Here is a 72,089-nt window from a genome sequence, read left to right on the forward strand (position 1 = left end):
GAGGGCGGGAAACCTCTGGGGACACGTCTCCGTGTCGTCATTTTAGCTTCACCACTTCTGTTGTCTTCGGCACATCACTGAACTCTCCTGGCGCATGTTCTCATCGATTAAATCAAAGGTCTGGATTCTTCATCTATTTAAATAAGCTTCATGCTAGCAAAGAGCCCAATGATGGGCTTGAACTCACAACCCTGAGGTCAAGACCTGAGCTGAGATCGAGAGTCCGAACTTAACTGACTGAGCCACCCAGGCGCCCCAGGTCTAGACTCTTTAATTCCTAATTTCATGACTGGAAAATCTGTCAAGTTTGTTAATATGCAGGATGCTGTGTCTAAAGGTCTAAGGAGTGGGGCGCCTGGGTGGCTCAGGCGGTTAAGCGGCCGACTTTGGCTCAGGTCATGATCTCACGGTCCGTGAGTTTGAGCCCCGCGTCCGGCTCTGTGCTGACAGCTCAGAGCCTAGAGCCTGCTTTGATTCTGTGTCTCCCTCTCTCTGACCGTCCCCCATTCATGCTCTCTCTCTGTCTCAAAAATAAATAAACGTTAACAAAAAAATTTAAATTAATAAATAAATAAATAAATAAATAATAAAGGTCTAAGGAGTAAGAATAAGAAGGTGGTATGGGAATAGGACCAGTAAATGAAAAAACCAGAAACTGGGGAAAAGTAAAAGAGAAGAGGGGAAGGGGGTGGAGGCAGAGGCAGAGGGAGGGTGTGGGAAGGAAAAGAATAGAAGCCCCAGTGTATACTTGATTTCTGAATTGGTCTGAGGCAGCATTGACATGTCCACAGTTTCAGAATTGACACACTTGTGCAATGTCTCCCGATACTGGTTCTTTTACTTTCTAGTTAAAGTCCAAGAAGGGAAAGCAGAATTGTTAAGTACTCAGTGTGCTGTCTAGGGTCAAGAAAAATCCTCCCAAGAGCATCCCTATGCCCTCCCCTGCTTCCCCATTTTGTCCCCTTTCCAGATTCACAACAGGGTATTACCGAGGCCTTATTCGGGGACAGAAATCATTCCGAGTGCTTTACATGCATTCCTCCATTTAATCCTAGCAACAACCCTAGGACGTAGGTACTGTTAGTAACTCTGTTTTACAGACCGGGAATTTGAGACACAGAGAGGTTGAGTAGCATACCCAAGGCCACACAGCTGTCAAATAGTAGAGCAGGGTTCAAAGTCAGACAGTGTGGCTGCGGTGTCTGTGCTCGCAAATGTATACGTGGCTGTCTGGAATCAGACCCTCTTGGGCCCTCACATATGAGATGGTTAACCTCGGGTGCATCTTTAAACCAAGACTCATCTGGGCATAGAAACAGGTATTGGTTCGAGCATCTGGGTGGTTCAGTCAATTAAGCGTCCAATTTCGGCTCAGGTCATGATATCGCACGCAGTTCGTGCGTTCAAGCTCCACGTTGGGCTCTCTGCTGACAGCACAGAGCCCATTTCAGATCCTCTGTCGCCCTCTCTCTCTCTGTCCCTCCCCTGCTCATGCACATCCTCTCTCTGTCTCTCTCAAAAATAAGTAAACATTAAAAGAAATAGGTATTTGTTTGTCTGAGGTTTGTCAGTGTATGTGTGTGTGTGTGTGTGTGCACGCATGCACACTGTGTAAAACCATATTTTCATATGTATTGAATAAATGAATCCTTCTCAAGTTTTAGCATTTGCTACTGGGAAAAAAAGCCCCAGAAATACAGCTTGTTCAGATTTAATAAGCAGAAGTTTCCAGCTGTTATTTTTTCGAGCTAGCCAAACACTCCATGCTCAATTTGAAATTTGTTTCCTTTAGTTTCCAAGGTCCTGACTGATATGCCAGAATCGAAGTCTCTTTCCTCCCGATATCTTAACTACTTGGTTCTATGTACAGTTAGGACATTTCAGAGTTTCCTTTTGTGAGAAAAGAGACAACATTTGGAGAAAAAAATCACTCCTTTTTTTCTCATCTATGGCTTATTTAAAAGACTTAAGTGAATGCCTTACCTAAGTTCAGCTGAATTTTAATCCTTAATTACCAATTCTGCATTTTCATTGGTGTATCCTATATCTCCATTTTCCTATGACTGGCTTCTGGAAACGAAGACCCTTATTTCTGGGAATAATTCATCTAGAAACATTGGGATAATAATTTGATTGAAAATAAATTCACTGAAAATTAAAAATCATTTAAGATGAAAGAAAAAAAGTTGATGGAATTAGGGGAAAAAGATATAATAGTTATCTTTTATACTGTAAAAGAATATCATGAAAAACCTTACGCCAATAATTTTGAAATCTATATTAAACGCATTAATTTTTGGAAAAAATGTAAAAAGTCTGTACTGACACCAGAAGAAACAGAAACCTTGAATGCCCCACCTATTAAAGATAATGAAATCATATGCATAAAATCCTTTCTCTCCCCTCAAAATAAAGTTCTAGCATTCAATTTATTATATCACATGTCATTTAGCTTCTGGAAAATGAAAGTAAAAAAATAAATAACTCTTTGCAGTGCCTGGGTGGCTCAGTCAATTAAGTGTCCAACTTTTGATATCTGTTCAGGGCATGATCTCACAGTTTGTGAGTTCGAGTTCATTGTCGGGCTCCACACTGACAGTGCAGAGCCTGAATGGGATTCACTTCTCTCTCTTTCTGCCCTTCCCCTGCTTGCGTGTGCATGCTCGTGCGCGTGTGTGCACACACACACACACTCTCTCTCTCTCTCTCAAAATAAATAAATAAATTTAAAAAAAATAAACTTAAAAAAACTTTCTTACTATAATTATGAAAATCATTTTTATCTTGCAGACTCCTTGAAAGGGTTACAGGGACCACTAGAAGCTTTCCGACCATACTGGACAACCAGTGATAAATAAACACATCTGACCCTGATCAGGATAATTTTTAACTCTTTTAAGGGATACAACAAAGGCCTGAATAAGATGGAAAATAAATCATTTTCATGGGTAGATTGACAACATTGTTTAAAGTAAATTTCTGTCTCAAAATTGCTCAATGAATACCAAAAATTCCAGCAAGATTTTTGGGGTGGGGGGTGAAGTGGGTGAGGGAATTTAGTGAACTCATTCAAAAATGAAAATATTAAAATAGAGGTACACAAATAACAAATTTTTAAGGAGAGCAAAAAAATTTTGTAAGACCATGTAGTTTTATTGAAAACTACTAATTTTTATGTTAAAGTGCTTTGTTCTCATCTTATCAGAATGTAATTCTACAAAGTTGTGAAACTAAGAGTAAATGATAAAAGATATTGACTGAAGGGGTTGCTATGGAACAACAGTATTTAAATTACAGTGTCATTACCACCAGCCTTGGCCTCCAAAGACAGAAATTGAACAGTGGGAGCAGGAATTCTCTAGTGCAGTACCATTGGGATGGATAAGATAAAATGGTTTTCCAGTTTAAACATTTCTTCTTTTACAGGGAGCCTGGGTGGCTCAGTTGGTTAAGCGTCCAACTCTTGATTTCGGCTCAGGTCATGATCTCACGGTTTGTGAGTCTGAGCCCCATGTTGGGCCCTGCACTGACAGCATGGAACCTGCTTGAATTTTCTCTCTCCCTCTCTCTCTGCCCTCTCCCCACTTGTTTGCACATGCCCGTCCTCTCTCTCTCTCTGTCTCTCTCAAAAATAAAATAAAATAAAAAATAAAATAAAATAAAATAAAATAAACTTTAAAAACTAAATAAACATTTCTTCTTCGAAAAAGTCATGTAATATTAGAGACAGGGCATCAGAACATGACTCTGATCTCCTCAGGTTTCTGACTCAAACAAAGCTGTGAAATCCAGTCACATCCCTCAGCTGAGGGCGTGGGACACCCAACTGGCTCCACTCAGTAGATGCTGGAGAGGACCCACACGGCTTAAGCAGTACTCCATCAACAGTATGACCTGATGAAGAGGGAATTCTCATTGGAATTCCGGAAGGTTTGCATTGGCTCAGCAAGCATTCACTTTAAAGGCCTTTCTTTAGCTGTTCCATGGGTCCCTCCAAAGTGACCCCACTCAATGGACACACGGGGGAAATAATCTCTCAGAAAAGTTGGTTCAGTTCATCTTCAGATGTATCAGCAAATGAGGGGACAGTTTTCCTCCTGATCACCAGGGCCAGCTCCCACATGTGAGACTCCCCTTGGCTCTGATGGACATCACCACTTGCCCAAGAATTGACTTGAATTCAGTGTTGTCTTTCACCAGGAGTCTTAAAATGTATCAATACTGCATCAACTAATTTGTGTAACATACTTAAGATAATATTTATTCATTGAAAGACCAAACATATTTCTATGCAAGATCACTTTTCAAGAGCAAACCACAACTTTTAATTACACTAGCAAAGTTCATAACTATAATTGTTGTCTTTTATCGTTGCCAGAAAAGAAAAGAAAATAGGCCAAACCATTTTCATTTTGTCTTTCGTTCTTACAGATTTGAGTTTGAAAGCCATAGGGTCAGGTGTTGATTATTACCCCTGTGTAACCCAGACATCCACGTGGGATGTGCTATTATGTGCTATTCCAATCCCTAGCAAAATGTAAATCTCAGCCCCTCTTTACTTTCCCAGACAGAATCCACTGCCCAAAAGTACAAGTGATTGATAGAGATTTTACTCAAGATTGTAATGAAAAACAGTAAAATCTTTGACATCATACATTCCACAGGAGAGCACAACCTCAAAAATAACTGACTTGTCTTTTCTCCTAGGACCCCCACCTGCTCTCCCAAATAGATATTCTACATTGTTTTGCTCAACACCCTGCCCAGTCTTCATACCTTGCTTTCCTTCTTCTCACTTTCTAGGATTCCCCACCCCCACCCCACCTCCCCCCCCCAGTATAGCCCTGTCTTAAACTGGGAAAATGAGTTGCATCCCATGCCTTCCAAACTTTTATATTCTTTGCCTGGGTGCTGGGCAAGCAAGAAGCTCTCTGGTGATCACAACCCACTTCCTAGGAAAACAAGGAGGATTCTAAATAATAGCTCAATGCAATTATAACAGTAACATCAACAATAACCTTACTCAATAGAGTCTCAATGAAAAGTAAATAATGGTTGGCCATTTCCACTGATTCACCCTTTCTGCTACCAGTAGCTGCTCTGCCCAAGATCTTGCTGTACTGAGGGCAACACCAATATGCTGAGGTATGTAAAGCAGTGAGGAAAATACAAAACAAAAATCTTAACTTGGTCATTACTTTCTAGAAGCTTATTTGTTGACGAAAGTTTATACTCTTGAAAGGTTGCTGTACATAATGCTCACCCATTCAAATATTTTTATGCCTCTATTCTGATCCAGAAGCTTAAATCTTAAGGATTTTAATATTCATCTCTTAACAAAAGTCATACCTGCTATTTTTATTACTGTCATATACAGCACTCTGCCATGTTGGAAATATCTGATTTGTTAACTTACTGCCTTCAGAGGGATCAACTAACCCGGGCTCATGTAGATTATAGAAAATCCATTTAAGAGTCAAAAGGTTATAAATGTAGCACCATTAATTGTTATTTAGGGTGTTTGTTTTTGCCTGTATTAGTCAGGGTTCTCCAGAAAAACAACGAACAGGGTGCATGTGTGCACACTCGTGTGTGTGTGTATAATATCTATCTATCTATCTATCTATCTATCTATCTATCTATCATCTATCTATCATCTATGTATCTGTTGCAGCTTCATTCTGTAGGCAGTCTGCTAGCAGAGTCCCCTCCTTCTCTGGGGAGGTCAGTCTTTTCCTTATAGCCCTCGATCGATTGGATGAAGCCCATTTGCATTATGGAGGGTGTTATGGTCCAAATGCTCATGTCCCTCCAAAATTCATATGTTGAAATCCTAACCTCCAATGTGATGGTGCTGTGGGGGAGGGCTTTTCTTGGGACGGTGATTGGTCATCACAGTGGCGCTCTCATGAATGGGATTAGTGCCCTCATAAAAGTCCAAGGAGGTTGCTGGATATAAAATCAACCAAAGCATCAATAACTTAATACCAGCAAAAACACACGAATGATACTCATCTCTCAAAGAGGTGGGCCATCACTCCCCATCTTTGATGTTTGGGCTGCGCATAGCAACTTCCTTCCAAAGAGGACAGTATGGAAAGGTAATAAAAAGAGTGACTTTACAGGGGAGGAACCTGACAGTGATTTCTCTCACCTTCTTTCTGCCATGTGGGGACCCAGCAAGAAGATGGCCCAGATGCAACCCAGAGAAGGGCCCTCACTAGAACTTGACCATTGGTGGCACCTTGATCATAGACTTCCAGCCTCCAGAACTGTGAGAAATAAATTTCTGTTGCTTACAAGCCACCCAGTATACTTTGTTATAGCAGCCTGAACTAAGATAGAGTATAATCCACTTTGTTCAAAGTCTATTGATTTAAATGTTAATCTCATGTAAAAAATACCTTTAAATCAATATCTAGATGTTTGACCCAATATCTGGGTACCATGGCCTAGCCAAGTTAATACATAAAATTAATCATTATGTTAACAAATGTAAAAGTGGGAAATATTTTCTATGGGAAGCCTCAGAAGCATTTTTGATTATTGATTGGATCTTTTTACGATAAAGGAAAATGGGGGCGCCTGGATAACTCAGTCTGTTGAACATCCGACTTTGGTTCAGGTCATGATCTCACAGTTGGTAAGTTCAAGCCCTGCGTTGGGCTCTGTGCCGACAGCTCAGAGCCTGGAGCCTGCTTTGGATTCTGTGTCTCCCTCTTTCTCTGCTTCTCCTCTACTCGTGCTCTCTTTCTCCCAAAAATAAATAAACATTTAAAAAATTTTAAATGGTAAATGAAATTGAAAATAGCTATTTTCAAGATATACTTCTAGAAATCATTTTTTCCCCTCCACTGGACAAAAACAGGCTTTAAAAAAATCATCTCTTTTATTCTCCACTAAGAAAAAAGAGGAAGCAAAAACAGTCCAAGTGGTAATATCACAGACGAAGCATTATGGGATTTGCAAAAATGAAGCCTGCACCGTCATCTGGAAGGAAGGCAAAGGGAGCACTGGAGGGAGTTTTGGGGACGCTGGATGGCTTGTCTCTGCTCACCCACTTGGCTCTGGCTGGGCACGTTGTATCTGTCATCAGCATGAGTGAGATGCCCCATGACCTCTTGGTACGTACTGATTCAAAACAGCAGGCAAAGACAGGTAGACGAGACAAACCCCTCTTTGGCTGTTCACATTAGCAACATGGACATTTCACAAAGGCTCTATGTGGGGAAGACACCCTGGGGAGGAGGGTCTGATGACACCTCATGACAATGGTTTTCAAGTTATTCCATAGAAACACCTTTATTATCAGAGGCAAATGACGTGTGCGTGAGTGAGTGCACAGACCCATACACGGACACCAGGAGGCAGAGCCCAAAGGATCTTGGCCCAAAACGAAAATGTCTTTGAAGTCTTCCATTTGGGCTTTAAAATGTCATATGAATGTTTCATTTTTTTTCCCTATTCTTTTTAATGTAATACAAAACAACATCTCAAACTGACGTCTGAAATTGACAAGGTTCCCCAGCATTTCATCCTGTGCCTTGGCGTGTCACCATCATAATCTGTGGGCATGGAGTGAGGTGCTGACAGAGAACACAAGAGTCAGTGGCTGTTACCAACAGAATCTGTCCACTTGTTCGTGTCCTCAACCGCCATCTGGCTTATCACCCTCAGTAGAAAATCAACATTCTCAAAAGCAAGTCCAAAGCCCTCATGGTCTGGTCCCCATCAGTGTGTCCAGCCTCATCTCTGACCACAGTCTCCTCACTCTCCGTGTCCTAGACAAACTGGCCTCACACATGCTAGTTTATCTCCTCTCCATTCTTGGACCAGCTAATGTCCTTCCTGAAATGTTCTTCCCTTTAACCTTGTTTCCCTTTAACTTCTTGTTTCAACCCCCTGAAGAAGTCAATTTTCTCTGAAGCCAACAGCATTGTGTGTCTCCCACCCACTGGTGCTGAGCTCCTTCAGGAGAAAGGTAATGTCTGCTCTGTACCAGTCTGTTTCTCGTGCCTCACACCTTCCTTGACATGTAGTAGCTGCTCAATAAATGCTTTATAAATGACAGAATGAATGAGCTAGGAAATCGTTCGTCTTCTTTCAGGTCCAGTAAACTAAAGCCAAGAGAGAATAAGTAACTTGCAAGAATTTTCAAATGCAACGCATATTTTCTTAAAAGTCCATTCTAATTATTAGGATGGAAACAAAAAAAGTTAGCCTGGAACCTTTGTGCCAACTTCATCTAAGGCACAATTTAGGTAACTTTGGGGATAAAGAAGAAATTTGAGTGGCAGAGTCGCATCTAAACCTTGGGACAGCGGCACCTGGGTGACTCAGTCAGTTAAGCATCTAACTCTTGATTTCAGCTCAGGTCATAATCTCAAAGTTCGTGAGTTTGAGCCCCATGTCAGGCTCTGCGCTGACAGTGCAGAGCCTGCTTGGGAATCTCTGTCTCCCTTTCTCTCTCTCTGTCCCTCCCCCATTCGTGTTCTCTCTCCCTCTCTCTCTCTCAAAAATAAATAACATTAAAAAAAGAAAGAAAAAAAAACTTGTGACAGAGTATATGAATCTTTCCTGAGTTCTGACCCCTGAGTGGTCGTAATCAAAGCTGTCCCCTGAGAACATTAAATGACATGGCAAGGGCTTCTTACCTTTCCAAAATTTCAAAACTGCTGTAGATATAAATAACTATTTGGAGTTTGTGTTTTTTATTCCATCATGCCTATTTGGATGCATAGGGAAACAGAATGTTTTGCTCACGAGCATCATCATCTTTTGACCATGATCTTGTACTGGCTTGAGACAAATCTGAAGGAAAGGGTAGAGTGAACTAAAATTGAAGCATAGAGCATTCATTCAGTAATCATTCCACTGGCTTTCTGGAGATCCACCTGCCGCCTAGAGATGCAAGGAGAAGTGACCAACACTCCCCAACACAGGTGGCTCAGGGCTTTATGGGGAACATGGGCATCATCACAGAGGCGCTAACCATCTGTGATTTGGGTCTGGTTCCTGAGCCCTCTCCATCTATTTCCTCACCTGCAAGTGACAGCACCTACCTCTTAGAATTGCTGTGGGATTAAAAAGATAATGGCCATAAAAGGCTTAGCAATACCTGGCCACAATGATTCACGTCCAATGGAATGCTTTTGCTTATAAGGGGCAGAAAACCCGACTAGTGGTGGCTGAAATCATGTAAACGCTTGTAATTCTGTTGACAAGAAGTCTGGAGGTGGGCTGCCCATCACCTGTTTAGCAATAACAGGGACATTATCCAGCATCTCTGGAACTCTCTTGACCTGCCTATCCAGAGTAAAGATGGCTGCCGCTGCCCTGAACTGGGACTTCTCACATGCCTCTCCTTTAACAACGATGAGTAGACCTTTCCTGAGCAGCCCAACAGATTTCTTTTATGCTCCACTGGTCAGAGGTGTGGATAAAGTGCTTAGCACATACTAAGTAATCAGTACACTTCAGCCATTCATCATTATCAGTATTATTATTACTATTACTTTGGAATAAAGAGGCAAACCATCTGTAGTTTCTCTTTATGATTAAGACTCAACTTCTAGATGTTTGCCCCTCTTTTCTGAGGTCTGACATAGAGAAGAAAAATAAATGGATCCACAAGTATGGGAGTGAATTGGAATAAAATCAAGTATTCTATGGGATAGCAAGTAGGAAGGGTGGTGCCGAATAAATGGACGTAGTTAAAACAGGATGGAGAAGGTAGAGTCGAGGGAGGTGGACAAAGCTGGAGAATGCACAGAATCATAGAAAATCAGCTCTGAAAGTCCTTCTCATTTTTCAGATGAGGAACCCAGGGCCCAGAGAAGTGAAAAAACTTATTCAAGGTAATACAGAATTTAAATTAGAAATCAGGTCTCCTAAAGCTGAGGCTTAAAAAAAAAATGTAATGAAAAGGCGTTCTCGGGGTAACAGAGAAAAAAATACCTAAAACAGACTCAAATTATTTGTGGGATCAATTGCTGTCAATCTGCCATATTTTTATCCCTCTACCCTGACCCAGGAGGGGTTAATAAGCAGAAGTTTTCTGACTGTTAACAACAGAGAATTCCAAAGTTTCTTCGGTTAGTTGAGTGACACAAAAGCCCAGGGGACATAACTTGCTTTCAAAAGACTTCCTAATCTATAGCGTGTGCTTTAATGACAAACTGGACTTTTGATTCCTTGCCCCTGGTAACAAAGAGGAATCTTGAATTCAGTACTCAAATAGGTGGTCTGGGTTCCAATCATGGCTTGTTTTCCCTTGAAAAAGTCCAGTCTCTTTGTCCCTCTGGAAAGAGAAACAGCCACTCAAATCATAATCCAATGATATTTAATAGTATATATTGGCTTTGTTTCCTGAGTTAGCAATTTGTCCATGGTCTGGATACATATACAATAGATGAGAAGTAAGTGATGTGTCAAATGCTATCTCAACATGAATACATAAATATCTGATCATTTTTTGGATCCTAAAAATGATGGGATAAACTTGAATATCAGAGAGAGACAAAACACAAAGAGGCACATCAGAGGCAATGGCAGCCAGAGCTAAATCCTTAGTAATAATAATGATAGCTAATACAGGATCAACACCTTCCACGTGTCAGATATTCTGCTAAGACTTTGATGTGCATTGTCTATCGAGTTTAATCTTCAGGATGACCCTATAAGGTGGGGACGGCTTTTGACGACCCCACCTGGTAGATGAGGCAACTGAAGTTCAGAGGGCATCACCCAAGTGGAAATGATAGGCCAGGATTTAAGTATATCCAATTCTATACCGTAGAAACCAGACTTCAGTAGCTTAAGCAAATGAGTATAATCTTCCTACATAAGTAGAAGTCCAAGGGTAGAGAATTCAGGGCTCACACTCCAGCTCAGTTTCCTTCTAGCTTTCAGCTGTACCATCCTTAGCTTGTGGCTCTTGTCCTCGGGGTCAGGAGATGGATGGCTGCTCCATCTCTGGGTATCGCATCTGTCATGAAGCAAGAGGGAGAAAAGCAAGGGACAAAGGACATGCCGGCTGAATCTGTTCCCTTTTCCTCAGGAAAATGGTGGTCTTTCCAGGAGACTTCTGTTTCTAACGAATTGACCAGAACAGGTTAACACAACTACTCTAGCTACAAGGAAATGCGGAGATGAGAATACTTTTAACCTAGCGTATTGTTGCCCTAAATAAAACTGGGGTTCTGTTACTAAGAAGCAGAGAATGAATATTGGGTAGACAATTAGCAGTGCCTGTCACAAATCCGGATGGCTATTGAATACTAAAGCTCAATAAATACATGTGTACATAACCTCTGTGCCAGCACAAAAATCAGATATTCTGTCCCCACCCCAAAAATGTTTGAGGCCAACTTGTCACTTGAGTGATCGTTTTTGTTACACTGCCTCTTCTGAAAACCCAGCCCCGGAGTACAGAGGAAGGGGGCCTGAACGGTGTCCAGCCCTATAATCGCCACTTGCCTCCCATACCCTTTGTCAATGCAGTAAATGACCATCAAGCCTTCTGCTCCCTGATGACCAAACACCGAAAATAATTTTCTTTGAGAAGACTTTGTTCTACCTAATTTGTGAGTAAAATTTCCTAAGGGCAGCAGTGAAAAGCCTAAGATAATGAGGAAGTCTTCAAACTCAGGGGAACGGATGAGCCCTGCTCTCAGAGTTACCATACACCATTAATCAATTGTTACTAGGCAGAGTCACGGAGCCCAGATAGAGGTCAGCAGATCACATGACCCACGGCCTGCCAAACGGCCAGTGTCCTGCTGCTCCAACGAAAGCAGGAGTGACTTTGTAACTATTCCCGCTTCGCGGAATTCACAACCCACACTGATTTCTCATCTCCACCCTTCAGTTCAGACTGCAGAGAGCCACGGAGTAAAACGAAGTAGAAAGCTAGAGGTGGGGGCTAAAAGGTCAGGGTTGGGGCATCGCAGAGTCAGGCGGGGGACTTGGCCATACAGCTTACAAGAAAAAAAATTGGAAATACACATTACATTTAGCACTCCATGCAATTTCATTTAACGTGTCCTTATGAGAGTTCTCGGTACTTTCACTCATTATTTTCAATACACATTCAAATTTAATCCTGCCTTCTTTTTTTCAACCCAAACCACAGATGCTAGAGTTCATCATTTTGCACAGAGCACGGTATTTTGAGTTTTCAGGCATTTTCTAAACCAGACGCCATTATGCCAGACTTGTGACAGAACTTGCTCTTCATTGACTTCTGTTTGATGCTGCTTATAGGTAAGGCACTTTATTTATAAGTATCTTTAGATGGTTCTGAAGGTAAATACATAAACATCTCAGCATCTCTAACTATTTCTAACGTTAGCAAAACCTCAAATCCGAGCTCCCCGTTAGTTCATTCTTCCTCCGATTCTGACATTTTCTTAATACTAAAGAAAAATATGAAAAAATAAAATAAAAAACAAAGAAAAATATGAATTAGAACGAAAAGTAAAATTACTTATTACAAGGAACAGGGCAATTTTTATTTTATTTTATTTTATTTTATTTTATTTTATTTCATTTTATTTCATTTTATTTTATAAATGATTCCCTCCTATCATGGTTCACCGTGTTCTTTTTAGTCATATGTGGGACACAGTCCTTGGCAACGGCCACATTTAATGGAAATACACAAAAGAACATCCAGAGAAACAAACTGGACGATGTTAAGTTTCTGCTTCCATATCAGTTCAGATATGGAACATTAGTGCTGTTTCATTATATATTTGGAAGCTCCCAGTTTTAGTTTCTGAAGTGAGAGAAATCTTCAATTTTGTAAAAAACGTTCCCTCAATAAAGAAAAATCTATGCAGATCTAATTCACCGTGACAAAAGGTGAAGAGGCAAAATGATTTAATTTAGGATCTCTGGTGTCTATCTTTGTTTAGGCTAAATCTTTTGTAACATCACCTCTTCTTGAAGTTCTGGAAGTCAGAGAGCATGTCAGATGAAACACTTAGCAATCTTTCTGGACAGGGCAAAAGATAATGAAAAGTTAAATCCTGCATGTATTTTGAACAACAATTCCACTTTTAGGAATCGTCATTACAAAAATAACCAGAAAAGTACATATAAGGATATGTAAAATATATTCATCGTATTCATCACAAAAAGTATCTGCAGTAGTGAAGTTTGGAAGTCCCAAAAATGTCCTAACATAATGAATTGGTTAATTAAATTATGATGGTACAATGAAATTCCGTGTAGGCATTTAAAATGGTATGATAACAACTATTTGTTGATTTGGCAAAGATACCCGCATTCATTGCGATAGGGAAAAAATCCAGACAGTGTGTGCAGTATGGTCTAATTTTTCCAAAAAATAAAAGTGCAAAAAATGTAATAAGCTAAGAAAAAGATATGAAAGGATATGCTCCAAAATGTAAACAATGGTGGTCATTGGGTTATTAGGTCATAGATAACTTCCACTTTTTCCACAACAGACCAGGCATGTCAAAGTCTGAGCATTGTATCTGACACATGGAGAGTGCCGATACATATTAGGTATTATTATTATTAGGCTTTTAGCTCTGCCAGCCATTGCCTCTGATGTGCCACTGTGTTTTTTCCCACTCCAAGTAATTTCTTTTGCCATTCTTTCCTTTTTAACAATAATGATAAAACTATGCAAGAAGTGATTTCCATTTTGAGAAAAAAAAAGCTGGGGAGAGGTTAGGGGAGAGGTTCCTGCACCAAGGCCAGCCTCCCCATCTGCATGCAAAGGGCCTAAAGGGTGAAGCGGAGGGAAGTGAGGAGGAAGGCTCACCACACTAAATGAAAGGCAAACAGTATGCATATCAGCATCCTAAGATGTACCACTCCGCTGGGAAAACCCAAGACAAAAGAATTATCGGACACAACAGTTCAAAGCATATTGCACCTGTCAAAACGTCTGTCATCTTCTATAGAAATGCACCATTCTGCGAAAGAAAAGGGAAACTTTAGCAAAGTCACTCAGGAACAACAGCTTACTTTGTCTCCTTCCTCTGGCCAACTCCTCCATCTGAAAGCCATTTAGCGCCATGCTAAAGATTGCCTGGAAGGACCGGACAATAGGAAGGTCTCTTTCATTGTCAAGGACAGTTACACTTTGAAGATGACGCTCAAAAGAGGTTAAAATGGGTCAACAAGCAATTGTTGGGCTTATGCAAGGACATGTGAAGAGAATATTGTTAAAGTCACACACACACAAAATCGCGATCTCAAAGAATTCAACTTTAACCTAGAGGAGGTGTGGGAAGGAAGGCACTAACTTGCAATACTGATTTCATCCCAAAGAAAAATTAGAGAGAGGGGAGAGGACTTGTTAATAGTTTGGGGATGGCCTTTGCCATTCCAAACCTCTACCCACAATACGTATTAGAAATAGAAGTATAATTTGGGGCAAAGTGACAAAAATGTGAGTTTTTAAAAAAATGATACAAAATGTGCAAGGGGTGCTAATTCCAAGCAGGCTATGTTTGTCAGAATGATATTTTATGGATGCTCTTTAGGAAATATGCGTAGCGTTTAGTTGGATGACAGGTAAATGGCGAGGGGGGGGGTGGTGTGTATATTTAAATGGAGGTTATTACTTTTGTACAATTTCTTAGACATCCTTAAAAGGAAAGCCCAGAAACCCCTCTGAGAAGAGCTGGTCTAGAGAGAAGCGCTAGGTTTATGGCCTGCATAGGTCACGTGACTTTGGACAACAGCCCGAACCTCACAATTCTGTTTCCACCTGTGCCTAAGGGGGTAACAACGATAAGCCACAGGAGCGCCGAGAGGATTAAAGCCTCCAGGAGGAATGAACACATATGTCTCCCCAAAAACTTGCACACAAATGTTTATAGCAGCATGACTCGTGATAACCAAGAAGTGGGAACAACCCCAATGTCCACCAACTGAAGAATGAATAAATGCAGTGTGGCAGAGCCACATGAGGGAATATTGTTTGGCCGTGAAAAGGAATGATATACGACACCTGCTTACAACATGGATGAATCGTGACAAATCACATTAAATGGAAAAAGCCAGCCGCAAAACGCCACATATTATATAATCCCATTCATACTGAGTTCCCAGAATAGGGACATTTATAGGGACAGAAAGATTAGTGATCATTTAGAGCAGGGGCAAAGAGGAGGGGTGGAAGATAATAGCTGAGGGGTATAGAGTTTCTATGGGAGCACATTTTCATGTGATCACTAGCTGTGATCACGGCTGCACAGATCTGTGAATATACTAACAACCGGTAAAATGTACACTATAAGCAGATGATTTGCATGATATGTGAATTATATCTTAAGAAAGCTATTAAAAATAAATAAACAAATAAAAGGAGCCAAGCAGGAATGACCGTCAGATCTTCACGGCAAAAACAAAACACAAGAGAGGAGGGTGGAGATACCCTGTGATAAAGAAATCAGCATAGCACTTGGTCCATAGTGAGTTTGCACAAAACATTGACTATCAGTATTATTTGTATGAATAAATATGAATCATTGTGTATAGCTTTGGAAAAGAGTATTGCTATGTAGTCTGACTAATAGACTGACATTTCCAATTTAATCTTAAATTACTCATCTCTGAAGGTTTTTTTGTAAATGCAAGTGTATCCCCTAAGATCTAAAGACAATCTATGCCTAGTCTATCTAAAAATTTTTTTTCAAGTGAAACGCAGCTTTTTCTCTCCTTTAAAGAGCCTGCCATTTAAGTATATTAAATTATTTATGATTGTCAAATCTTCTTGTAGCTTTAGAAGTTGACTAGCTACAGAATCAAACATGGGAAAATTGAGAAAGGTCATTCATTCTGAAATACACTCATAATTGGATTCATTCTTTAAGGAAAAAAAAAAAAACCTCTTTGGACCATTTTTCAAAGGCCATGCATATTACGCCTTGATTAAAAAAAAAGAGTTTATTGTGGTTATCAATTTTCAAAATCTCAAACAATTCAAAAGGATGAAAATGGTCAAATTCACTCCTTTCTCCTATGAGAATTCAAGTCTTCTCTCTTTCTTCCTCACCAACATAGATCTACAGGTGTATTTCATTTTGTAAAATAAATGATCTATGCTTTTGGCCTTGCTCAGAGATAGATTTACTAAGAAACAAACAACACTTAAGCTTCAGGGCCTTCCATCTGCAAAGGTTCTTCCCAGGCTGTCTACCCAATAATATCCATAACTTTATATTCTATTCCTTAAAAAGCCCCCCTCAAAATGTGGAAGCTATAGGCCCCATAAAAGGGAATCTGTTCCTGATTGTTACTTCCCATTCCATTCATTTCTTTGCTCCTTCTCCAAAATCAAAGTTCAAATCCTGCCACAGGAAGCCTTCTATGACTGCTCCAACTCAGACTGACTTCTCCCTTCTCTAAGTTGCCACTGCTTTTATCCATTAGACAACTTCAAAATCCTTTTTCCAAAACCCTCCAGGTTGCGTTCAGGAATTTAAATGTTTTTGCACGTGATAGTGTATAAAATGCCCTATATATTATGTAATGGTGTATAAATTGTGTTTTATGTAACACATCAGGTCCAAGGTAACCCCACTAATCAAATATATTAATGCATCTTTGTCAATATACGTTACTATTCACTCCAGTGAGACAAAGCTATACAATGTCTGTGTCTCCCTCTCTCATGCTCTGTCTCTCTCTGTCTCAAAAATAAATAAACCTTAAAAAAAGTTTTTTTTTTTTTAAACTGCACTTTTCTAAATTGGAGGTTCTAAATGGAATGGTTTGTTAATTTATCAACTACATATATTGTTTTTTTTTTTTTTTTAACGTTTATTTATTTTTGAGACAGAGAGAGACAGAGCATGAATGGGGGAGGGTCAGAGAGAAGGAGACACAGATTCCGAAACAGGCTCCAGGCTCTGTCAGCACAGAGCCTGACGCGGGGCTCGAACTCAACGGAACGTGAGATCATGACCTGAGCCGAAGTCGGCCGCTCAACCGACTGAGCCACCGAAGCGCCCCTACATATATTGTTTTTTAATGCACAATGTCTATAAGCGTGGGTACTGGAGGCAGTCATCATTGCGGCGAATTGGCTTCTCTGTTTCAGTTTCCCCACCAGTAAATGGGATACTATGACTTACCCCAAGCGCTGTGATGAAGGTACAGTACTTCGTAGAGGGACACGATCACATGATCACCAGAAATAGTACTCCCTGGCAGTGTGAGCAGACGTTGGATGAAAAGTCCTTAAATTAGCCCTGCAGAGGGCGCCTGGGTGGCTCCGTCGGTTGGGCGGCTGACTTTGGCTCAGGTCTTGATCTCACCCTTCATGAGTTCAAGCCCCACCTTGGAATCTGTGCTGACAGCTTGGAGCCTGGAGCCTGCTTCGGATTCTGTGTCTCCTTCTCTCTCTGCCCCTCCCCCGCTCACACTCTGTCTTTCTCTCTCAAAAATAAATAAACATTAAAAAAAAAATCAGCCCTGCATAACCAATGATAGTGTTGTGCCAGTTATTGTTGGTATTGGTCACCAAAGAAGGACTTGCGTTTGCGTAATGTTATTTTTCAAAATGCCTTGATTTGATAGAAAATTTAACTACCAAAATCACCTTTGCTGTAAACAAAACGTCATCCCAAATTCACAGTGACGAAAGTCCTGCCAAAGGATGGAGTGACACTGAGTTCAGGTTCACGTATGCCAGAATGCATTCTTGGTTCTCTGGATCCAGGGGGATCTCAGCACCTTAGCTCTTCCTTAACTCCCCGCTCTGCAGCACCCCATCCCTTCCACAAATCTGATGTCAGCTCCAGTAGCCTTGAAAAAGTGCTGCCGTCTTTAATGAGCCTCAAAACCACCTTCTCTTCTTTTATTTTCTGAGCCTTCGTTCACAGAGATGGTGTTTCAAACAAAAAGAGCAATGTGATAATAGTCTCAGACCCCACTTTGCTCTTCAAAGTGTTGAAACATATTATATGTCATCAACCCATAGTTACCAACTCCCACTCTGTACCTTGTTATCAGGAGGAAAGGGATAAGCATAGACTTTCTATAGTTACCTCACTTAGGCACCCCTATCATGGTATATTTACAGATTTATAGATGCTGTCTGTTGTAAGTGGAATACACACACATATGCACATATATGTCAACTTTAATAATACACTATATAATAATGTAACTTTGTATATGAAATAAATTGCATAATATATAACATTAATATAGTTTTTATTTATTTATTTTTATTTTTTAAAATTTATTTTAGCAAGAGAGAGCGAGCTCATGAGCCAGGGAGAGGGGCAGAGGGAGAGAGAGAGAGGGAGAGAGAGAGAGGAAGAGAGAGAGAGGGAGAGAGAGAGAGAGAGAGAGAGAGAGAATCTTAAGCAGTCTCCACACTCAGTGCGGAGCCTGATTCCTGATGTGGGACTTGCTGTGAGGCTCGACCCCACCACCCTGGGATCATGACCTGAGCTAAAATCAAGAGTTGGATGCTCAACTGACTGAGCCACCCAAGTGCCAGGTGCCCTGCAAAGCTTTTATATATATATATATATATATATATATATATATATATATATATATATGTATGTGTGTGTGCGCGTGCATATATGTGTTTATATACCTACACATACATATATATGTATCTTACAACTGCTAAAAATAAAGCTTCCTTTATCCATGAAACATATATAATAATAATAGTGAGTACTTCATAAAGCCATCGTGACTAGATGAATTAATATATGCTAATCACTTACAGCAGTCCCTAATACATAATAAACACTTAATAAATGCCACTTGTCATTATAATTATTTACTTTATATATTATCAAAGGATTCCTCGTTTGTAAACATTATTCACTGAAGAGTGTGTTAAATATTTAGTTTCTTCAATGCACCAATTTAAAAAATTTATCAATATCTATTTTCTTTTTTTTAAGTTCATTTATTTATTTATTTTAAAGAAAGAGCAAGAGCAAGCAGGGAAGGGCAGAGAGAGAGAGAGAGGAGAGAGAGAGAGAATCCCAAGCAGACTCCATACTGCCAGCATGGAGCCCAACGTTGGGCTCAAACTCCCAAACTGTGAGATCATGACCTGAGCTGAAACGAAAAATTGGATGCTCAGCCGACTGAGCTACCCAGATGCCCCATCAATATCTATTTTCTAATGCAAATTTCAGTAAAACATTTTTTGCTGAAGTGGCATATCATCTTCCTTACAAGACACTTACAATATATGGTAAAATGTACCATAAGTTGAATCACATACCCCTGAAGAAATATAAGCAAGTTGTAATTCAGAACCTTAGTAACAATTATTTTAAACTATAGGACTTTTTTCTATTCCTCAGTGATAGTACTATAAATAAATACATATTATTTATATCCTAAAAGCAATTCATCCTCAATTATGGTTGTTTAATTCAGCATTGTTTTCAGAAATAATGGCATTGAGAAAGATTTAACTGCATTTACATTGGGGCATTTGTGTCTAAGTTCTAATAAAAAAGTAGTCACCATTCAGAACTGGAACACCCACAGCCCATGAGTGTCACAGTCAAATTGAAAATGTCCCTCATCCATCACTATCAAAGCATGGTCATGGATGGACTGACCAAACTTCTCCCAACCATGTGTATCCAAAATGAGAAAAAAAAATAACTGGAAACAGTTTGTTACATTCCTCCAAGGAAGAATGTGTTCCTGGAGGTATTTATTAAGGGATGCTTTCTTTCTTTTTTTTTTTTTTTAATTAATTTATTTTTGAGAGACAGAATGTGAGCTGGGGAGGGACACACACACACACACACACACACACACACACACACACACAGCATCTGAAGCAGGCTCCAGGCTGTCAGCACAGAGCCCGGCATGGGGCTTGAACTCACGACCTGAGCCGAAGTCTGATGCTTAACCAACTGAGCCACCCAGGCACCCCAAGGGTTTCTTTCTTTAGTTCTGATACTTTCTTTACTACCTTGAAAAGAAATCCTTAATCTGAACCTTACCAGTTTACATGAATTCTGGTATATTTAGAATAGAGTTTAAGCAAAGTTTTCCCACCTGTGTTCCATAGGACACAAGTGCTACAAGATATCGATAGGTGCTATTTAAAAATATATATATTGGGGCACATGGGTGGCTCAGTAGTTTAAGCATCTAACTTTGGCTCAGAGCCTGGATCCTGCTTCGGATTCTGTCTCCCTCTCTCTCTACCCTCCTGTGCTTGGGTTCTGTCTCTTTCTCTCTCAAAAATAAATAAACATTAAAAGTGTGTGTGTGTGTGTGTGTGTGTGTGTGTGTGTGTGTGTATACACACAAATGCACACATAAATCAGGATTTGCTGACCAAAGTAAATTGAAAAACACTGGGCTAAACAGAGTTATCAGATTTTTTTATCATGCTAATTTCTGGGGATCCTTAATATGTTACTGTGCTTCTCCAAGAGGGAGCATGCTGGACAACATCCCTCACACGTATTTATCTATAGACTCCCCATCTCACAAAGCGTCTTTGTAATTCCAGTGTTCCATGGAACACACTTTGAGAAACCTCTTTACAATATGGTATACCACATATTTCACATCTTTTGCTTGTATCCCTTTTCTCAATTATGAATAGAATTGCTTCCTCTGTATTGTATTTTTAGTAAATTCATTTTTTCACTTCCACAAGTGAATCTATTGATGATATCAAAAACATTCTCCACCCTTGTAATTAACGATTATAAATTTTTGGTTAATTGGGGCACCTGGGTGGCTCAGTGGTTAAGCAACCGACTCTTGGTTTCGGCTCAGGTCATGATTTCACAGTTTATGAATTCGAGCCCCCAGTCGGGCTCTGCATTAATAGTGCAGAGCCTGCTTGGGATTCTCTCTCTCCTCTCTCTACCCTTCCCCCACTCCCTCTCTCTCTCTCTCTCTCTCTCAATAAGTAAATAAACTTTAAAAAAATTTTCTTGCTTAACTGTTTTACAATCACTTAAAGCAATAGTTTCTTGATCTGAAAAAGTTGTACTAACTCATCATTAGATAGCAAATTAAAATATCCCAGAATCAAGGGATGCCTGGATGGGTCAGTCGGTTGGGTGTCCAATTTCGGCTCAGGTCATGATCTTACAGTTCGTGGATCTGAGCCCTGCATTGGGCTCTGTGCTGACAGCTCAGAGCCTGGAGCCTGCTTGGGATTCTGTGTGTGTGTGTGTGTGTGTCTCTCTCTCTCTGCCCCTCCCCGACTCGTGCTCTGTTTCTGTAACAAAAATAAATAAATATTAAAAAAAGTAATAATAAAAAATATCCCAAAATCAAAATTTTACGTACACCCAGGAGTTAACCACACATTTGTCTCCAACCAAATGGCATGAAGTTGAACTTATCATTGTCATGTGAACTCTGGTGAGCAGGTGCCACTATCTCCTCAGGAAACAATAGCAACCACCACTGATAACCCATATGCTCTCTTACAATAAGGTCATGTTAATACATAAATACTAAAAATAAAAAATGTATTTATTATAAAACCATAGTCTGGAAGAAGGTAAGCTCTAAAGTTCGGGGATCCTTTTTTTCCTTTAAAGCGCATTACCCCTAGCGAATACCAGGAAATCAAATCTTCCTCAAAGGACTAAACAGACTTCTAAATGTTAAGCAGTTACTGGTTATTACATTTCATTCCTATTAAAATTTGAGACGTAAATTTGGACGTTAGATTTGATAAGCCTTGAATATAGGCATATTCTACATACTAATTTGAAATGAAGGGGGGGTCAGAATGCAGGAGGATTTATGAACTCCACTTATCAGACTCTCTGAATACAAGCCTGGGGGAGGAAAACAGCAAGGAACTTGAGTGCAAATCTCCATAGGGATGTATTGGTCTCATTGATTTGCTTTTCTCTTTCAATGCTGAGAAAAAGAATACTACATGTAAAAAACTGAAGTAAAATGAAAATCATTTGATAGAGTCAGTCTCCGCATTAAATCATGGTGAAAAGACGCTGTGTTTAACCTAAGTTAACCGAAGTAAAAAGTAGTGCCTAAAATGACCGATTTGATCGAATGTTAGCTAAGGTTCTCCAGCGTTTCTTTATCACCAGTAAGAGAACTCAGTATGTCTTTTGCATTAAACTTAGTTCCAAGAGTCTCGGGACCTCAAGGGAGGATCCAGCTTCGGGTTTCTGCCATAAAGACCTTAATATGGTCTGAAGAATTCCCCTAGGCACCTCAGGAGTAATCAAATTTCGTGTTAACTATTAAATTACAGACATTCAATTAGGTGTCCCAACCCTCTGTTTGGAAATTCAAAAGGCCCTTAGGAAACATCCCTAAACCACAGCTCGAGTTGGCAAATGAAGCCGTTTACCTGCGAGAGCCGAACAGAGAGGGGTCCTCACAGTCCCCGCAGGCGCGGTGCGAGGTGGCGCGCCGCGTACCCCATCCCCGTCGTGAGGCACAAAGTCTTTGTGACACCGGGAGACGCCGCAGAACAGAAATACTGTTAGAAATGCTTCAAAAGGAACATTTTGGGCGGCGATAGAGACTTCTGACATTATTTATTAGGTTCAAAACTGCTCCACAAAAGCCGAACAATGGTTCTGTGGAAACCAGTACATCTGAGGCCCTTTCTGTTGTTCTGGGCAGGCATTGATTCCAAGATGGGCAGCACTCGCGGACAATTCCCTCGCAGCGGTCAGTGTAAGGGAGCATTCACCCTCGGCCTAGGAGGGGCCTGTGAACAAGCCGTATGGAAACGCTGGGGTGGGCGGCGGGGTGGGGGGGGGGGGGAGGAGAAGAGCAAACCTTGATTAACCTCTTGGAGGGAAGGTGGGTGGGAGCACCGGCGGGCAGAGGAACGGGCGCCCCTGCCAGATTGCCGTGGAGGGAGGCGTCCGCCTTGGGGACCCTTTTCTCCCCCCTCCCCCCCTTCCCCCGGATGAGGATGCTTGGGGAGCATCTCCAGTGCCATGGCAACCGCGCCCCCCACCCCCCCGGACTTCCGGACGCGCCCCAAGGCCGGCTTTGGAGGGGTGGGTCAGCCAGAGCGACGACTGCGTCTGCCACCCTGTCCTCCAGCTTGGGCTCTGGGGGACTCTGGGAGACCCCCCGACGAGGCCAACGGGGCCTGGCTTCTCCTGCAGAGGCCTGTGGCGCCGGGAGGCCTCGCAGGGGAACCTGGAAGGCAGACAGGGAGGAGTGGCACTGAAATGGGTGGAATTCACCCGCCCCGCCGGGACTTGCAGAAGGTCTCCGCTGATGACTGGATGTTTGAGAAATCAACATTTGCAATGTGCTGAGAGCGAGTGAGAGAGCGAGAGAGAGAGAGAGAGAGAGAGAGAGAGAGATCCCTGGCATTACCTTACATGGTTCCCCACATTGCTTTAAGAAAACAAAATGCCATCTATTCCTTTCCTGCTGTTTGAAAGCACCCCTCCAGGGGAGCACGGTGGCTTAGTTGGTTGAGCATCAGACCTTGGCTCAGGTCAGGATCTCAAGGGTCTTGAGTCTGAGCCCTGCCTGGAGCCTGGTGTCAGGCTCTGTGCCGACAGCTCAGAGCCTGAAGCCGGCTTCAGTTTCTGTGTCTCCCAGTCTCTATGCCCCTCCCTTGCTCCAGCTCAGTGCCTCTATCTCTCTCAAAAATAAACATTAAATTTTTTTTAAAAGCACCTCCTCCAAAAAATAATTTTTACAAGATCCTCATAAACCTTGTTAGTTCAAGGAAAACTGTTCAAAACTGCTAAAGAGAGGGGAAACAGAAGAATCCATGACTAAAATAGAGCCTCCAATTCGGAATCAGGGAAAAGTTTTTGCATGGAAAACTAAGTGGCATCAGAGAACATACAAAACCAGTGGATCCACAGCCCATGTAGACTTCCAACTAGTAATTTAAACATCCAAAAGGCAATACTCCCTAAGTTTTATTAGAAGTTTCAAACCATGGGGCTCCTGGGTGACTCAGTCGGTTAAGTGTCCGACTTCGGCTCAGGTCATGATCTCGCGGGGCTCAGGTCAAGATCTTGTGGTTCGTGACTTCCAGCCCCACGTTGGGCTCTGTGCTGACCGCTCAGAGCCTGGAGCCTGCTTCAGATTCTGTGTCTCCCTCTCTCTCTGCCCCTCCCCTGTTCATTCTCTCTCCAAAATAAATAAAAACATTTAAAAATTTAAAAAAAAAGAAGTTTCAAACCAGCTGAAAATTAAAACAATCCAGGAATTCGCTGATCCAGATCTATACAACACCTACATACACACTAATATTAATAATAAATTCAGTGATTTTCTTTGCCCAACCAAATACTTTTTATGTAAAAGATGAGATATGTTTACAATACAGCCAATACTGAAAAAGAATATATACATATTCCATCTGATTTCCATGTATATCTATTTTTTCCTATGTAGGGTTTTTCCCTGAGAAATTCTGCCCATTTTCCTAATAGCTTAATTCTTCAGTAGTACAGTGAGACAAGTTATGGGTTTTAAACCACTTCCCACAAGCTTTTAAAGGACATTGAATAGCGTGTAGATGTACAGAGTATTTGCAACCACCTATGGGATCATTCACATTTCAAAAAATATGCATGAGATTAAAGTGCACAGTACCTTCCTTACAGCGGGTGTCCAAGAGCCAGTCCATCTCTCGGCAATTCAATTAGTTCGTCACATACTGTGCCCGGTATGTATTGGGCACCTCCCACTATACACTCAACATACCTAAGCCAAACACTGAAAAACTTCTAGTGAATTGGATTTTTCAGTGTGAGAATTATTTCCTGGAAATAAAGGTGAAATGGCATTTCTCTGTCTCCAGGTAAGTAAAAGCTTTTAGAATGCCGGACATACCACTTTCCGAAAACTAGATGCTTAATAACCATTTGCAGATTTGGACTTGCAGCCTTGGCAGATGACTAATTCGTTGCCTTCAAAAATCAGTGCAAGGGAATTCCACAGAAGAACGTGGATGTGGCTCTGGAACTTTGCGCAATAGAATATAACCTAGACAGGTCAAGACACATCAAGGCTCGGTCGTAAGCAAAGAATAGGAATTCCTTCCCTGAATGCAATGCGGTAATGATGCATTTTGTAACAAACTGTCTTACAGAGAAGTGTGGTGTCATAGAAGAAGCAAGCCTTTGGTGTCAGACCATCATAGATCCAAATCCTGGCACATCACTTGCCCTAAGCCTCTTTGTCCTTACCTGAACCATAAGGGTTGTATTACCTACTTCAAAAGGTCACTAATAGGATTAAATTTGTTCATTCATTTGTTCATTCACTAAGACTCGTCTGTTATATGCCTGCCAGTATTCTAAACATTAGAGATACAGAAAAGAATAAAGCAGGAAACATCCCTGCACTTATAGAACTTGCATCCTAGCTATGGGGAGAGGGGGTGGGGACGGGGAAGTGGACTACTTAATAAGCAAATGAAGAAATGTGTAAGTATCAGCTGGTAATAAAGCCAAAGCAGAGAAATAATGCGGGAAAGGGGGTTAAGAAATGTCACATGTAGGTGACAGCTTCAATAAACACTTGAAGGAAGTGAAAAAGCAAACTTGTTAAGTATCCAAGAGAAGAACATGCTAAAATTAAAGCATCTAGGACGTAGTAAGTGCTCAATCCCCAAGAGCTATTATTGCCATATTCAAAATCAACAGAGGTATACTCTGACCTGGAGTCGAACTGGAGGGCTTGAATCCTGACTCCAGCCCTAAAGTTACAGAATCTCCACGGGCCTCAGATTCTGCATCCAAAGCACGGGAAAATAGCAGTTCCTATCTCAGAGGCTGGCCATATGGATCAAAATTGAAGACGTATGTTCAGAGTTTAGCACATTGCCTTACACGTAATAAGAGAAAAACATGTTAACCAACCAGTATCCTCAGCATCCCATGCGCAAGCCCAGCTTCCCAGAAATGAAGAAATCTTTGAATCAGCATCTTTGGTAGAAGGTCTACCAGTGCCTCCTTTACCACTTTGAGCCCAAGCAGTACATTATCCTCTAGTTCAAAGAAAGTTCTTCTTTGTACTGAGTCAAAATCTGTTTCTTTCTTCCATTGGTCAATTCCAGCAAACTATAAACATTTGAAGCGAAATATACCAAAAAGATTTTCAAAAAAAAAAAAAAAAAGCTATGTAAGACTACTATAATCCTTCTACATGACAGTTCTAGAGTGTCTAGAATATACATTGTTTCCTCACATTTTCTCACCTCCTATCTGAACAACAGCCCCATAGATGCCACCACCACCATCACCACCACCATTCAGTCCCTGCTGTGTTCAGTGAACTTCATTTAGAGCAATCCTCTAATTACATCTCCTCAAGGAAGTAATTGTCGTTAGTTAACAGATGAAAATACTGGGCTCAAAGAACATTTATAGGACTTGATCATGGCTACAGAACTGAGATGGGACAAAGCAGAGTTTGGAGCCCATGTCTCCAAGGTTTCGAAGCTCATTCCTTCTGGTCTGTTTCCTTACTTTTAATCATTACTCCCATGAGAATTTTTGACAGGATAATATACATTATCCTGTGCTATGAATTCACAGTTTCATTATCTGTAAAATGGGGATAATAACAATACCTGCCTAAAGGTGTTATATGAGGCTTTCATAAAATAATGTGAAATGCTCAGCACAGTATACGGCACATGGTGAGAGCTTGTTAAATGGGGGATGAAGCGATCGTGATAGTAATAATTGTCATTGTCATTATCACTATCATTATCATTATCAGGTGCAACACCTGAATCATCACATTACTTGTCATCAAATCACACTTGTTCTCTCCTCCAATATGATACTCGGCAACAAGAAGACTTCCATTCAAGACTGACTGATACAGTTCTTATAGAACCTTCTAGAATAAGACCTGCCATTGGGTCAGTAGCTTTGCTGTTTGTATGAGGTTAAAAACAAAATGTGACCAATTGAAAAAAAAAAAAAAAGGAATTAAAAGCCACAAGGTGATCCTTACCAAGTGGGGTGGAATCGCCCCTGGAATCGAAGGAGGGCTGATTCTGAAGCCTCACGTGTCTATTCCTGTGTGTTCCTGGAGCCTCTAGATGCACAGGAGTGACTGTGACTGGGTCTAATAGGTTTTTTCGTCATGGACTTTTCCAAAAGTGGACGACTCCAGGCCGCATTGGGTGCTCCTCTGGCTCTCTTTTTCATTTCTTGTCTGACAGCAAAGATCAATCGGGTCTCATCCCATTCACTGGATGGTGTTTGGGAGAAACTGGCCTCTCCATGGCTTTCCTCTTCAGAAAAAGCTGTACTTACAGCAGGAGACCTGGGTATACTGTACTGTTGAGCACAAAGTAGTCTTCTACATGCCCCTGGAGTCTGAACCTTTCCTGCAAACACTGCAAAAAACAAACACATTCATTTAAAAGAATGGACTTCAGTATTACCTACTAAATTAATGATGGGAAGGATGAAATTAAGCAATATTTGATTTTGTTTTTTTGTTTGCTGTTTCTATACTGAACAAACAGAAATGACAGAGAATCCAAAGGCCAGGGTACCAAAGTGGAAGAAGTGGAGGAGGGAAAAGATACAGCAAATGAGGCAAAAGGCTGAACATGCTTTTGCTGTAAGCACCATGTGAAGACCTGGACAAGATGAATCAGTCCTCACAAGAACCATGTCTCACAGATGCTATTATTACTCCATTTTACAGGTTAGAAAACTAGTTTGAGGTTAATGGGTTGAACTGTGTCTCCCAAGAAGGTATATTGAAGCCCCAACCCTCTGCACCTGTGAATGTGACCTTATTTGGAAATAGAGTCTTTGCAGATGCAATCATGTTGAGGCTGTTAGAGCGAGGCCTCAACCCAATATGACCAGTGTCCTTATCAGACACAGGCACACAGGAAGAACACCACGTCATGACGGAGGCAGAGACTGGAATACGGTATCTCCAAGCCAAAGCACGTCAAGGGTTACGGCAACCACCCACAGCTAAGAGAAAGGCATGGAGTGAATTCTCCCTCAGAACCTTCAGAAGGTGCCAATCTTGCTGACCCCTGGATTTCTGACTTCTGGCTGCCAGAACTGTGAGAAAGCAATTTTAAGCCATCCAGTTTGTAGTTATTTCTTACATCAGGCCTAGGAAACTTGGGGATCCACAATAGTTCCAATTTACCCACGTTGCCCCTGAAGAGTTATTAACAGTCAGGGGGAAAAAATAAGGTGTTCAGATTTGGGGAGTAGAAGGTAGAAAAGAGGAAAAGCCAGGAGGTGTGGAATGGGAAAAGGAAGCGAGTCTATTTCCACGAGTTCTTCTGTGTGGCAGAAATGGTGCCAGGGCACACAAGTTTTTACAAGATTCCTATTCCCTGTTCTCAAGGTGTTTGTCAAGTGGCGAACAGGGCGCTGGCCGTGTTAGGTACCAGGAAGCCCTCCTCTTAAACCACAGCCTTGTCTGCAGAAGGAGGAATCAAAGCAAATGTCCCTGCAAGGGGACTTCCAGATAACAGAAAGGGGAGAAAGGGCCAAGGAGGGGGTACCCTGGAAGTACATGCCATACTTCCACAGGGGCTGGCCACTTCTCAGACCTTGTTTTATGTGGCCATGAGGGCATGTGAGCCCAGTCTAGACGGATTGTTCTGGATTTTCAGGAGAAGCAGAAGTATATTTTTTATTTATGTAAAAACTTCTGATTTTTAAGTGTTGGTAACTCACTCAAGTTTTTTAAAAAACGCAGCGTGGGCTCCACAAAACACATCTGCTCTCTGAATCACCACAGGCCATCAATTTGCATCTTTGGCCTATGGCCAGCCCTATAAAAGTCACGGTATCATTTGCTTCTGTTCAGAATTCATATTCATATTTCAGAATATGATTTTATAAGTATTCAGCTAGGCACCATGGGAATGCGTATGCAAGCTTTGTGCATAAGCAGATTTGAGGGTTCTAGACGTTTTGTCTACCTCCAACACTTTAGGAAGATTGAGCTTTTATTTTCATTTTAATCGATTGCCTCATTTCATTTTGAAGTCCAGAATTTGAAATGGTGCGCAAATCCGTCAGGCTTTCCCGAATGCAAAGAACCAACTAGAATATTTCAAAACAGTAGCTCCGGGACTCTCGATCCCAAAGGAAAACCTACAAAGCTAGAACCAGTGGCATTTGATCTGCCCTTGTTCTGTTGTTCAACCATCAAGAACAGGAGGGAAGTCTCAAAGGCTCTCTACACACCTTCACATCCTAAAAGTTATGAGTGGAAAGAGACTTTATAGATTATCTAAAGTTCAACCCCACCACCCTCATCAACCATCTCTGCTTAAATACCTCTAGGAGCCTGAATCTCACTATCTCTGCATCAGGGATTTCATCTTATTAGAAGGGCAAATAAGTAACACTGTATTTGCTATATGATAAGCATATATATATATATATATATATATATATATATATATATATATATACACACACACATGGTTATATATAATACTACATACGAGGAATAATATTAAAGTCACCTTGGATGATGTTGGGACAGGTGGTGACTATGCTTATTTAATTGAATAACCAATATTTATTGAGCTCCTGTCATGTACCAGATACTAATCCAATGACAAAAGTTTACTCAGGCCAACAGAATTGATCATTTTGAGACTAAATTGACCAGCTGATATATAGCAAAATGGATTTCAGCACAGAAACCCAGAGCCTCTCAGGTTTATGGACACCAGAGCAAATTTCAAGTTTCCTCTATGACACAACTACCAGGTTGCCTGAATCACATAGAACAACCAGTTGTTTTAGCATTAAACAACCGGAGACTGTGGAAAATGGAAGGCCCTTTCGCAAACTCCAGTGGTTTCCAGTCTTTAAAAAAAAAAAAGTTTTCAAATTTATCTACCAAGACAGTGACAGAACTGGAGCCAAAATCCACTGTTCATGATTTAAAGTCCAGGGCTCTTTGTTAGGTTACACATCTCTTGAGTCTAATGCAGTATTTCCCAATCCTGACTGCACATTAGCCAATGTTGGGCATGCTTTAAAAAATACAGATATGTGGTCCCAGGACCCCAGGACCTGTGGCTTCGTAAACCCCGCAGGTATTATATTAAGCAATCAGGGAAACACTTGTCTAATTCACTCATCAGAAATTTCAGATACTGTTATAAATATTATTCAGTCCAAACAATCATGAACGTGCCAAAGCGTGAAGTCGAAAGTGTCTCTCTCCGCTCTCTCTGTGGACAAGTCTTCATTTCAGAAACCAGCGTTCTGTATCACTTTGCAACTTGTATATTCCTTTATATGTTATGTTTTCCCATCAGTAATCCCACTTGAGCCTGACAATAACCCTCCTGCTTCCTCATTTTCCTGAGGAGGAAACTGAGGTCAGAGAGTAAACACCTTGTCCACGTCACTAGCCAAACATCAGAGAAGCTAGGGTTGGGGACTCAGGTCTTAGATTTTGAGGGGATTTTTGTTTTTCTACTACCCAATCAGTGTCAGCATTGCCAGAGCAAACTGTCATGAAGTGGGTTTGGTGAAGGAAGGAATAGAAATGCCCACCATAACAGCTAGCAAGCTGTAGCACTTGACCATGGACTTGGCACTGCCCTGGGACCCATGCCTTGGCCCATAGTAAATGCTATCGGCAGTGCTTCTAACGTGCAGAGGAAGAAAGGGCATCTGCCTGTGGCCCAATGACTGGAATCAGCTTCCATGAAAGCCCGCATTCTAGCCGCTCTCCCAGGCTGCCCTTCCAACTTTTCCTATACTTGGGGTCTTTGTTTTCTGGAGTGTTGTTTGTTTAAAAAAAAAATTCTTCCCAATATCCCAGTTTTACAAGTTCTTTTCATGTGTAGGCGACTCTGCCTGTCATCTCGCAGCTCAGCTCTTCCATCCGTTGCTAATTTCATTTGAAGTAATATCGTGGCAGACAGGAGATTTCAAGGTACAATAAAATAAGCCTCAGAGCTGAATGTATTTCACAGAAGCAATTTATCTTTCTCTCAGGCAGCAAAGTAGTTCATGATAAGTCATGACAGATTCTGATTTATTCATTTTATCCATTTTCTGTTCATTAGAAAACGACAAATATGGTGGGGCGCCCGGGTGGCTCAGTCGGTTGAGCGTCTGACTTCGCCCCAGGTCACGATCTCGAGGTTAGTGAGTACGAGCCCCGCGTCGGGCTCTGTGCTGACGGCTCGGAGCCTGGAGCCTGCTTTGGATTCTGTCTCCCTCTCTCTCTGCCCCTTCCCCACTCACACTCTCTCTGTCTCTCTCTCAAAAATAAACATAAAAAAGTTAAAAAAGAAAAGAAAAGAAAAGAAAAGATGACAAATGTGGTAACTCCCGCATGTTCAGCCCCTCTAGATGCCAACAAGGAAGGTGCTGCCCCACTTTGTGCCCATGCCCGGCAGCTATCCCTCAGCATATGACTTCTATGTGTCTATATCCTCCCCCTCAGTCTCTTCACTTTCTTGGGCTCCTCACTGGCGTGTTCATGTCATGGGAAAACTAGAGGCAGCTGTCCTGGAAGGATTACTGAAACCCAGGGACCATTAATTCCCCAAGGTTCATTTTGCCCTTAACTGTTGGCACCAACTGGGGCTAAAGCTAATTGCTGTCATCTCCTATGTATCTAAAATCAAACACAACCCTTAAACAGGTCTTTAATTAATGCTGAGAACTCCAGCGATACACTCTTTAAAAGGATTTTTGACCACGTCGTGAACTTTAATGGAATACACCACCTTACACTCAGCATGTCTTCTAGCTGTGGACTGAGTCATTTTTAAGCCACTGGGGTTGAGCCCGCGGTAGGAGTCTGTGAAGCATCAAGCCCTGAGCAGTGGTAGAGCTCAGAGGCCAAGTGTACAAGTTCTGCGCCCAGACTCCTTGGGTCAAAGGAATCTCTGTGTTACCAGGCCAAGCTGCCCCACTGCCCTCTGTCCTCGTTTCCACACTCATAAAATAGCAGTAATGAGAACACCTACCATATGGGGTTCAGATGCAGAGTAGGTTAATAAACAGCTCAGAGCAGTGCCTGCCACACAGGATGTACCCAGCAAGCCTTAGCTCTTATTATTATTGTTGTTGTTATTGACAATGTCCCTTCATCTCTCCTTCTATAGCTCCTGAATGGCCTGTTTCAGCAATAAGGACTCGAAGGATAAAACAATATCTTTTCTATCCATCCAGAGTTTGCCTCATTTTATTTGTTCAAAAATATTTATTGAATGCCTTCTCTGTGTCTTGCCCTGTGCTTGATCCTGGGAACACAGCAGAATAAGACAAACGTGGCCCCTGACCTCATGGAGTTTGCAAGCTCCTGGGGAAGATGCCAAAAATAGGTCACAACTAAGCGATTACAAATTGTAGTGAGTGAAGGCATAGAAAATACAAGGGGCTGACAGAGAGAAACATGGGTGGGGACTCACGAAGGCAACATTTACTCTGACACTGACCCGAAGGTTGAAAAGGACTTAGTTGTTCAGGAGTGGGGAAAAGAGCATTTCAGCCTGACAAGGACTGAGTTGTGTTCCCAACACTGCCAGCCCCAGTGGCTGAATGGAAGTCAGCGGGAGCGAAGGAGCAGGCGAGGTCTGGAGGCTGCACAATGTACGATGGAAAGCTACTAACGGTGTCACATAGATGAGCCATGACAGCCACACTCACCTTTGGAAAGATCTCTAAGGGAAGGTGGGCAGGAGGGAACAAGAGTGGAAGCCAGTCAGAAGACAGCTGACAATCAGCCAAAGGTTGCAGGGATGGCAACTTGGACGCGAATGGTAGTTTGTATAGCAGTTCAGAGTAGCCAGTCGGTGTTAGGTCTGTCTCATCTGTAAAATGGGGATGATGATCATAAAAATGGGGGAAAATACAAGAAATGGACTTCCAGTTTCAGCTCCAGCATGGAAACAGCTTGGAAATTGACATTCTTATCCTTGCAACAGGAAAGAGCTAAACAAAATAAAAATCAACAACTTCACTTGAACCCAGAGAACTGAGTTTGCAGGATAAACTGGCACCCCACCTGGAGACACAGGTGAACCCAGAGAATCAAACCAAGATCAACGTACCTAGAGTAGAAGCCTCTGAAGCTGTAAGTGGTAGGATCATTTAAATGGCAATTTTGATGAAGCTGGAGGCTAAGCGTAGAGCAGCTTGAAAGTGAGAAACTCCTGAGGGCTACAGTTTTATGGGGTCTCTAGACTTCAGTAGGTTTTGCCTAAGAATCCTGTCTCCCCACCCCAGTTTCTCAAGCTGAGGATCTGAGAAAGATTCCTTCACAATTCTGACACAGGAAAAGGGAAGAAAAGTCACTGCAAAATATGCCCAGAGCACTCTCCATAAGAAAGGCACACCAGAGCCTTATCCCAGCCAAGGGAAGGGCATTTGTCCCACTATAGCCCCATTTGGCCATCTTGCCTCACATAAGGGGGAGAAAAGAAAAGCCAAGAAATACTTGGGAAGGTCACAACCCAAAAACACAGACCCAACAAAAGACTGAGATTTAATCATAAAATCATAAAATACTTCTCCCCACCCACACCTTATCATTGCACCACTAGGTCTCCAGTGCAATAATAGTGTATTACAGCTGGAAAAGCTGAAGATGAAGACTCTCTCTGAGGAAGAATCGTGAGGGAAAGCCCAAGTCCAGAGGGGAGACAGAAGCAAGAACACTGAAGAAGTATGGAGCCTCTGGCATCTACAGCTACAACAAACATTAAACGTGGCCCACCCCCCAGCCCAATTAACATAAACACCCCCCCCACCACCAACAGAGATCAGTTTATCTCAGTTCCTATTTCCTCATCTATCAAGATTGGCTTTCAATAAAAAATCATAAGGCATGCCCAAAGGCAAGAACAGAAAACGCAGTTGAAGAGACAAAGCAAGCAAAAGAACCAGACTCACCTATGACACAGCTGTCGGAATTATCAGAGAAGGAATTTAGAATAACTGCAATTAATATGTGATGGGCTCTAATAGAGAAAGAAGACAACAAGAAAGAGCACATAAGTAAGTACCCAGCAAGCCTGTTTCTCTCAGAGAGACAGAAACGCTAAGAAATGATCAAAAAGAAATGCTACTTGATTTCACTTAACTGTGGATTCCAACAAAGTTCAACACACCGAAGCAGGGACAGAGAAGTGGGGGCAACGAGGAGATGTTAGTCCAAGGGTACAAAGTTGCAGTTATATAGGATGAACACATGTAGAGATCTAGTGTGCAGCTTGGTAAGTATAGTTAACAATACTGGAATACTGGAAATTTGCCAAGGGAGTAGATTTCGGGTGCTGTCATTACACACCAAAAAAAAAAAAAAAAGGCAACTATGTAAGGAGATGGCATGTTAGTTTTAAAGCAGTAATCATTTCACTGTGTGTGCGTGTGTGTGTGTGTGTGTGTGTGTGTGTGTACGCATCAAATCATCATGTTGTACACTATAAATATATACATTTTTTATTAAAAAATAAAAAAAAACAAAAATGCAACAAAAAAAGAAATGTTGCAAATACAAAACTCTGTTACAGAAATAAGAAACGTACTTAATGGGCTCATCAGTACAATGAACATGGCCAAGGAAAGAGTCAGTGAGCATGAAGAGAGGTCAGTGAGAACTTCTGAATGAAAATTCAGAGAGAAAGGAATGGGGGAAAAAATTAAAAATTTAATTTTTTTTTAAAAAAGAACAGAACATACAGGAAGTAGGGGACATATCCTATTTGGAATACCATAAGGAGAAAAAAAAGACAGTGAGACCGAAGAAATATTTAAAGTAATGGCTGAGAACTTTCCAAACTTAATGACAGACACCAAACCATAGATCCGGGCTGCCCAAAGAATATTAAGCAAGATAAATGCCAAAAAAGAAAAAAAAAATTACATCTAACTATGTCATGTTCAAACTGTAGAAAACCAAACACAAAGAGAAGATCTTGAAAGAACAGGGGGTGGGGGAGGCAGGGAGCACCTTCTAGAAGAATAATGATGAGAATCAAAGTGGATTTCTCATCAGAAACTATGAGCAGGAAGAGAGTAGAATGAAACGTTAACAAAATATTGGAGGACACACACACACACACACACACACAAACACACACACACCAACCTAGAGTTCTATATCCAGCAAAATTATACTCCAACACTTAAGGAGAAATAACTTTCTCAAATAATAATTTAAAAGTGGAGAAAATTTATTGTCTACAGACTTGCCTTACAAGAAATGCTAAAATCAGTTTTCATTGAGAAGGAAAACAATAGAGGTCATGAACTCAGATCTACATAAAGAAAGGAAGAACTCAGAGAAGAATAAATATCTTAAATTTTTTTAATTTTAATTGATCTAAAAGGTAACTGCTTCTAAAAGAAGCTTACTCCCCATTTCATTCCAAGATGGCCTCCCGACTTCCATCATGTCTCCTTTCCCTGTTTGATTTTTATTCAGTATAACAATAGTTTATATATCTAATTGTTTTCAAGTTTCTGCCAATCTTCCTGGCTAGAATGTAAGCTTTATGAGGGCAAGTACCATCTCTGAATCGTTTTCCACAGTATCTCAAACACTAGGCAGATAGTGCACACTCAGAAACCTCTCCTAGAAAAAACAAATGAGTGAATGAATTGCTCACCCCTCCAATGGATGCTCTTTAGCGTTATAGCATTACCCTTCTCCACGTGCAGATCACCCTCCATCCTCCCCTTCAGTAGACCTGTATGAGGGTAACCACTTCCCTTTTCTTTCCTCGGGGAAAGAAAGGGCACATAAGTAAGCACCCAGCAAGCCTGTTTCTCTCAGAGAGAGAGTTCACCACAGTCACCAGCTCCAGAGCCTTGTCCCCAATCAAAAGGGCAAACAAGTTTCATCTCAAACACCAGAAGCCCAGTCAGTTTTTAAAGGGAGTTCCAGGTCTGTGCCTTGGTTCATGGGGAAGTTGCTGATACCCACCGTGGATGTGGGACAATGAAGTGGCTGCTGGAGGAGCAGGCACCTGTCACAGCTCAGGTACTCTGCTGAGTGTGCAGGTGCCTGTCCCTGCATTCTGGAGGAGGGATGGTCCTTGTCCTGGTAACGCTCTAGTGAAAGGACACAGAGTCCACCTTCCACCTCTCACCACACATCAGAAAGTGACTGAAGGGCATTCAGACGGAACTCACTGTCCTCCCATGACACCACCTCTTTTCCCATGATACTTCAGGCTTACCCGGTTTTTAAGTACACAGAATCACAGAAACTTTTCAACCTAGGGACATAGAAGTGGAGTGGAACGTTTTGTCTTTAAACGTCTAAGTTAGACTACAGATCCTTTCAAACATGGAGTATAATTTGAGAGTCAACGCACTTGGTTGCTGATGGATTCATTGAATGAATGTTTCCAGACCCTGGTTTCCTCACCTATAGATGAATTAAAATGATCTATAAATTATCTTCCAGCCCTCCAGTCCTATGAGTCTCTGAACTACACTAAAAATGTTCTTCTTTATTTTTAGAACACTGTGTTACCATATGCAATTGCTATTTTGTAGGACAAAAATGGCCAAATGTAGGCCATTTCATATTTTACCACTCAATATGCCCACAAGAGTATATGTGACATATACACATAGTTTAAAGAAAACAAATAGCCACAGACCAACCCAATTTCATTATATAAATATCCACTATTTATTCATCCATTTTCACACTGATGGGTGTTCGGGTGAAATCCAGTCTTGCCTTGTTTTCCAATATTACAAACAAGGCTGCCGTGAACATTCTTGCACACGTCTCTGCTGCGTGTATTCTAGTTTCTCTAGGAGTGGAATAGCCAAGTTACAGGGTATGCACATCTTCCACCTTATTATATAATACCCACTGTTTTCCAGAGTGTTTTTTACCAATTTACATTCCCACCAGCTTCTTATTGTTCCACAACCTTGCCAACACTTGCTACTACTTGATTATGTTTTTCAATCTTTGCCATTCTGGCAGGTACAAAACAGTACTGTGTTGTGGTGTTAGCCTGTATTTTCCTGATAAATAATGAGCTTGAACATCTCTCCTCCCGCCAAATCTTTCATCTGAATTGCTTGCAAGCTTTATAATCATGGGTTGAGTTTCAGCCCCTTTGCCTTCTCCTGCTCTTCAAATTCTAGCCAGCTGGTGAACAGTGACATGGCCCTGGAGGACACAGTGGGGAGCACTTGGATAATCCACCAACTTGATAACCTGCCCTAAATAAATAACCAGGCATTGACCCTCGGGGATTGTACTCACACAATTCAACTGCCATGACCCAGTGTAATATTTCATGTCTTGCTAAAACTCTGGCCCGGCACGATTTTGCATGCAACTAAGTACTTGGACAATTCTTTCATCTGAGTGATGAGCTTATCTCAGCCACAGCTTGCTTGAGACACAAAAGGCTTGTGCTACCTGCCTGTGGTATCGCTCCAGATGGCACCTTACTTTCTAACATGAAATGTTTTTCACATCTTTCACCCTTCCCCCGGGGGATGTGTGGTTTCCCAATGACCCTTTTAAAATGTGATACTAAGACTGGAAAAGAATGGTGGTTCAGTAGCACATATTCAGGAAAGGCAACCTTCATGACAGTTATTCTGCTAATAAAAAAAAATAAAAAGTAAAAGTGTTTTCCCCTCAAGCTAGAAAATGCCACAGAAATGGTGATCTTTCTTCAGTGATTCTGTGAATAAATAATTCTGACAAATAAAATGAAGGAGAAAGGTGGGGGGGAAAAGTCACACATGGAATCAGGAACAATTGAAAAAGGAATCCAGGCTACCCCTAACCCCGGCCTTTGTTGACGGGCTCACCAGAGATCTATGTAGATATTATTTTGAAATTTAGAGCTTCAACTTGTATGAACATGAATGCCCATGCTGAGTTTCTGCGTGCCTCTGTGAAACAGCAAAAAGAATCCGACAGACCCTATTCTTGCATTAAAGCAACACACTGTGGAAAGCCTGAAAATAAACCATCTATGCTTGATTAATTAGGTTTGTAAGTATTGTTTCAGAACCAAACAATATTTCTAAAGATTTCAATGGTTCAAAGATTGCCCTATGGCCGTCTGGCCAATACATCTTCCAACACACACAGTTTACAAGCATTTTTCTTCCCAATATGTTGTCTTTGGTTGGTGCGACATTGTTTGAGTGCAGGGCTATTTGGGTCATAGTGGTTTTCTCCCCTGCACAGCAGTGGTGCTGAGCACAGCACTTTGACCATACATCTTCCATGTCATTTCCATCAAAGGCACATGATACTTCCCAGTGACCAATCAGGAGTGGTCCAGCATCCTAACAGAGGGCATATTGGCAAACCAAGCTTTCTAAATGACAGCCATTGTTTGAGGCCAACAAAAGGGAGGTCCTGAATATTAACATGTGGCCCTGTGTAAAGGTCACCGGTATGGCACATCCATCATATCTCACAACCGAGAAAGAGAACTTTCTAAGTTCTGTCAGAACCCACTGTTGTCCAAATAAATGTATTAGCCTGATGGCTGACACCAGCAAGGCAAGTGATTTTGAGTGATGATCTCCTCTTTTAACAAGTATCCTTCCACTTCTTTGAATCAGCAGAAGATAATTATGGTGAGAGATCACGTTAAAGAAATATACCTTGAGGCCATAGGGGGTTAGAATAACCAGGCAACCCAATTAAAATATTAATTTAATAACATGTAATCATTAAGACCGAATGGCATCTCCTCCTGACAGGCATAACCTTCCACACTGAAAAGAGAAATCACTTATTTTAACATCTCAGGGTCTTGAATGGTCTTCTTAATAGTAAACACCAACAAGTCCATGAAATTTCTATCAGTGAGATTTGATAAAGTTGGCACAAAAGAACTCAAAGATCTGGGTCATTGACAACACCGAGTCTTGGTTAAAGGCGATCCAAAATGAAGCGTGATGGCAGAATTGAATAAAGCTAATTGTATCACATGCATTTATTACTAAACCCAAGAGCACATTACTAGTTTTCTTATTTGACAGTCTTGGTCAGAATCAGTTTTATGTTCAATATTAGAAATATGGGGTTCTGGTTATTAAGCTCCATCTTAGGAAGGAACTGGAATTTATTTCAAGAGATCTGAAAACAGTGTAAGAGAAAAAAATAGTGAATAAGCATATATCTCTCAGCTCTGTCTCTCTGACCTTAATCATAATCATGGTGGGAGTCAGAAAGGAGAGACAAGAAAGGGAAAGAGAAAGATGACAGAGAGTTCTTTTTAGTTCCTTGGATACATCATACTTCTGACACTGTCTCCTGACATTCAGACATTTTTTTTCTATCTGGCATTTCTTCCACAGACCCTGTTTCTCTGACCAATTTCTACTTCTCTCTTTCTTTTTTTTCTTTCCCCTGACTTCTGAACTGCTTAGCTCCTTCTTCTTATGTTCTCATAGTTCCTTGGACTAGCTTTATAATAACAATCAACCCCTGAAATTGCTTATTGAATTATCTTGTCTTCAAAATGACTCCAACCTTCGTAAGGAGAGAGACTGGATATGTCAATTTCATCACTGTAGGTGCTCCATAAAACTTGTACGTAAATAGCAACTTTCAATAATAAAATAGGATCAAACTCTCAACATACCACCTCTTGGCTCATGAGTTTCTGTTAAATAAAAGAAATTTTCATGCTCATTAAGGAAGGAAGGATTCAGCACTGGAGCAATTCTCCTTTATTGTACTGTAGACAAGACACCCACTAACTGCAATACAGCTTCACAAATTCATCAGAACAGGGATAAGCAGATAAGGAATAAAAGGAAGTCAACTTTTGAACTATCTTTATATGGGGCATTTTCTAAGCAAAATAACTGTGTACATAATATATCAGGTACAAAGTTATGCAGAATCATGGTGTTTCAAAACACTCAGCCCCTTGCCTTGGCATTGAGTCCTCCTTTCCACCCCTGTACATTGACTCCACTTAGAATGTCTTCCACTTGGAATACTGTCTACCTGTCTACATCCTATTAGTCTTCAAGGCCCAGGAGGAGTACCACTCCTTTTACGAAGCCTTCGCTTGCTGTGCAGGCTCACAGTCCTTTGCCAATACTCAGAGAAAGTGGTTCTAGTTTTTCCTGTATTCTCACTGGACACTAACCTCTTCCTGTATTCTCACTGGACACGAGCACATTGTAATTCAAAGTCTTAGGTGAGTATGCCATTTTTAACCAAAAAAAGTTGTAAATTATTTCAGGAAAGAATCTGCATATTTATGCTTCTCTGAGTCCAGCCCAGTGCCTAGCATGTTGTACTCTGTGAGGGTTCAAGAGGTGTTTTCTAAATAAATGCATTAACATACAAAAGTCATTGTTCTAAGTATTTAAGCAAATTCATAAAGAAGAATTTCTGTTGACAATGCGTTATTAAATTTATTTAGTAATCATGTTTTATTCTGTCTGCGCACACACACACACACACACACACACACACACACACGCTTTAGGCCAATGATCCTAGGAGTCAAAGCAGTTTAAAGAAGAGCTTCCTTATTTTTAGAATATTCCCTTCTTAACTACAATGGGAAAATCATCCAAGTTGGTGCCACACTCCCTGCACATGGTTTTGTGCAACTGCCTCAAGCTCGGACAATCAGATTCTCTCAACAGAGTTTTGTTCTTAGGACCTAAAAGACCACATCTCTACTCCTTCCCAAAGAGAGATACTCTGAAATATGAGCTGTGAGTTATTAGAGACCATGTTTTCATCCTCATTGAAGGAGCTACTCTGAGGAAACAAAGGCAACATGCAGGAAGAATGACAGGTACATGATGGAGGGTCCTAGAGACTCTCAGATTCCCTGGTTCAGATCATCCCTGAGGCTTCACCCCAAATTCCATTTACTTTAGAAAAATAAGATCAATGTAATTCAGATTGATATCCATGTCTACTCAAAATACCTTGAATAAAACTAGCCAGTATAACCATATCACATTAATTATAACTGCACTTCTCTTTAAGTTTGAACTGGTCTCCATCACAAGTGTCTCAATTCATAAGAAAGCTATTAAGCTCATCTGATAGTTCTCTTAAATAAGTGGAATGCTTACAAAAAGATAGATAAGTTATGAAGACTTTTCATACTCATAAATATAGTAAAATTTATTACCATCTCTTAATAAATTCAAAAGATCAGAGTGATATTGACAAGGTACCAGGTAATGATCTGCATAATTTCCCACTTCCCATTGGAAATACTGCCATGATGCACTATAAGAAAATTAAATTTGCTCTGTTCCACTCGAGGATGACAAAGAAAGAGTTTTAGAGAAGCTGAGAGACGTGTGCAAGGTTGTCCAATTCTTCACTGGTAGAAGAACCTTCTAGGCTCCATTTAAAGTGCCAAACGCCATGTCTAGCAACCGACAGGTGCACCTATCCATCAGTTCTTCTCCATCAATTTTTCTTCCCAATTCTGGCCTTTCTCCACCACATCACTCCTGAAGACTGTAGGTATTCCTGAGGCTGACTTCTACAACCTCCCTTTCTGACTTAGGGCAACCTCTAATCCTCTCTGCCTCTGCTTCTCATCAGAGGGAAAGAAATAGTTACTATGTTCATCCAACAAAAAGGAAATTAATGGTTGATTAGATGCCTGTTCAACACACTGAGGATGAAAACCAGTCTTCATGGTGAATTATTGAATTAGGGGGCCAACTTACAGTGAGGCTGTGTCTACACAAAGCCAAACATCCAGTCAATTCAGCCCAAAAAAAAAAAATGGTTTAGCGGCAGGAAAAAATGAAATTAGTTGATCAGGACTGTGCAGACAAAATAAAACAAGAAACAAATGGCCCTACAATAGCATGGTAAACGTCCTGGCAGAATTTACAAACTTAAAGGCAAGAAAAGTAAGAGTGAGACTGCTGAAGCTGTCAGAAAAATGAAAAGGTCTTACTGAACAAACAAAAATAGACTCCTTAATTTTGTGTGGAGTTTTACGTTCCTCTGTTTCCTCTGTTATTTCTATTTCATTTTCCACATTCCAGTTGAAGATGGAAATCAAGAAAAATCCAAGCCAGTATCCACAGATCTGAGTCACATATTAGTCCAGGATATTAAAAAGAAGCGCTTTCCTACAGTAAGTCTGGCATATGACATATCATGATGCAATCACTCAATGTGATTCCGTTTCATATCTGGTGAAGTAAATATTCCCTTCATTTTCGACCGGGCAAGAAGTATACTGAGATGCATATTATCTGTGGAGAATTCTGAATAACAAAACTCATTTGATGTTCCCACACTGATTTTCCCAAGTCATTTTTAATACCATGGCAACAATCTGACAATCCTCGGTAAAGCGCGTAACTGTTTTGGTTGACTCTTTAGGTAGTAATTGTTGACTACTCAGTATTAGTGCTGTATGCGGGCTGGGCTTTTAGGAGGTGTCATTTTAATGTCCTGTGTCACTTTTAGAATGATGTTTCCATTACGAGGGCTGTGTTATCACTGTGCTCTAGTATCTACATCCCCTAAGCTCCAAACAGGCTCTAAAACTGCATGAAGTTTTCATAACTATTTCATAACTATTGATTATCACGTAAGGTAGAAAGAGACATAACATATGAGTAATTTCTCCCTTCGTCAAGAATGAAATACAATGAATTAAAATGGTAGGTCTTAATTAATAACTTACTGCATTTAACTCTCCCCCAAACCCTAAAAGAATTAGCCCCAGGAGTTAGACAAAGGAAGCATTCTTCAAGACAAATTGGAAAGTACAGTTTTGTGGACTGAGTCCTGAACCCCAGGAATGAATGCCAGCAGCTGCAACATGAGCTATTTTCTGTTACCTTAAATACTGCTGGGCCATATGGAGCATTTCTGAAGACCTTCTATTTTAAAACGTTCTGTTCATATTTTATGCTTTTCCATATGTCTCATCCTTACTTAGAGTTTCTATTCATTTCCATAAAAATAAGATCTTTGTTTTACAAGAGTTCATTTTTCCCTCTCCCCTCATCCCTATTATAGCCACGAACCTCTACTTGGGTTATTACAGCCACTCTAGGACCCGCTGATTGTGGCAAGATGAATAGAGAATTATTTGAAAGAAAAACAGCAGTAGCAGATGATCCGTGGGGCTGCGGAACTCCTGTTTCTTTGCTCCTTCCAACCGACCCAGGACAGAGGATAATAGACCTGACGCTGGTGGTGAACTGCTTCGAAATGAATAAAATGTTTACAGAAATCGTCGCCGGAACCCTGAAGGCAGAGCTGAAGGAAGAGATCATTTGGTTAACCGAAAATTAACCAAAATGCGCTCTCTGAAAAAACCGAGCTCCCTGTAGTTTGGGGTTGACTTCGAGCAATTATCCAAACAAAACAGTTGGCGCCTGTGCTGGCGACAAAATAGTGTTTGCATAAAGTAGAGGGAGAAGACAAATATGCATGAAAATTAAATTTAGGCCTCTGGGACTCCCCTTTTCGGGCCATAGAAGAGCTGATTACATGTTCACAGCTGGAATTGGTGTTGGCAGGCAGGCCTTATTCATGGACAGAGGGAGGGACTCCCTTTTTGAGCGCCGCTCCTGTGGCAAAGCAAGAATGGCAGCGTTAAAAGCATCTGATGTTTACAGACCTCAAGGCCCCATGGCCCTGAGCCCTTGAGATCTGGCATCAAGCTGGAGGGTTCTCCACTGAGGAATCAGCTGGCCAAAGAGCAGGCAGCTGCTGGGACACAGGCTCTCTCTTCCACACCTCCCATCACGCTCTCATGCACCCACACTGCTGTCGACAACTTCTCCATCCAGAAGGTAGCGACTACAGCCAAGAGAATAGCCAGCATTCTGGACAGCAGGAAAGCTGAGTCTTGCCACGCCAAGGTTGAAGGTCACAACATGATGCTGAAACCGTCTTGAGGCAGGGTCCTTTGGGCACGTGAGTGACCTGGCAGCATTTGACAATAGTTCTCTCAGCATGTCTGGTGGTAGATTGCACAAATGGCCCTAATTCTCCACCCTTCCTCCGCAGCATGACTTTGCCCCATGTCAGGATAGAGTGTGTTTCCCCACCCCTTAATCTGGGCTGGTCATGTGACTCATTTTGCCCACAAGGATGTGGTTAAAGTTAGGAAAGGCTTCCTGTGCCAACTCAAAGCATGATGGATGAGCAGAAATTAGCCTGATGGAGGGGAAATGGACAATAGTGTCCTAAGGCAAAAAAGAGCATGTTATGCTCAATAATGGTCTCTAACATTTATTGGGCGCTCATGATGTGCCAGGAACTGTTCAAAACATTTTCCTTGTATCAACTAAATTAATTCCCCACAACAACTTAATGAGGTAGGTGTAATTATTGCCCTCATTTTATTCAAATTAAGAAAACAAGGCCCAGGGTAGTTAAAAATCTTGGCCAACATCCCACAGATAGTAATTGACCGAGTTGGGATTCAAACCCGAGGCCATTTGGCTTCGGAGCCCATATTCTTTCACCATTATACTGTGGTGCTCTTGAAAAAACTGGAGAAAGATCAGCAAGACAAGAAGAGGTTGTCAAAGGCAAGAACCAAAACTTTGCCAATAGCCTCGCAACCAGGGTCCAGTGTCCATTCTTGTGCTCTTCAGTTTATTCTCGTTAGAGCCACCAGAAGGATCCTTTGAAAAGTTAAATCAGATCTTGTTTTCCTCACTAAAACCCTTCCAATCGCATCCCATTGCACTTACCTAAGAAATCAAAATGTCTTATCACAGTCACAAAGCCTTACACAATGTAGGCCCCTCTCATCTCTCTGCCCACATACCTTGCTACTCTCCATCTTTGCAACTCCATTCCAGCTTCTTGACCACTCCAAACTTGTTCCCACCCAGGTTCCATGCCTTTGCTGGTGCCTGTCCTTTAGAATGTTATTTCTCTAGACCTTGGTATTGGCTCAACCTCTTGTCTCCTCCAGGCTCTCTGCCCCCTCTGAGAGGTCTTCTTGAATCATTTCCTCTAAAATGGCATCTCTTAAAAATAAATAAATATAAATAAATAATAAATAAATAAATAAATAAATAAATAAATAAATAAAATGGCGTCTCTTATTTCTATTGCTTTCATTTTGTCTTCACAGGACTTACCAGTTCTTGAAATTATGTTATGAAATATTTATTTGTTCGCTTGTTTGTAGTCTGGCTGTCCCACCAGAATGTACATTCTGTAAAGTAGGATCCTTAGTGTTGTTTATTGCCTAGACCAATGCTGCCATATAAAAAAACACTCAATACATTCTACAAATTATCCCAGAGCCTTGATGTTGCTTAAGATGGCAAAACTCTCTAAAATTTGGAACACTAGCCAACATAAGTATGCTCAAAGCAGGACAGGTAGGAGTGTAAGAAATGGCTAAAGAAGTGGTCCTCAAACTCCAGGGAAAAACAATGCACTTTAGTGTCAGAATCGCTAACGTGGGAAGCTCCTAGATGAATCTTATTCAGGTGATATGTGGATAAGGTTGTCAGATTTAGCAAATAACCCATAGGATGCCTAGTTAACCTATAAGCAATGTATTGCAGGGGACATGCTTATACTAAAAATTAATCTGGAGGATAAACTGAGTGTCCTACATTCTATCTGAAAACATTATGTGTCACACTTAGAGAAAAACCCTGTGGTAAAGGAAGTGATGATATTCAGTCTGGAGAAAATAATTTTGATTGAGAAAGAGATATGATTCGCAAGGATGTTCAAATATCTGAGGAGAAAAAGATCTTTAGTCTCTGTGGCTCTAGAGGATAGAACTAAGACCAGATGTTGGCACCATCTTTTCAGTAAGTACAGGTGGGCAATGGTGGAACGGATTGCCTCTCATGGCAGTGGTTTTCCACCTCCAGGAGTGTGCAAGCCATACTGTTGAAAGACTTGAATGAATGTTGATAAAAGGAGTCTGTTCTGGGTGAGTGTGGATTGGTTCCAAAGTCTGCTCCAACACTAAGAATTCAGTAGGCCAGAAGGGATGAGACCAGACAGACTTCCTCTGTATTAGACGGGACTCCATTCATTGAAAGTAACCAAAATCCAACACAAATGGGCTTAAGCAAAAAACTGGGTTTGTTATTTTGCACTGAAAAAAAAAAAAAAGGACATTCTTGATTCAGGAATGAGTGAATTCAGGAGTGTAGGAATTATGTCATCGGGATTCAGATCCATGTCTCAGCACTATTTTGCCCTGCATTGGCTTCCTTCTCAGGCAATCTCCTCTTTCATGGTGATAAAATGATCACCTGTGTTCCAGGCCAACATCCTAGCATGTCAGCAATCTAATCAGGAGAAAAGGATTCTTCTTCTTAGTAATTTCAGCAAAATTGCAAGGACATCATCTCATGGCCTGCTTTGGGTCAGATGCCAACCCTCAAACCAATATTACTGTGCCCAGGAGAATCAAGTGCTCTGATGAGACTCTTGAGGTCATGTGCTCATGAAATTGGGAGTAGGGTCAGCCCCACCCAAATTATAGGGACTGAAAGTGGGGGAGAAGGGTGGTGTTACCAGAAAAAAAAAGGGTATTGGATGCTGGGCAGATAAAATACCAGAGAGTCCCATATTTCAAGTTCAGTCTACATCGGTGATATTAATAGCATGACACATGCTAACACCCTTTTATTAAAGTCATCCTGCTCCAGCTATGCCTTCACAATTTCAACAAGTTCTTCCTTCACACTAGGAAGATGCGTCTCCCCACCTCCCCAAATCGGCCCCCTTCCCACTGTTCAGTTCCACTGAGTGAAAACAGTTCTTGAACAGGAAACATTTCAATTCTTTAGAAAGACAACCTTTCTAATAAATACAGGTGGACGATGGTAGTATAGGTTGCCTCTAAGGGCAGTGGTTTCCCACCTCCAGGGTTGTGCAAGTCATAGAGGAAGGCAGCCTGTTCTAGGTGAGGGTGGGTCAGTTTCACAGACCAGTCCAACACTAGGAACTCAGTACCTTGGAAGGAGAGAGAGAGAGAGATGGACCTCCTTTGTATTTCTTGAAAGTTTCTGAATTGAAAATGATTGTTGAGCAGCTAGTATGTCCCCGCTACTGTGTCCCCAAACCAGGAAGACAAAAGTAACTAAAGCATGGTTCATGTACTTCAGACTATCCTGACCTAGTGAGGGAGAGAAAACAAAATGCAGAGATGATAAAATGATGTGATGAGTATAGTGAGGCAGATATGCATTCAAGGCTATGGCAGCACAGGAGATGGTACTTAACACAAGGGGGCCACATGGAGGGCTCTCATCTCTATGCTTTTCATAATGCAGGGGCCATATGTTTGTGTGCGAGGATTTGCAACATCTTTTAGTTCGTCACCTTGCCATTTCAATGGTTACTAAGATAGTCCAAAAGAGACTAAATGATGAGCCATCGCATCGCTCTTTATAAAACATAAAGGCTTTTAGTTTGCTAATAAAAGCATACATATTCATTGTACAAAATTTGGCAAATAAAGAAAAGACATGGGAAAAGGGGAAAAATACATAACCACTATTAGCACTCTTATGCTATTTTTATCCAATCTTCCTCCTTTCTCTGTCTAAAAATAGACCATTGTAATATACATGTATTAATGTGGTATATATAAAATGTATAATGGATGTGTATGTCCATGGAGATATATATGACACCAATAGTAATATAGATGATTTTATATTCTATTTTTAACTTAACCCTCCATCATTAGACACTTCCAATGCCAATAAATTTCCTTTGAAGACTTTTTTATGACTCTATAATATTGCTGTATGATAATATCACCATTCCTTTTGGACAGTCTTTTTGACAGAAGCAATAAAAAGAAATTGTCAAGTGAAATGACTCATTTTGGCAGGCAAAGACGTCAAATTCAAAACAGCCTGAGATTTACAACTCCAAAAAATTTAAGAAAATTGAAGTGCCATAAACTTTAAGAGAGATAAAAATGTCATTGGACTTCCTTTGCTCATTTACCTCTCCAAGTATAGAAGCAGTTATGAAATATAATTAACAAATAACTCTCATGTGATTTCATAATGTCTTCCTTCACATTTAGACCAGCATCAAAGCATTCTTTATTATATTTATAGTGGTGGGTTGGGATGAATATCAGTTACTTTTAATACTCCATTGAAAAGAATTTAATGAGTCAATCTTATTCCAGATGGACCTATATACAGAGGCTGTGGTTCTTGACTTCACAGATGTCCATGTGTGTTAAATATAAGTAATGATTTTCAGATTATCTTATCTTATTTTGTAAATTCAAAAATGAGGAGGTAGTTCCATTGGAGGTAAAGGAATTGCACCCAGGAGGGCACAGGGAGTTCTAATAGGATTAGACCCATTAGTCTCAATAAATCCCTTGGTGTCAAAGTGTGGATAATCTGTAACCATTAACTTTAAACTGATGTAGTTGGCTGCTCAGGCCACAACATAGAAACACTATTTGGATCTGAATTTATTTCAGACAGTTGGCCAAGACAAGCATGATTCTGTGGGGAAGGATGAAGGCCATTTGTCCACTGTCACCACTGTTCCCAAATCCTCATCTTCTGCTTTGCAATTGTATTTTTTTGTGATCTTTCTGTGCTCTAACTCCCCATGGGGCTTTATTTCTCATCACCTGTATTATCTTGAACTACAGGCATCGGTGTCCTTACCTGATTCTTTTGTTTGCAAGGATTATTTATGTCTTCCTCATCTATTTTGTTTCGATGCATCTAAACTTAAGTGTAGGAGGAACTCAATGTCAAGGTCTTACCAGTCCTCTCTCTTTCTCCCTTTTTCAAGACTGGACAGATTATCAGCTATAGGGATCACTGTACCCCAAAGCAGGAAAATAGGATTTATGCCTCCTGCCACACTCCTATTTTCTTCTATGCCTGCTCGTGTGTGCAGCAGGCTCACTGGTGCCTCCATTACCCATGCTATAAGCACACCGGGCCAAACTGCCACATTCTCCCACCCGGGTTTACCGTTCATTGATCAAACTGAGGCTTTGGTCCTATTCTGGCTCCTGTGTCAATTGCCAATTTGACGGGGAGAGATTAGTGACTGCCTACCTCCAAACCTCTATCACTCCCACTCTATGGAAATACACAAAGGCAGACATGGCTTCCGTGAGAGTGCAATCAGCTTCCTGTACCACACACACACATCACCTCATGGAAAGGCCTTGACCCCATGCCACACTCACACACAAAGAGGACCTACAACTTTCAAAGTTCACCTAACAAGGCACTGTTGTCATCTACTACATGCAAGGCATTGTGCTACATGTTGGTCTTAAACCGATAAATAAATGAAGCCCAATCTCTACCCTCCAGAGGCTCCAGCCTAGAGACAGCAAGATAACTAAATAATCACCACATGGTGTGACAAAGGCTGTCATGGAAGCCTGCACCAGTAGGATAGGAGCCTCTCATTGTAGCCCTGGAATACAGAGTCAGCAGACATTAATATTCCCATTTTACAGATGAGATAACTGAGGCTCAGAAACACTAAGCTCCCCAAAGTTAAATGACACAAGATCATTACGCAGAGCTAGAGAAAGCTCTGGTCCACTGCATTTGCACTACGGAACGGTACCTCTGCGGAATCATAGGACTTCATTTATCCTGGAAAGGAAAGGAAGCTAAGATGATTGAGGACGTCATCCATTATTACCTAAGGCCTCTGTCAGATTGCTTCACCCCATGTTGATACTATGATTCTCTGAACCTCTCTTCTAGACCTTATGGCTCACGGGAAATTACCTAGCATATGATTTCAGGTTCTATTTATCAGTCAGGTTAAGGCTAGGGTATGCTGCAATAACAACCCTCAAGTCTCAGTGCTTCACAGAAAAAAATTTATTCTCGTTAATTCACAATTCATGTTCATTAGCAAGTTGGCTTCAGCTCTGCTCCACATCGGTGTCATTCTGGTGTCATGTAGAAGGAGCAGTCTCTGTGTGGGATACTGCTTGTATCATAACGCAGGGGAAAGAGGCCGTGGCTCTGACAGCTTCTGCTCAGAAGTGACACACTTCTGTTCACACTTCACTGGAACAATCACATAGCCAATCCTGACGTCAATGAGGCAGAGAAGCATGAACCTCCCACAATTCAGGACAGTAAATGTTTTAAACAACAACCTACTACCTGTATTCAGGACTGTAGGGGTACAACTAAACCTAGCAACAGAAGACCTGGAGGTGAATACTAGCTTATTCATGACAGGTGAACTGAAACAAAACTCTCCTAACCTTAATAATATCACACACAAAACAAAAATAACTATTGCCATCTATCTCAGGAACTTGATGTGAGAAGGAGGTGACAATGTGTAAGAAAGTTTCTGGTAAACTATCGAACACATTGCTCTTGTTCTAACATATTGCTTCAATTCATGTTCATATTCATGTTCCTACCTATAGACAAGGAGTTACAAACAGAAACATGTAAGTATGGGGCCCCCGGGGGGCTCAGTGGGTTAAGCGTCCGACTTTGGCTCAGGTCATGATCTCGCAGTTCATGAGTTCCAGTCCCTCGTCGGGCCCTGTGATGAGAACCTGGAGCTTGGAGCCTGCTTCAGATTCTGTGTCTCCCTCTCTCTGCCCCTTCCCTGCTCATGCTCGCGCTCTCTCTCTCTCTCAAACATTTTTTTTAAAATTTTTTTTTAACGTTTATTTATTTTTGAGACAGAGAGAGACAGAGCATGAACGGGGGAGGGTCAGAGAGAGAGGGAGACACAGAATCCGAAACAGGCTCCAGGTTCTGAGCTGTCAGCACAGAGCCCGACGCGGGGCTCGAACTCACAGACCGTGAGATCATGACCTGAGCCGAAGTCGGCTGCTTAACCGACTGAGCCACCCAGGCGCCCCTCTCAAACATTTTTTAAAAAAAGAATAGAAACATGTAAGTTGCTTGTTCTGAAAACAAAAACTAAAAAACCTTAATATCCTCCTAGTTACACTTTCTTTCCGGTATTGTTCTCTTTCTTCCTTTCTTTTCTTGTTTCTTTTCTTTTCTTTTCTTTTTTCTTTTCTTTTTCTTTTCTTTTCTTTTCTTTTCTTTTCTTTTCTTTTCTTTTCCTTTCCTTCCCTCTCTTTCCCTTTCCTCTCGTCTCTTCTTTCTTTCCTTCTATTTTAAGCTGCTTTACAAGGAAAACCAGACATATCTATTGGCCAAATTTGGCCTGTAGAACCATGCCATCAACTGTATATTTTTTATGGAAAGAGAATCAGACTAATATATCCAATCCACAGCTTCAAGTAAAGTTACTTTTTTAATATTTATTTATTTATTTATTTATTTATTTATTTATTTATTTTGAGAGAGAGAGAAAGAAAGAGAGAGCACAAGCATGCAAGGGGTAGAGAGAGGGAGAGAGAGAAATGAAAGCAGACTCCACACTGTCAGAGCAGAGCCCGATGGGGGCTCAGTCTTACAAACCATGAGATCATGACCTGAGTCAAAATTAAGAGTCAGATGCATAACTGACTGAGCCACCCAGGCATCCCCTCAACAGTTCTAACTTTCAGAAAATCTCTTATGACATTCATGATGTTCAAGTCCATTATCAAATAAGTACTATTTATCTTATAAAAAAAAGTATGGGCAACAACCAAGTATAATATATATAAGACTCACATCTGCTAACTAGTGGGTCTTTGTTAAAAAACAAGCAAATTGTCAACATGTAAGATGTAATATATGTGTATGTATAATGTATAATGTCTTATGTATAATATGACATAAGAGTTCATGATAACCCTGATGAAAGCATTAGCTACTTCAACAGCAAGGAAGTAATCACTCATTTCTTCATAAAATGTTTGAGCAATCGTTATATGGAAGGAGACTATGGAAGGCTATTTCTTCTTTATGTGTGGTGGAAATACAGCAATTCTCATACAGTGTAAAAAGTATGAAGATAAGGTAAGCCCAGGGAGCCAAAGGGGAACATAGGAGGAGCATGTGGCCCAGTTCACTGATTGTAAAGGGGTGGAGGCCGTCACATTACAGAGGGAACTGCACTGTGAAAGATGGAAGGCAAGAGATAATGTAGGAGTGAAAAACAGGGCCGTGAGGGGAGCCCAGTATGGGAGTACACCGTGAAGAACAAGGATGCTGAGGAGGTGAGCAGGGCTAAGTCGTGTAGGGTCTTGGCAAATGCGTCACTAGCCTAGACATTTAGAATTAAATACATGAGTTGGAGGTAGAGATAGTTCTTGCCCACAGAGGAAGGCAGGTTAAGATACCGTGTAGCAGGATAGGCTATGAGGCATGAAGTCCTATGGAGAGTTAGAATAGAGATGGGTTCTGACTCCCCACAGTGGGGAGTACAGAAAAAGATGCTCAGCATTTGAGATGGGCTCTGGAAAATGGAGAGGATTTCAGTTAATAGAAATTGGGAGGGGAGAATTCTAGGAAAGACATACAGATACAGAAATTAAGAGAATGACAATGAAAGCAATTTGTGCAAAAGGAAGTATAAAGGAGAGGTAAAAGAAGAAAATGAAAAATTGTACCCTGTGGAGAAATTGTTTATCACGCTCCTGAGAGCTAGGCTCTGGGCTTGGTACCATATGCAAGCTGGCTCATTTAACTTTCACAATATTACCATTTCACTGATAACAGTACTGAAGCTTTCTTCAAAAGTTACTTTAAGGTCATAAAGTAAGTGGTGACCTCTCTGGCTCATTCACCACACCAATTTATTCCAGACGTAATAAGTCAGAATGGTGAAATCAGTGTTTTGGGGCAAATTCCCTGAGCAATGAAGTGCAAGGTGAATTTGAAGTGTGAGATGAAGGACAGTATGGGGAGGTTGCTGACATTTAAGAGTCCTTAACTATCAAAAATCTCTCCCCTCTCCCCGAAAAAAAAAGAACCCAGGACCAGATGATTTTGGTCCTGGTGAACTCTACCAAACATTTAAAGAAGAATCAATACCAGTACTCAAAATTTTCAAAACAACTTAAGAGGAGGGAACACTTCAAAACTCATTTTACAAGTCCAGCATACCCTTAATACAAAACCAGACAAGGACACTACAAGAAAATGAAATCACAGGCCAATATCCCTGAAGAACATAGATGCAAAACCCTCAACGAAGTACTAGCAAACTGAAAGGATCATGAAGCATAGGAAACAAAAGCAAAAATAAACAAAGGAGACTACATTAAACTAAAAGCATCTGCACAGCAAAAGAAACAGTCAACGAAAGGCAATCTATGGAATATTAGAAAATATTTGCAAACCATGTATCCGATAAGGAGTTAACATTTAAAGTATAAAAGGGAATCCATACAACCCAACAGCACAAAAACAAACTGAAACAAACTGATTAAAAATTGAGCACAGGACCTGAATAATCATTTTTCCAAAGAAGACCTACAAATAGCCAACAGGTGCTCATGAAAAGGTGCTCAGTATTACTAATCGCCAGGGAGATGCAAATCAAAACCACAATGAGATACCATCCCACACCTGTTACAATGCCTATTATCAAAAAGTCGTACGATCACAAACGTTGGCAAGGACGTAGAGACGAGGGAACCCCTCTACGCTGTTGGTGGGAATATAAATTGGTACACTCATGGAAAACAATATACATGTTCTTCAAAAAATTTAAAATAAGATACCATATGGTCCAGCAATCCCACTTCTGAGGATATTTCCAAAAGATGAAGATGGAGTGAAGATGTCTGAGAAGATACCTGCACTCCGATGCGCACTGCAACCTTATTCAGAACAGCTAAGGTACGGATGCAACGTGTGCATCGGTGGATGAATGGACAATGAAAATGGGGTATGTATGTACAACCACCTTCTGTCTTAAAAAGAAGGAAGTCTGTCATCTGCAACAACATGGATACACCTGGCAGTGTGGAGAACATCATGCCAGGTAACATGAGCCAGACACAGAAAGGCAAATAATGCGCAATCTCACTCATATGTAGAATCTCAAAAGCTGAACTCATAGAAACAGAGTAGAAAAGTGCTTCCCAGGGGCCCGGGGCGGGGGGTAGAAGAAATGGGGAGACTTTGGTCCAAGGGTACTAACTTTCAATTACAAGATTAAAAGTTCTGGAGATTTCACGTACAGCATGGCCACTATAGTGGATAATACTGCATTGCATCCTTGAAATTTGCTACAAGAGTATGATTTAAGTGTCCTCACCACACATACACACACAAAACCACAACTAGATAGATAGATAGATAAATAGATCGATCGATGATAGTTAGATACATAGATACAGAGATAGAAGCTATGTGAAATGATAGCTGTGTTAAGTAGCTAGATTTCGGTAATCATTTCACAGTGTATACATATATCAAAACAGCATCTTATACTGTAAGTATATATACTTATATATATATATACCTTAAATATATATAATTTTTGTCAATCATACCTCAATAAATCTGGGGGAACAAAGGAGGCCTTAACTGACTTCCCCAACTAAAAAAAGTCACTTGAGTTCTTATATTTGTTTGATTTTCTTTATTTCTTTTTTAATGTTTATTTATTTTTGAGAGAGTGCAAGCAGGGGAGAGGCAGAGAGGAGAGACAGAGGATCTGAAGTGGGCTCTGTGCTGATAGCAGCAAGCCTGACGTGGGGCTCGAACTCACGAACCATGAGATTCTGACCTGAGCCAAAGTCATCCACTCAACCAACTGAGCCACCCAGGTGCCTCCCCTGTTTGATTTTCTAAATAGCACTCATCCCTATCTGAAAATATTTTATGTGCTTATCTTTCTAGTTCATGGAGCGTCCTTAAAGGCAGGACTCTGTGTGGCTGATTTGTCACTTATCCTCAGTAATGCCTGTCCCATGGTGGGCACTTGTGGTTTGAATTGTGTCCCCAGAAAGCAGATGTTGAAGTCCTAACCACTGGCACCTGGGAATGTGACCTTATTTGAAAAGAGTCTTTAGGGGTCCCTGGGTGGCTCAGTTGGTTAAGTGTCCGACTTTTGATTTCAGGTCATGTCACGATCTCACGGTTTGTGAGTTTAAGCCCCACATTGGGCACAGAGCCAGACTGGGATTCTCTCTCCCTCTCTCTCTGACCCTCCCCTGCTTATGCGTGCATGCACACTCTGTCTCACTCTCTCTCTAAAAATAAATTAATTAACTTAAAAGAAAGGAGTTGGGACACCTGGGTGGCTCAGTAGGTTAAACATCCAACTTCAGCTCAGGTCATGATCTTGCGGTCTGTGGGTTTGAGCCCCACATCGGGCTCTGTGCTGACAGCTAAGAATCTGGAGCCTGCTTCATATTCTGTGTCTCCCTCTCTGCCCCTCCCCCTGTTCACACACACACACACACACACACACACTCTCTCTCTCTCTCTCTCTCTCTCGAAAATAAATAAACATAAAAAAAAAAAACACAACTAAAACAAATGAGTCAGGGAGCCTGGGTGGCTCAGTTGGTTAAGCGTCCCACTCTTGGTTTCTGCTCAAGTCATGATCTCATGGGCGTGAGATCAAGCATCACATTGGGCTCTTCACTGACAGCACAGAGCCTGCTTGGGATTCTCTCTCTCCCTCTCTCTCTGCCCCTCCTCCTCTGCTCATGAAAGTACATACTCTCTTGCTCTCTCTCTCAAAATGGATAAATAAAACTTAAAAAAAAAAAAGTCTCTAGAGATGTAATCAAGACGTAAGTTAAGATGAGCTCACACCGGGGGCGCCTGGGTGGCTCAGTCGGTTAGGCGGCCGACTTCAGCTCGGGTCATGGTCTCTTGGTCCGTGAGTTCGAGCCCCGCATCGGGCTCTGTGCTGACGGCTCGGAGCCTGGAGCCTGTTTCGGATTCTGTGTCTCCGTCTCTCTAACCCTCCCCTGTTCATGCTCTGTCTCTGTCTCAAAAATAAATAAAACGTTAAAAAAAATTTAAAAAAAAAAAAGATGAGCTCACACTGAAATAGGGAGGGCCTTTAATTTACAATGACCAGTGTCCTTCTAAGACAGGGAGAAGAGACCCAGAGATACACAGACAGAAGGTGGGACAGAAGGTGGTTTGATGACAGAGGAAGATTAGAGCCACTCACCTGCAAATAAAGGAATGAACACCTAGGACTGCTAGAGAGCACCAGACACCAGAGCCTGGTGCGAGCGCAATGCCCTGCAACACCTTGACCTCAAGCTTCCAGCCTCCGGGACTGTGAGGGAATGAACTTGGGTAAGTCACCTGGTTTGGGCTACTTTTTTATGGCAGCCCTAGGAAACGAAGACAGCACTTGACAACTGTCTTCGAAATGAATAGGGGCGCCTGGGTGGCTCAGTCAGTTAAGCATCCAGGTTAAGCATCTGACTTCTGCTCAGGTCATGATCTCATGGTTTGTGAGTTCAAGCCCCGCATCAGGCTCTATGCTGACCGCTCAGAGCCTGGAGCCTGCTTTGGAATCTATGACTCCTTCTCTCTCTGTCCCTTTCCCGCTCTCTCTCTGTCCCTCAATAAATAAATAAATGTTAAAAAATTTTTTTAATTTAAATGAATGAACTGTGAGGTGATACAAGTTGAAAGAATTGAGAGTTGAATGCGGGAATGGATGGAAAGAATGGGAAGGAGGTACATTGGAAGCATCAACAGGGCTCGTTATGAAGGAACCAGTCTGAGTTTCTGTTTCAAAGTTGAAAAGTCATTCTTGAAAGGATTCACTCCAATTTGGGAAGATTCCCATTGTGGATCCTCAACTTCAAGAGTTTTAGATCTGTAGGCACTATACCAGAATGGTTAAAAGTAAAACATTGAATGAGACAGGCCTAAGAAAAATCTGGGCTTGGTTTCTTATTGGCTGTGTGACTTTGGGTAGTTATTTGACATCTCTGAGCAGGCCCTGTTGTCTACCAGTGCTTCCTCTTACCTTTAAAAAGCAGACTCTGTTTCAGGAGATCTGGGTAAGAGGCTGCATTTCCAACAAGCTCCTGAGTGGTGATGCCCAAGCTGCTGGTCCTCAGACCATACTTTGAGCAGTGAGGGAGGGGCTAGAAAACATTTGTTTTTAAGGCAATCTCAAGGATGGATTCAGCAAGCAAAAGAAGCCCGAAATGAAAAATGACCTGGCTGAAAATATGTTAATACTTGAGCGAACTAGAACACTTGGCCAGCAACAGTGCATAAATCCACAATCTATGGCCTACGGACCAAATCTGGCCCACCTGTGTCCTGCAGATCTCAAATTGCTTACTATCTTGACCTTCACGGAAAAATTTGCTGACCTTGGATTAAAAGGTCTGCTTCTGTTTTGAGAATCAAATAGTCAGGAAGCCACTCCAAACTGCATAACACGGAGCTTGAAGACAACAAAGAGAGGGATTTCGGATGGCAAGAAACGAAACCATAAAATGCTTGTCTCAATGGGCCACAAAGGAAAAGTACACAAATTCGAGAACAGAGTAATGGCCTTTTGCCCAAACCTTACCAAAGGTTAAAAATAAATTTTGGAAACAGGGAAGAAACGTAAGGAAGAACAAAACCCATTTTTCCTTGTTCAGCTCTAAGCAGGTACACTGTGCTCTCACTGTAAGAACTCAGAACAACTTCCCGGATGAGTTGAAAAACTCCCAGTGTCCTCTTTCCCTATTATCTTGTTGTCTTAGAGCCAAACGTGCCATGCTAGACATTCAAAATGTTAAAAAGTCAAAAGAAAAAAACAAACAAACAAAAAGACCTATAATTCTTCCATTTCAAATCACCAAGTGATTTTGCTCACAAATTGTAAACCACTGTAGTTGACAATCAGGATGTGTCTCTGAGGAATTCGCTTGGGAAGTCAATCTCCAGAATTAAGACCAAGAATAATTCCTCATATTTAGGAGGTAGCAGGGCTATAACTGAAAATAAGAATAGCAGTAAATACTTTCCTGGGGCCGTAACTTTGCTGCTCTAACCGCAAGTGTCTCTTAATTAAAATTTCAGTTGCTGAGTGAACAATTGTTAGGTGAAGCTGTTTTTACGCATGTAAATGCCCAGTTAATCTCTAACTGGCAACATCTTCTCCTTCTCCCGTCTGGTTTGTTTTGGACAATGTAAAATCCAGAAAGCACCCAAGCTGTGCCTGCACGATGTCCACATTACCCCTGGCTTTCCTGCTGCACTCGATCCTCAGGAGAGGGGAAAAAAAAAAAAAAAATAGCCCACACTAACTCCTTTCAGGAGGTTTGAGTATCCCGAATCTAAACCAGCTCTTATCTTAACTTGCCTATGTGAGATTTACAAACGGGAAGAGAACAAATAAAGAGTAATTTAAATTTTAATTTAAAAAACCCTCTATTTTCTTATCCCTTATCAAACTGCCAGCATTTTTCCTGCTGACAATGAGCAAGTGTCATTGGCATAGGCCAGACCCTACCCACAACCAAGGAATCTCTTTCATCTAAAACCCTGATCCCTTTAATAAACAAAATACGAAAAGGCAGTCAAAATTACGCTGTGGCTTTATAAAAGAAGGCAGGGAAATCCTCTGAGTACAATCCCCTGCTTGTTATTTTCACATGCCATGTGACTCCAAGTCATTCTGAAGGATAAAGAGACAGGGGCTGCCACCAGATCCCAGCCATGATTTCCCCTCCGTTCCCAGCCCTGGTCCATCTGTTCTCCAGAGGCCACATGAATGGCATATGTCAAGAGAGTCAGAGCTGTGCAAACTGCCCAAAGAAATCGCTCGGCCAACTTCCCTTTGCTTCCACGGCTTCAGCAATTGTTGCTGGCCAACCACCATATGGCGAATAATGAGTTTTTCGACCCCACTCAAGAAAAATGTCCGCTTCATTGCCAAGCATTAGCAATATGTGTGTTAATGAACAGTGGGAGCTGAATGCCTATACATTAACAAAAGTTGGGTTTTTTTTTTTCTTTTCTAGCTTCAAGCTCTGTCTCTTTCGCTCTGCTTCCTTTCAAGTAGGTGACAGTCTAGGAGCAAACTGTAATTTTTTTTTTTTTTTAATGAGACTCCACAACCCAATGGGAGAAGCCTAGATTTCAAAACCAAAAATCTTTCTTTTAATCAAATGGCTTTCTACTTTTTTAAAAAGTGACGAATGCAGTCCATATAAAGATTGGGACGTCAAAGCCGAGTACCCGCATGCTTTTTGCCCTTGATGCATAAGAGGTTGAATGCCATTAGGGCTGTCTCAAGCAGGATGCACTTTTTGGCCTCTTTAAATAAACACCTACCTCCTTACTCCAACAGAAAATGCACTTGATGTTCTTTAGTGGGAAGATTTAAGAACCCAGTTAAGATTTCAAGTTCACTACCCCAAGAGCAAAAGCCTGAGTAGGCAGATAATTTCTCTCAAGAGAAAAAGATCTTTGTACAGTCAGAAAATAAACATGCATTTAGTATAGATGCTGCAAGACAAAAATACCTAAGTTTGCACCCATTTTTGCATTTTCTAGGGCAACAACATGGATTTACCCCTGACAAGTTGTTTGTGTTTTTTTTCCTTTTGAATCTGACTGCTTTCTGACCTTGGCCTTCACATTCTCTGCATGCAAACATTACAAACCCTGAGAAAAAAGAAGATAGGCAATTGACATGTTCTCTAATGCAATTCTCAGAGTCCGGCTATAGGTCAGTGGTTCTCAAATATCTTCAGTTTGCAGACCATTGTACCATGGCAGAAGTTCCAAAAGATCCTCCCTCTTATTTGCAGGTAAAAAAAGAAAGGCCTTGCTGGAATAAATCACCAGAGGGGTACTGACTTAATGAGACAGTTGAGAGGAATCTCACAAGCAAACTGTGAATCAGTGCCAGACACAGTGAATGACTACTGTCATTCTCTTTTTATGTTTGTGATCTCTTAGAATAATACCTGCACCCTCTTCTAAACTATAAACTTATTGGAGACATAGTTTGCTTCTTTTTGCTCGTTGCTGTATTCTTAGTAGCTAGAGCTCAGTACCAGCTAGATGGTTGGGGTTACGATGGATACGTTTTCAATAAGCAATCGTTGAATAAACACTTTCAATATTTTAAATCATCTTTTTTTTAATGTTTATTTATTTTTGAGAGAGAGAGGCAGAGCATGAGCAGGGGAGGGGCAGAGAGAGAAAGAGACACAGAATCTGAAGCAGGCTCCAGGTTCTGAGCTGTCAGCACAGAGCCCGAGGCAAGGTTTGAACCCACGAACCATGAGATCATGACCTGAGCCAAAGTCGGACACTTAACTGACTGAGCCACCCAGGCGCCCCAATACTTTAAATCATCTTGAATATGACACCAGACGAGTCTAGGACCCATGAGCATTTTATAGATCACAGTTGGAACTCTGCCAGTGGGCACAGTAAGTTGATACTGAACATTACATCTATTTAATGGTATTGTCCTTCTGACTGCCACTGGCCTATAATTATAGTCTTCCTGTGTTTCTGCTCTAAAACTCTAATTGTAAAAAAAAAAAAAGAAATAAAATTAAAAAACATGCTCTATTTTGGTCAGAGAGCAGCTGATATAGTGTTTTCTATACATTTTTTGGCCAGAAAATCTAGGGGCAACAGCATAATTTGAAAGTCATATATCTCACGCTTCACTCCACACTTCACCTTTGACTAACTCCCTCTTGATTCCTCCAAGCCTCAGTTTCCCTATCTGTTGATAAAAGGTGGTAGGAAACAAATAAAATAATACCTCCTTTGTGGCATTTTGTGGATTAAAATGTAAGTTATGCAAACTACTTAGGGTGGTGCTGAACATATAGATTACAAAGCTTGGCTATTTTTGAGTTCACAATCAATGAATTTATTCTCAAAACATCAAATCTGTCTGATCCCAGAGTTTCTTATTTGAAGGAACCGCTAATAAATGCTAACTTGGAACATGAAAGGAGTTTATTATGGGTCTACTCTCTTATTTTGAGCCAAGCCTCCCCCCCCCCCCCCCCGCCCGTAAGTTATCAACTCATAAAACACTAAAAATGCATCACTGGGGAAAGAAACAGCTTAAAGTAGCCCTCTTCATGGCTCACACAGGGCATTAGAAACAAGCCCCCTTCTGCTTCCATCTTGAAGAGAATTCGCAAAACCTTGGTCAGACAAAGGATTCTCAAATCTCTGGCATCCTACCTTCATCCTGCTGGTGGGCATCAAACCTGGTTCAAAGTTCAGCCCTTGAGGGAAAGTTGGGGTGCTTCGCCAATGAAACTGCTCTTAATGGAAATACTTCTGCTGCATAACCAAAAACGTGATCCTGCAAAGTTACAGTGAAATGAGCTGGAAACTTATTAAAGCAGAGTTGCTGTTCTGATCGGTCTATAGCCGAGAAAGGTATTCAAGGAGAAACCAAAGCCAAAAGTGTCAAGTCCACTGTAACTGAGAAGATCACTGCTGGCAGACCTCCTCTGTCCTGGTGCTGTCTGCTCCTTTGTGCACAGCTGAAAAGTTTGTTCCGAGCCGGCAGCTTAGGAGTCCCTGGTGTAGGGCTGGGGACGAGGGTCTGGGACCATGCAGAGGAGCAGACAGGAACGTGGGAGGGCCAGGGAATTTTAATGTAAGATGTGGTTTCTCCCTTGGACTGTGTCCCCCTAGCTGGGTCGCCTCTAGTAAGCCACACGCACCATGCCCCCCCCCCCACCAGTCCAAGCCCAGTCTCTTCTTCCCTCTCCATGCTCATGCTACCCAGCCTCCCTAATCCATGGTTAAATGACTGCTGTGTAAAAATGATTCTCTGAATATTCCCCTGAGGAAGACTGCCCTGTTTCAAACGGGCTGATTGGGTACATGGGAGGTGACAATCGGGGTTAATACTACAGAGTTTGGAGTGGGTCCCGACGCACATGCGGTGAGCTGACCTGTGCTCTAAGGTCCCCTTGCCCTTCCCAACATGTGTCTTTACTTGGGCTCACTAGGTTACCCTGGAATTCTTACTCTTAAATACTCATGGTCTTGGGGTTAAGATATTGCCTCTAGAAGTTCTCCATTAGAAAGCCAACATTTTATTTGGAAGGGGATGCTGCATGGGTTCCTTCTCACTCTACTTCATCTCTGTGGACTTGCCATGGTAGCCATGCAAACTTCCTCTGCTTTCCTCAAACCCAGAACCTCATCCCCAGCCTGAGCCTTACCCCGCCCAGTAGACTAAGCCTTCTACCATGAACCCCTTTATGGACTTCCTCTGTCTGCCTCTACCCAGCCACTCTTTGTCCTCTCCTCCTTGTCAGGACACAGGTGAGCCTCTACCTGGCCTCTTCCCTTCATCCCCTGCTACCTCTCCCATCACCTCATTGTGTCGACTGTCCCCATTCCTGTTGGAAATCTCCATCTCTTCTGTACCTATAGACAACTCAGATCTTTTAGCTCTGATACTGCTATCTGACCTTTCTTTTTTCCTGTACTACCAAAACTTTTGGGGAAAGGGCGTCCTCTCCATTCTGAATGCCTCCATTTTCTCACCCCCAACTTAGTCCTTAATCCTTCTATTTGAATTCTGCCTCCACTCCTGACACTGTTCTCCTGATGTCCATCACCACACCACAGTCCCCCAGCCCAGCAACCACTTCTCTGTCCTCTTCCTTCTTGTCCACCAGGCAGCATTTCACTGTATTTTTTTTTTTTTTGCAGCATTTTGCCATTTTGTATGTTTCTTGCTTCCACGACTGTCCTTTCTCTATAGACATTGCCTTCTCTGCTTCACCCTCCATATTTCTGATTTTCTCATTTTCTGTCTACTGGCTCTCCTTCCATCTCTGTCTAACCCTCCACCTGTCTAAAACATAAGCATCTCCTGAACCAGCACTGTATGAGAACTTTCTGCACAGATGGAAATATTCTGTCCAATGCAGCAGCCACTAGCCAGATGTGGCTGATAATACAGGACATGTGGTTAGTGCAACTGAAGAACTAAATTTTACATCTTATTTTACTTAAGTTGCATTTAAATTGCTAGATGTTACTAGTGGCTAGTATCTTAAGCAGCACAGCCACAAAGCTCTGTCTCTTCTTTGGTATATCCTTCCTTAGAGACTTTACCCTCCCTTGTATCTTGCCCTATCTCTTCTCTTCAGAGGACAACCATACTCTCTAACAGGACAAAGAAACAGCCCCATGTTTCCTGGTTGCCTTTGAAAATCTATTAACAACTCTCTGACCAACACCTGGAACTCGACATTTCAGATTCTGTGTTTTACTGCTATATTGACGCACTTGAAACTGATGTCATCCTGGCAAAGTTCAGAGTAGCGTCTGGCTTCTGTACAGCAAGCTGTTCTAATGAGGACTGAAGCAGTGTTTCCTGGTCACTTGGGATTGCTCTGTTGCATTTAATCTTTAGAATCCTGTCCTTCCAGATTGTACAGCTTCATAAAGCCCTTTCTCAAGGTAAGAGCTTCTTCATGTGTTTCTATTTTCTTCCAACACTTTACTCCTTTCAGTTTTCAGACCACAGCTTCACCTCGTTGCCTATAGTTCTTGGGTCCTTGGCACGTGTCCAAAAACAGAGGTGCTTGGTGGATCCTCTGGCTGATTCTCAGTTCATGAAGGCTGGTGATATATCCATTTGCAGACAGAGAGGTTGGAATGGGAAGCAGGGTGGCAGGAGTGGGGACCAGAGAGGAGGACAATGACAGGAGACATTGTGACTAACTGTTCAACACTTTTACCAAATTATTAGCTGAATCCAATTCTGTTAAGCCACCTAGTCTCAGGGCACGAACTTGTCTCTTTTACAGTAAAGATTGATATAAAAGCACGTTTTTAATGTTTTATGTATTTTTAAGACAGAGAGAGACAGAGCATGAGCAGGGGAGGGGCAGAGAGAGAGTGGGAGACACAGAATCGGAAGCAGGCTCCAGGCTCCGAGGTGTCAGCACAGAGCCCGACGTGGGGCTCGAACTCACAAACCTCAAGATTATGACCTGAGCCGAAGTCGGACGCTTAACCCACTGAGCCACCCAGGTGCCCCAGAAAAGCACATTTTTAGAAGAGCCATCTGGAATATTTGTTTGAATTAATTAATGTAAATATGCCCAAGTTTCATCATTTTCCTGATTTTTAAACTCCAAACAGATTACATTTAGAAGACTTCTCTTTTCTTAACTTTCACAATAAGAATAATTTAAGACATAAATATTTTTTTCCATTTTGGGTCTCTAAGGTAGGATGACATACTGAGATCCATATATTATTGGGTAAATTCAAATATACATAGTATTTGACTTTACATTTCATCTTCGTGCTTCTCTAGCAAGGATATTTATTTCAGAACTGCAAGTGATATTCAAAAGATCCACTGCACTCAAATAATTCCATTGGAATTTAAGTAAAATAAACTATCATCACATTATAAAATGCATTGAACAGTGTTTCTTGGGAAGCAGAGAAGACTTCTTAAAAGCTGTTGGGAAAAAAATTTACAAGTAAATCAGAAAGCACAGTGACACTGGAGGGGTGACAGAGGCGGAGGTGATCCTTGAGACTGTCCAGCTTACCACCTTCACAGAGCCCTGAGCCTTGGCACCCTGGTGGCACCCAATAGGGGAACCTTGGCAAACAATTTGAACAGTCACTTCACCCAAGAAGATCTGTGGATAACAAATTAGCATGTGAAAAGATTCTCAACATTAGTCATTAACATGCAAATTTAAGCCATTATTCACCTGTGTGAATGGGAATCAAAACCAGTGAACCCTTGGGGGAGATTATGGAGCAACTGGAACTTTCACCACTGCTGCTGGAACTTTACAAAGATCAACGTGAAGAAATAAAGTTAAACTACCAGACAATCGAACCATTCCCCTAATAGGTATTTACCCAGGAGAAATGAAAACATATGTCCATATGAAGGTTTGTACACAAACGTTTGCACTAACTTTATTTGTAATAGTTCTGAACTGGAAACAACCCAATCCCTTTCAACAGGTGAATGAATAAACCGTGTGTACTACAAAACGCTACACTCCTGAGCAAGGATGAGGAACAAACCCCCGGTATGTGCAACACCATGGATCAATCTCAAAATAATGACACTGAAAGACGACAGGTCCCCTCCCCCGCAAAAAAACCAACCAACCAACCAACCAAACAAACAAACAAAAAAACACAGCACATACTGCTTGTTACACCACTGTCATAAAATTCTAGAAAATGCAAACTAGCCTTTAGTGACAGAAAGCAGACCAATGAGTGGTTGCCTGGGGAAGGAAAGCATGGAGGGATGGGAAGGAGGGATTACAAAAGAAAAATGAGGAAACTTGGGGGGTGATGGATATGTTCACTGTCATGAAGTGAGCTGGAGGTTTCACAGGTGTATACATAGGTCAAAATTTATTATATTTGTGTACCTTAAATATGTGCAGTTTATTTTATGCCAATTATGCCTTGATTAAAAGATTGCCTAGCTTAAGTCCATTTTACATTTTAAAAAGAAAGAGAGAAAAGTTCCCTTAACTAGAGGGAATGTACTTTGGTGTTATAGGCCCATCATCTTTCAGTTTCTTCCTAGTCTATGATATTCACTACCTACCATGCTAGTATAATCAATACTTCAAATAAATAAATAGATGATGATGATAAAGAAGAAGAGGAAGAGGAGAAAGAATAAAAACTAGAAGAAAGAAAGAAAGAAAGAAAGAAAGAAAGAAAGAAAGAAAGAAAAGAGAGGAAGAAAGAAAGAAAGAAAGAAAGAAAGAAAGAAAGAAAGAAAAAGAAAGAAAAAGAGAGAAAGAGATGAAGGAAGGAAGGAAGGAAGGAAGGAAGGATGAAAGGAAGGGAGAAAAAAAAAAGGAAGAAGATAAAGAAAGAAATGGCTGGCTGGCTGGCTGGACAGATGGATAAAACATCTATACCAAACTGATCAATTTGCAAGCATGTTTGCATTTCTACAGATCTCCCGGCTAGAAGGGTACTGGGTTGGATACCTCTGGCACATGATGAACCTCAAGACTCAGTAGATACTCAAAACACTTATGGGCCTTCTCAACCTTTTAACAGAAGAAACAATCTCCTAAGACTGAAAAGCTTGTAAAGAGATCAAGCAGCGGTGTCACACTTCATCTCTCATCCCGTGTAGTCTGGGATTATGGAGATCTAGACAAGGAAGGATGCCTTACCGGATCCCATTACAAATGATGCTCAAATACAGAGGTGACAGAGAAAAATGAATATATATTGAGAACCTACTGTACTGGGCACCGAACTAGGTATTCTATATATACAATCTCCAGTCCTCAAATGTACCTGAGTATTATTACCTCATAATACATGCTCCTTAAGAAACTTGAGCGAAGTTAATCTGAAAACTTGTTAACTAGAAAACACCCTTGCTCTTTGAAGATAAAAAAAAAATGCAAATTCAAAGACCACATACACATTTTCCTCTATCTTTCTATAAAAACAAGCCCACTCTTGAACAAAACTCCACGATAGAGGCTACAGAATGCAGAGACAGCTGGATGAATTAAATTACAGAGATGACGTCAGTTTCTGAGGGTCAGCATTGATAGGAAAACCTCATTGTCCTGTCACCAGGTCTCTGCCACCCTTCCAGATGCCAGAAAGAAAATAACCAGACAAGCACCGGGGATAGATTCAAGGGCACTGCTTGAGAGCACTTTGCCTGCTCCCCTGTTTACAACTCCTACTCTGCGTCCAGAGGGCAGAGAGCTTTAAAAACCTGTCAGAGATGTTGTAATATTGAAAAAAATAAAAGGAAAATACATAACTGTTAGAATTTTAGTACAAATCCAAATACAGTGATCCACTTTCAAAATTTCAATGTTGGTGGCCAATGTTATATAACAAAATGAAGTTCTAATGCTCATGAATGAAAGCAAAGCTCTTCTATATTCCAGCAGACACACAATGATTCCCCCAAATAACTTCCTGTAAAAAAAAGGAGATATTTAATATCTTCTTTTAATTTGTTTCCATATAGGCATTTGAAGCACAAAATCAATTCGAGTTGACTTCTTTTTACCCTGTGAGGGGTTGGGGGAAGATTCAGTGCCGCAAAATTAAAACTTTGCTTTAAAAAGGGAAAAATCAAAGATCTTTCTCAAATCAGACTGTGGACAAAGTTCTCCATTTGAAACAGAATATTTATAAAAGTCATCATGTAGTTGAACATCTTAACAGAAGCAGTAGGGTCAGCTAAGGAATACTTCCTGAGATGCATTTTAATGGCATTTCAGAAACCAGAATTGTAGTAATGCTTGAATAGAATCACGGGGAGAAAATCCAACATTTTTCTCCAGGGCTGCTAGTTTTAATGGTACAAACTTATTGAACTGGCACCACAATAAGCACTACCAATTAGTATATCTATGTGCCCTGAATGTACATATCCAGAAGGAAATGTTTTTATCTTTTTCATCTTTAAATCTGGACAAGAAGTAGTGGCCAAGTTCAAGCATGTTACCAGCTGATGTGACCACAATAGAGAAGGGCCATGCATCTGAAGCCTCTCCTTCAGTCAGTTAAGCGTCGGACTCTTGATTTCAGCTCGGATCGTGATCCCAGGGTCATGAGATCAAACCCCACACTGGGCTCTGTGCTGAGTGTAGAGGCTGCTTAATATTCTGTTTCTCACCCTTCCTCTGCTCCTCCCCCGCTCGTACTCTCTCTCTCTTTCTCTCTCTAAAAAAACTAAATTGTTTTTCGGTGGTTTTCATCTTTGTTATACAAATAAATAGGGAAGGTGGGGCAGCTGGGTCTTGGATCAAAATAAAGAAATCTGCCGGACCTCATCCACAAAGGCGAAAATTAATCTAATCAAATGTCCCCAAGCTGTGTTCTCATGGCACAAAGGGGGCCACTGCTGAAATGGTCGTGATGATGCCAGAGCGTGGCCAATGGACGCTGAAGTCTTCCAGGAGTCTTCACTGTGTGTGAGAACTCTGTGGGCTGATCAACAAAAGCACCAGTAGGTGGCAAGGCAGTCCTTGTCGTCTCCTTGGGAAGCTCTGAGTTTTGCCTACCTGATTCCAATCAGTAACAAATACGTCACCCTCTGCTTTGCTGCCCGTACCCCTCCTGAGAGAAACAGGCCCACCACAGCCTTGTACCATGTGACCCACACTCACCCAGCGTGGGTGGTTGGATAATCCTGGGCCAGATTGGACCAAACAGACCCTCCAGTCTCAGAAATCTGAAATCCAGACCCAGGGACTAAATCAACTGGCCGAAAAGTCTGGTAGACCCGGGGACAAGGGCACACTTGGGGCTGCCTGTGATAGTTCAAGTATGAGTGCAGCAGAGGAAGGTGGTCTACAGAAGCAGAGTGAAGCAGGTGTGCATGGAGTAAGAAGGAGAGAGAGAGAGAGAGAAAGCGAGTGCACGTGAGCAACCCCGGAAAAGAGGATGAGAAAAGACAATAGAAATCACAACAGGGTGCGGGAAAGGGCATTTGCCTAGGAGAAAGCAGATGCCTTCCAACCCAGGATCTTCTGCTGTTCATGAGGTAGCTCCATATAAATCATTTGACTTTGCTCAATTCTGGTTCCATGCTGACAGTATAGCTCACAGCTAAGCTCTCTTCAGCAACTTTGGGGTCTGGCAAAGTTGGGTTTAAATCTGTGCATTGATCTGCACAAGCACTGTGACCTCAGTCACCTGACTTGTCCTCTTTGACTTCAAATACTTCACATGGAAAATTGAAATTTTACCCCTAATAAGGATTTGGGGAGGAATAAATAAAAGGTTACATGTAAAGCAGTTAGTAGAGTCAATGACATAAGGTATCCAAGAACTACCAGCTCTACAATAATAAGGAATTATTAACCTCTCTGTGTATGTTTCCACTTCTACAAAATAAAAATAATAACGATATCTAACTCACAGCGTTGCTGTAAGAACACAGAAAGCACAGAGAAGAGCGCCTGGCATAAAGTGAAGGCTCATAAATTTTATTTGTCATTATTAGCATTGTTGACATTGTTGTTAATTACTACTGCTATTATTACTGTCATCCCAGTGCTTTGCAGAACCCGGCAGTGCTTTCAACATCACCATTTTTGCAGATTAAGCTAGTTCATCAGCAAATGATAGAATTATTCTTGCCTCCGTTCAGGACTTTGTAAATCTTGGATGCTTCATTAGGGCTATTCTTGCTGACACTCCTATTAAATATGCTGACACAGAGCAATAGTTTATGTTAATGTGGTTCTTGAATTCTATCCAGGCAAGCATTTCAAAGTTATTCATGAAAGGAAAAAAATGAATAAAAGCAACCTGTTTGTCCCATAAGGGAGACATGCTTAATTCAATGATGGAAAGCCAACTGGGTATAGCATTGTTGAACCATTAAAAGAATGGGTAAAAATGGGGGCGCATGGGTGGCTCAGTTGGCTGAGCATCCGACTCTTGATTTCGGCTCAGATCATGATCTCAAGGTTCATGGGATTGAGTCCTGCATCAGGCTCTGTGCTGACAGCATGGAGCCTGCTTGGGATTCTCTCTGCCCCTCTCTCTCTCTCCTTCCTCTGCTTGTTCTCTCTCTCTCTCTCAAAATAAATATTTTTTTTAAAAAATATGAAAAAATGTTTGTTGGACAACACGATGAGGCATTAGAGAAAAATGATGTGATGGTAAATTAGGGCAGAATATATACAGCTTTACATTTTCTATGATTGAAGTTCTGGTAATACCTACACATATGGGGAAAGTCTAAATAAGTCTTTGAAACAATGATAAGTTTTGTCAAGTCAGGAGGATCTGAAAACTCACTGCTTTGGCCATACTTTCTGCAATGACTTTTTCATAATAATATAAATAATTATATTGTGATCTATTAATTAGATTCTTCCAACATTTAATGATGAAAAAGTCATAGAAAACAAGTCCTGTTGTTTTCAAATATAGAGGAAGCTTATGATAATCCTCCATAGTTTTTTTTTTTAATGTGTTGCTTTTTTTGAATTTTTTTTACGTTTACTATTTTGAGAGAGAGAGAGAGAGCACAAGCAGGAGAAGGGCAGAGAGAAGGAGAGACAGAATCCCAAGCAGACTGCATGCCATCACCACAGAGCCTGATGTGGGGCTTGAATCCACAAACTGTGAGATCATGACCTGAGTTTAGATCAAGAGTTGGATGTTTAATTTAAATGTGCCACCCAGGTACCCATTCCTCCATAGTTTTCACAGTGATCACTTTCCTTAATTACACTCCATTAAATGTTAAATTAAAATTTGTCAAAGTTTAAATCTTTAAATAAATAATATGTTATTGCTGATGTAACTGTGGGCTAACTCACCTTAATTCATTGCAGCATATAACTGTGGTGCATGAGTGGATAAACATTATAAACACTAGCACTTAACTATATACAGTTAACCCTCGGACAACTTGGGGTTAAGAGCACCAGCCCTTGAGCAGTAACTTTTGACTCCCCAAAAACTTAACTGTTGATAGCCTACTGTTGGCCAGAAGTCTTACCAATAACATAAGCAGCCGATTAGCACATATTTTGTATGTTATATGTATTATATACTACATTCTTACAATAAAATAAACTAGTGCAAAGAAAATGTTATTAAGGAAATCATAAGGCAGAGAAAATATTTTTACAGTACTGTATATTATGTTTTTAAAAATCACATATAAGTGGACCTATGTGGTTTAAACTTATGTTGCTCAAGACTCAAATGTACAAAAGAGCTTTCTTTTTATAAATCATCTCAATGCCATGCTAGAAAATGTTGAAACCAAGTAAGCCTCTAACAGATGTAGTTAGCAAAGAAGAATTTTCATTCCCTCTAGAAGCCTCCGTGTGACTTCAGGAGGCACTCCTACACAAATGCATCGGTTTCCAGTGGCTTGGCCATCCTGGGCAGAATCCCTCAGCAATTGACATGGTTTCACTAAGTAGGCCTCCTGTGTCCAGATGCTCTGTGACATTGCTCCTGTGAGATCTGCTGTCATGTCAGGTAGAATCTTGGTAGAGTCACAGGTTGAAGCGAAGACTAGCTCACAAGGTATTTATGAATGAAGACAAGTTTCACGACATAACGTCAAAAATGCATTCTTGCTTATCTGTGTAGTCTCATTCCAAGCCTTAATGGTGAGAGAAAGGGGCGAGAAGCTCAGTGTGAAAAATGAAGTGATTTACCAAGCCATGAGAAGTATGGAGGAGCTGTTGTCAGCCCATCTCAGAGCTGACATCACGGAGTCACGGACAGCCTGTGCCATGTAATTACCACTTTTGTGGATGCTATAAAATGAGGTTACACAGCAAAAGTTCTATCATCTCAACATTTCCGAGTAAAAATCCATTATTGGAAGAACAGTGTGAACTTCTGGCCATCATTCCCCGGTACAGCCTCTCCTCACATTTTGTGAAAAGCTAAGCCTGTGAGACACTGTATGATGAATTCTAAGAGCATTTTTATGAAGAATGAGATGGAGGAAAGAGAGCAACTGCCAATGCCATAGCCTTACTTTGGAAGATTAACAAAGGAGCCCCAGCTAATGGGAAAATAGGAGGGAGATATTTCCCCCACCCAGTTGTCCACCCAGCCCAGCCCAGATATCAAGGGTCTGTGGGCCAGAAAAAAAAAATAAAAACAAATAGTCACCTCTATGTACTGCACACCAAGATTTTGAGGCAGGCCATGTATTTCTCTGATCCATGCCCTAACACCGTGCTTGAATCTATGAGGGACAGAGGAGAGTAGCAGATGCACAGCCTATCCCAAAAGATATAGATCCTATATGTCAAGTGTTAGGACAGAGGCTAGCTTCGTGGTAACGATGCTTGCTGGAGTTGTAATCCCTCTTACAATCTAGGAGTACCAGAAAAGCAGGCAGTGGGTGGGAGGTCCCACCTCACCTTGGGAAAGCAACACCAGGTGGAGGTGTGGTTAGGGGTACGATGGAGGCTAAACCCTGGGAACAGGTCCGGCCCTGTACCGTCAACCTGCTTGTCAGCAGTAGGCCTGAAAAAGATTCTAACAGCTTCCGGGTGGATAATGAACAGAGGCAAATGGCACTTGTACATCATGTCTTCTAGAAAGCACCAAGGACCCCAGACGGCTGCTCACTCAAAGATGAAAAAATATGACTTTATATACTGCTGTATAAAATGGAAATGTAGTTACATACGGCAAAAAGAAGGCGAGAATGAATCATCCTGAAGGCTCACAAAAACACCTCCTGCAACCAATCATTTGGGGAATTTGAAAAAACAGAGCTTGGAGATGTAGACACAGACTGGTCTTCCTGGCCAGCGAGAGGCA

General features: G+C 41.3%; 1 protein-coding gene across 1 annotated transcript; it reads right to left on the minus strand.

The window, feature by feature from the left end:
* Positions 1–22,517: 22,517 nt before the first annotated feature.
* On the minus strand, positions 22,518–40,145 carry CB4H12orf42 (chromosome B4 C12orf42 homolog). The gene is made up of 5 exons (XM_042948339.1): positions 40,082–40,145; positions 27,056–27,340; positions 26,561–26,721; positions 22,780–23,151; positions 22,518–22,708 (listed from the first exon to the last, which is right to left on the minus strand). The coding sequence occupies exons 1-5, from the start codon at positions 40,143–40,145 to the stop codon at positions 22,670–22,672; spliced, it is 921 nt and encodes a 306-aa protein (XP_042804273.1). The 3' UTR covers positions 22,518–22,669.
* Positions 40,146–72,089: the final 31,944 nt, after the last annotated feature.

This window comes from Panthera leo, chromosome B4 (genome assembly GCF_018350215.1).
Source record: "Panthera leo isolate Ple1 chromosome B4, P.leo_Ple1_pat1.1, whole genome shotgun sequence".
In the NCBI taxonomy this organism is placed as follows: domain Eukaryota; kingdom Metazoa; phylum Chordata; class Mammalia; order Carnivora; family Felidae; genus Panthera; species Panthera leo.

Coding starts and splice junctions, on each gene's coding strand:
- CB4H12orf42 (XM_042948339.1), bottom strand. CDS start 40,145: ATGGCATACTCACCTAAGACTTTGAATTACAATGTGCTCGTGTCCAGT. Junction 26,722..27,055: donor ACCTATTAGACCCAGTCACA/GTCACTCCTGTG, acceptor GTGATGATTCAG/GTGTTGCACCTGATAATGAT. Junction 23,152..26,560: donor CATATAACACCTTTAGGCAG/GTATTGTTATTA, acceptor TCTGCCTTCCAG/GTTCCCCTGCGAGGCCTCCC.